This window comes from Triticum aestivum, chromosome 7B, assembly GCF_018294505.1.
Source record: "Triticum aestivum cultivar Chinese Spring chromosome 7B, IWGSC CS RefSeq v2.1, whole genome shotgun sequence".
Classification (NCBI taxonomy): Eukaryota; Viridiplantae; Streptophyta; class Magnoliopsida; order Poales; family Poaceae; genus Triticum; species Triticum aestivum.
Genome location: NC_057813.1, coordinates 515,904,590 through 515,976,678, shown reverse-complemented (window position 1 = coordinate 515,976,678; position 72,089 = coordinate 515,904,590). Strand labels below are relative to the sequence as shown.

General features: G+C 45.4%; 1 protein-coding gene across 3 annotated transcripts; it reads left to right on the top strand.

Moving 5' to 3' along the window:
- Positions 1-38,811: 38,811 nt before the first annotated feature.
- LOC123156924 (probable RNA-dependent RNA polymerase 3) lies at positions 38,812-64,735 on the top strand. 3 transcript variants are annotated; one of them, XR_006478527.1, is made up of 19 exons: positions 38,813-39,305; positions 39,836-40,517; positions 40,646-40,781; positions 41,259-41,342; positions 42,000-42,189; positions 54,055-54,271; positions 54,665-54,758; positions 54,838-54,972; positions 56,026-56,070; positions 56,174-56,245; positions 56,880-56,986; positions 57,370-57,518; positions 57,698-57,923; positions 58,920-59,145; positions 60,051-60,196; positions 61,224-61,389; positions 62,545-62,692; positions 63,974-64,174; positions 64,260-64,735. XR_006478527.1 is itself a non-coding variant. In XM_044575117.1 (19 exons), exons 1-19 carry the CDS (start codon positions 39,002-39,004, stop codon positions 64,527-64,529), a joined length of 3,573 nt encoding a protein of 1,190 aa, XP_044431052.1. In that variant the 5' UTR covers positions 38,815-39,001; the 3' UTR covers positions 64,530-64,735. The 3 variants fall into 3 exon arrangements, 1 of the variants encoding a protein (XP_044431052.1); XM_044575117.1 differs by having other exon boundaries at positions 38,815-39,305; positions 63,999-64,174; XR_006478528.1 differs by lacking the exon at positions 64,260-64,735 and having other exon boundaries at positions 38,812-39,305; positions 61,241-61,389; positions 63,999-64,133.
- Positions 64,736-72,089: the final 7,354 nt, after the last annotated feature.

Below are 72,089 nucleotides of genomic sequence, written 5' to 3'. Positions count from 1 at the left end.
CAGGGGGCCCTGCCCCGAAGGGCGTCCTCACCATGCCATGCCCGCCAACGGGCTAGCCCTCAGCCGAGCTGTAAGTTAATCGTAAATACGAAGGTACTACTTCCTTCTCTGAGAACAATAACCAAGATCTATTCTTTGCAGTCCGGCTAGCAGCTCTTCTCGACAGAGTTCATCTTCGGGGGATCTCCTTCCGGTGATGATGGAGAGTGAGACCCCACCAACCTCTCCGCCTCATGAGGCGGGCGACCCCGAGGTGTCGTCATGGAGGAGTCCAGATCTGCCGAAGCCAGAAGCTAATACTTCGGCCGCCCTGAGCCCGGAGCGTTCAGCTCCCACGGGGGGCGATAAGAAGGGTCCGGCACGATTCTGCGTCCAGCCGGACACACTGACGGGCCTTCTGGAGCGAGCTGATCTCTCGGAGGAGCACCGTTCATTAATGAGCACGGTGCTTGAGAAGATTTCATCCGCCACAAGCGGGTTGAATGAAGCCTTTACGAGCCTGCTCAGAGGCTTTGAGGTATATAATGCAAAATACATAATTTTTGGCTATGACGCACGTGCTAGGTGTGCTCCATATGGATAGTAGCCCCTGAGACTCTGGTTGTCCACCCTAGGCGGCAAACGGAGGATCATATTGTGTAAGTAATGATCGTGCTGTATTTATGCGCAGGTGTCTAAGGATCCTGCAGCCGAACGGTCCGTTGAAGTTGCCGAACTAAGGAGGCAGATTGGAGCTATTGATGCCGATATCACACTGGTGAACGAGCGGCTTAATGAGTCACAAGGTATGTGCTCTGCTTTCCTTATTATTTTTTGTAGGAAAAACTAAGAGGAGCATAATGCTAATGTTTTATGTTTGGACTGCAGATGGTGCTGCTGTCGTGGAAGCCCTGAGGGTGGAACTTGCCCTGGCCAAGGAACAGGCCCGTGCGAGCAATGCGGCTGCCCAAAAGGTGGGCAAAGAGTTGAGAGCCGAACAGGCTGCTCGTCGCTGGAGTGAAGAAAAGATAGCCGAGATGGCTGTGGAGCTAAAAAATGCCGCCGACCGGTATGAGCTCCTTGAAAAGATAATAAGGCTAATGCGGCTGACCTGAAAAAGGCTCTTGATGCGGCCAAGGAGATGCGTTCCGAGATTAGGGATGCGCGGGAGGAGCTTCGACAGGCCGGGGAAATCGCGGTTGGAAACCCTTATTTGTTGCGGATGAAGTTTTTAGATCCGAAGTACGCTCCTCTGGATCGACACTGGAGTCCTACAGACGCCTATGCGGATTTGGCGAAGAGTATGGCTGATGCAGCCAAGTTTTTCGAGGATCAAAAAGACGATGAAGTGGAAAAGTTGTTCTGGTCGCAGTTCAGCGCTCCAACGCACACATTGCCTTTGAGTGAGAAGATGGCTGTTGTGGCCGAGCTCCACAGGCTGTCAGGTCTTGCAATGCGGTCTGTAATAGACCATTTATGGCCGAAGGGGCCTAAGCCGGACAGTTATTTTGGTTTAGTGCAACAATTCCTTGGTGCCATATCGCGGATTGATGCCATGAAGAGGTCGGCGTGCATAGAGGGTGCACGGATGGATCTTGCCCGTGTTAAAGCATACTGGACAGATATGGAGGCCACCATTGTTGCGATCCAGAATCCGGCGGGCGGCCAGGGTTCGGCCGACCATATCTTAGAGCAGGCAGTAGCACGTGCTCTCTTAATAGAGGCTCAGTGCTCGAAGAATGTCATGTTCGAGTGACCAATTGTGTCATTGTAAAAACAATGTTATTTTGATTATGGAGGCTATATTTATGCTTTTTGCCCGAAAGTATTATTGTGCCTCCCGTGCGGCTGTTTTTATGTATATGTGTAATCTGAAAGTTAGCAGTCGTTGGCTTCAGCCCCCACGCATACAATGCGGGGGTGTTCGCGAAAAGTATGCGTAATCACACTTGATACAACGTCTTGGTCCATTAAGGAGGTGATCGCACGTCGAACTAGGCAACCAGACTATATAGTTGTAACACTTTCACTTAGCCATAGGAGTTTGATGGTGGGGCTACTATGTACCCCCTGGTACCTTTGCATGCATCTGAATATGGGCGCATGTGTACATGACCGGGAAACGGTCCTTTGTTAATGCGGAGGGATCCTAAAGATTCTGATAGGTCTTCGAGTGGTTGAACAGTCTCTCGCTATATCATGACAGTCAGTTTTCGGCTTTCTCTACTAAGGTGCTCATCCGGAATAATTAGGGCACAATCGCAGTAGTTCTCCTTTGGCCACCTTAGCCGATAAGAACGGAATGTAAGGCGATGAACCCAGGAGTCGGGCAAACCCAACATATGACCAAAGACATGATTCGGAGTTGATGCATATAAGGCCAAACTCGCGACGCCGAACACTCCCGAAGGTATTCGGACTTTATAACTTATACTGGGCTGAGTAACGCCCTTTATTATGAACCATGTATTCCCAGGTACGTGGATTAGTCTGTCGTGGCGAAATGCCAATAACGGCAGTATCCTCTGTGGGTGTAGTACCCATGGGATGTGTAAGCAACAAGAGACAATAAAGAAGGTTTACACAGGGGCTTAATCTAAAGAGAAACCTTTGAGCGGGGCCCTGCTGCACGTCTGCGCCTTTGTCCCTGTTGTGCCGTGTCCTGGGAGGGTGTCGCACGAATGGTGTCTGTAAAAAGAAAAACTCATGTAGAAGAGTATGACATAAGCGTGCGAAAAGTTGGCTATCACTAATGGATAGTAAAAGTGTAACACATTGGCCTGTTAATAAGGTTAGGCCGAGAATTGGGCTTTATTAATTATCTATAGCCCCTGGTGTCCTCTATGGGATTAAACGTGTGGTGCCTAGATCAGGTTGATCTGGGCTGCCGGTCTCGTCTAACCGTGTCCGTGGTCTTAACGACCAATCATGCTTTCTGGTATTAGAGGCCGCTTAGAGTCCGGCTGTTGGAGTCGTCGCGTATTCCTCCATGCGTAAGGAACGCTCTGTACTTCCGTTAACGGTGATGACGCCGCGTGGACCAGGCATCTTGAGTTTAAGGTAGGCGTAGTGCGGTACTGCGTTGAAGCGGGCAAAGGCCGTTCTCCCAAGCAATGCATGATACCACTTTGGAGGGGGCGATGGCGAAGAGTAGTTTTTCGCTTCTAAAGTTGCCTGGGGAGCCGAATATCACCTCTAATACGAGGGAGCCCCTAAAGTGGGGTTCGACGCCTGGTATCACCCCTTCAAAGGTGGTGTTACTGTGGTTGATTCTGGATGGGTCTATCACCATCCTGCAGACAGTGTCTTGGTATATTAGGTTGAGACTACTGTCGCTGTCCATGAGGACCCTAGTGAGATGGTACCCGTTGATTATTGGGTTGAGCACCAAGGCAGCTGATCCTCCATGCCACATACCAGTCGGGTAGTCCCTACGATCGAAGGTGATCGGGCAGGCCGACCAGTGGTTGAGTTTGGGGGCCATGGGCTCTATGGCATACGCGTCTTTGAGCGCGCGTTCGCGCCCTCTTGTGGGTACGTGAGTCGCCTGGATCATGTTTACTGTTTTTACCTCTGGTGGGAATTTTTTCTGTCCCCCATTGTTAGGCTGGCGAGGCTCATCCTTGTCTTCACTTGGTGTTTCCCCTCCCCTGTGGTCGGCGTTTAATTTGCCGGCCTGCTTAAAGACCCAGCATTCTCTATGAGCGTGGTTCGCAGGTTTTTCGGGGGTGCCATGGATTTGGCACAATCTGTCCAAGACTTTGTTCAGGCCGGACGGTCCTTCTTTGCTGCCTTTAAATGGCTTATTTTGTTGACCGGGTCGAGAGCCCCTGAATCCTACGTTGACCGTTGTGTTGTCCGGACTTTCTTCCTTGTTTCGACGTTTGTTTTTATTACGCCTTGGCTTCCCGTTGCCATCCCTGATTTCGGATGTACTTGGGTCGCTGGTGCCTCTACAGGCTAACCAGCTGTCTTCACCCGTGCAAAAGTGGGTCATAAGGCTTGTAAGGGCTGCCATTGTCCTCGACTTTTCTTGGCCGAGGTGCCTGGTGAGCCACTCGTCCCGGATACTATGCTTGAAGGCTGCTAGGGCTTCGGCATCCGGATAGTCGACAATTTGATTCTTCTTAGTGAGGAATCTGTTCCAAAGCTTGCGGGCGGACTCTCCGGGCTGTTGAATTATGTGACTTAAATCGTCAGCGTCCGGAGGTCGGACATAGGTCCCTTGAAAATTTGCCCTAAAAGCGTCCTTGAGTTCCTCCCAACTTCCGGTTGAATTTTCGGGGAGGCTTTTTAACCAGTGCCGAGTTGGTCCTTTCAACTTGAGGGGAAGATATTTGATGGCATGGAGGTCATCCCCACGAGCCATGTGGATATGAAGGATAAAATCCTCAATCCAAACCCCGGGGTCTGTCGTTTCGTCATATGCCTCTATGTTCACAGGTTTAAATCCCTGTGGAAATTCGTGGTCCAGTACTTCTTCGGTGAAGCACAGAGGGTGAGCAGCCCCTCTGTGTCTGGACGCGTTGTGGCATGCCGTCGGCTATTGTTGTGTCCGGTACTGGTTCCGAACTGGTATCCGATCAGTCTGATCATTTTGATGACCATAGTCCTGCGCCGGGGCGTGTCCTCTAGATCCATAGATAGACCTGGTCGCGCCGGCTTTTTTATCTAGGAGCTCACATAAATCGTGTGCGGCGCCGGCAGCTGCTCTATTGCGGTTACGAGGTGGTTGGTTCGGCCTGCTGGCGGTATTGTTTTTCGGTGGAACTGCTTCGTCATCGAATTCTGGTAGCAGCTTGCGCTTTGGATAGCTCTTTGTTTGGCGATTTTTGTCGTACTTTTCTTTAGTGTCTAGTACTTTATTCCATCTGCGATTGAGTGTTTCCTGCGCGGCTTTAAGCTTTTGCTTCTGCTTCTTTAGACTTCTCGCAGTGGCCATAAGCCTTCTATGGAGGTTATCTCATCCTGCTCCATCGCTGGGTCCATATGGTCGTTGTTTCCTTCGGGGTTGACTGGGGTGTCGATCTTTCTAGCGCTATTGTCGCTATTTTTACTGTGACTTGACTTAGAGCGGCGTCTGCGCCATCGTTTTGGCTTTTATCCGGGGGTTTTATCCTCTGTTCTGTTGCCCTTGTCCTCCTTAGGCGTATCCACCATGTATATATCATATGATGAGGTGGCAGTCCAGCGCCCCGTGGGTGGTGGTTCTGGATCGTCTCCTGCACCGATATCCATACCGTCGGTGTCATCAGAGTCAAAGTCAAGCATGTCTGTTACGTCGTCGACAGTGGCTATGAAGTGGGTGGTGGGTGGGTAACGAATTTCCTCGTCGCCTTCTTCCCCCTTGGGCCGGAAATAGTTCGGCCAAGAGTCTCCTGACAAGGAGAGAGACTTTAATGAGTTCATCATGTTGCCAAAGGGCGAGTGCTGGAAGATATCCGCAGCGGCAAATTCCATTACTGGAGCCCGGCCAGAATCGGTGGGCTCGGGGACGCGCGGTCTGGGACCTATAGTCGGACACAAGTCCAGGGGTCTGGAAACACATGCTTCCTTGGGGATGAAGTCCGTGTTCGGCTCTACCACCGATGAGTGTGCGGCTTCCGGGGTGGGGTCCATCCACCCATCCTCGGACGACGCAATCTGCCCCGAATTTAGGTCCGGGGATCCTCCAGGTGCGATACCCCGAGTACTGTCAGACAGAAGGTATAAGTCGTGCTCGTCATGACTGTTCGGCGCTCCTGGCGTAGGCCCGAATCTATCGAAGATCAAGTCTCTGCGGATATCGGCCGTGTTGTTTAGCTTTCCAAACCTGACCTGACGGCCGGGGGCACAGCTGTCGATCTGCTTCAGATGGCCAAGCAAATTGGCCCGCAGTGCGAAGCCACCGAATACGAAGATCTGTCCGGGGGAAAAATCTCACCCTGGACCGCGTTGTTGTCGATGATTGAAGGAGCCATCGAGCCTTGCAGCGACGACATAGAGAAACTCTCAATGAAAGCACCAATGTCGGTGTCAAAACCGGCGGATCTCGGGTAGGGGGTCCCGATCTGTGCGTCTAAGGCTGATGGTAACAGGAGGCAAGGGACATAATGTTTACCCAGGTTCGGGCCCTCTCGATGGAGGTAAAAACCCTACTTCCTGCTTGATTGATATTGATGATATGGGTGTTACAAGAGTTGATCTACCATGAAATCATAGAGGCTAAACCCTAGAAGCTAGCCTATGATGATTATGGTTCTGTCTCTAAGGACTAAAACCCTCCAGTTTATATAGACACTGGAGGGGGCTAGGGTTTACATGGAGTCGGTTACAAAGAAGGAAATATAATATCCGGATCGCCAAGCTTGTCTTCCATGCAAAGGAGGGTCCCATCCGGACACGGGACGAAGTCTTGAGTCTTGTATCTTCACGGTCCAATAGTCTGGCCAAAGTATATAGTCCGACTGTCCGGATACCCCCTAATCCAGGACTCCCTCAGGGGGGGGCGAATATCGCAACCTCAACACTTTATTTAATAATCTTGGGATCTCCCATCGTTCGTCATGCCCACATACACATCAGCAGAATGACACTGTTGAGCACAAACATCGCCATATAGTTGAAACCGGCCTCACACTTCTTGCTCATTCTTTTGTACCTTTTTGCTTTTGGAGTGATGCTTTTTCCACCGCGTTATTTCTCATTAACAGATTACCTACGCATGTTCTTAATATGAAAACTCCTATTGAGCTTCTCTTGAATGAAACTCCTGACTACATCTTTTTTAAGGTATTCGGATGTGCTTGCTGGCCTCATCTTCGTCCTTATAGTGATCGCAAACTTGGGTTTCGCTCCAAAAAGTGTGTGTTCTTGGGGTATAGTTCTCTCCATAAAGGCTACAAGTGTCTCCATGTCCCAACTAATCGCGTCTACATATCTCGGGATGTTCTTTTCGATGAGAATGTCTTCCCTTTTTCTGCCATGCCTCAGTCATCCACCACCGCACCATCTATGCATTCATCTCCTCTTATGCCTGGCCAATTTGAAGATGTTGCATATTCGCCTGTGTTGTTACCTAATCTTGGTGCAGGTACTGGACGTGGAGCTCGCGTGGAACTTCTCCCTGGCGGACCTACTACGTTGCCCGTGGCGCACATCGATCGGCCGGTGCATGTGCATGCACCGCCTCCCGCCCTCGACTCCGCCTCAGGAGCCCCGTCCACCACTGGGCCGGAGCCTGCGTCGGCTACTATGGCTGGGTCGGAGCCCGTGACGGAGCAGCCCATGTTGTTGCTTCCTCGCCTGGCCTCTCCTCCATCGTCACCCCCTCCATCTGCGGGGGAGTCGATGCCGCCCACTTCACCTGGGCCTGCAGTGACTCACATGCTGCCTGGGCCCATGTCGCCCAGTCCGCCGCCTCCCGGCCCGCTATCACCCGATCCCTCTTCGCCGGAGTTCACCGGACCTGCCTTGCCTGATTCGGACGCCTCGCCTGCTCCGGATGCCCCGCCTGCTCCGGTGGTCATTGCTCCGCGGCGTCCACACACGCGCAGTCGCAGCAGCATCGTTCGTCCCAAGGAGCGCACTGACGGCACAGTCATATACCTTGCTGTTTGTTTGGCTCATGTTGTGGATGATCCAACCACCGAACCACGCAGTTATCAAGCCATTATGAGTATCCCACACTGGAGGGCTGCTATGGAACAAGAATACCGTGCTCTTATGCAGAATAAGACCTGGACACTTGTTCCACCTCCGTCTTGTGTCAACATCATCGATTCGAAGTGGGTTTTCAAGGTGAAGAAACATGTTGATGGTTCCATTGAGCGCTACAAAGCCCGTTGTCAATCCTACCACTATTTGACTTCTTCTGTCTCTGGCAGTTTCTCGTGGATGGTCTCTCCACCAGCTTGACATGCAGAACACTTTTTTACATGGACGGCTTGAAGAGGAGGTTTACATGAGGCAGCCACCTGGATTTGTTGATCACACTCAGCCTTATCACCTCTGATGTCTGACGAAGGCTATCTATGGACTGAAACAGGCGCCTCACGCCTGGCATGCTCGCCTGGCTTCAGCTTTACGCACTCATGGATTCATTCCTTCGACGGCTGATACTTCACTGTTCTTATTTCAGCGACCGAGTGTGACCATGTACCTTCTTGTGTACGTGGATGATATTGTCCTCGTTAGCTCCTCTTCGACGGCTGCTGATGCTCTTGTGACTCGCTTGGTCGTGATTTTGCAGTTAAAGATTTGGGACAACTTCATTTCTTCCTGGGTATTGAAGTCGCTCATCAGTCTCGTGGCAGTTTGGCTCTCACCCAGAAGAAGTACTCTCTTGATCTTCTGCGCCGTGCTGGTATGCTCAAGTGCAAGACATCACCTACGCCCATGTCCTCCACTTACAAAATTTTAGTTGCTGATGGTACTCTTCTAGCTCATGAGGATGCTACCGAGTATAGGAGTATTGTTGGTGGCCTGCAATATCTCACGACCAAACGTCCTGATCTCACCTTTGCGGTTAACAGGGTGTGCCAGTATCTTCATGCACCTACTAACATGCACTGGTCTGCTGTGAAGCACATATTGTGCTATGTGCGTCTCACTGTCTCCTTTGGTCTTCATCTGCGCCCCAGTTCCTCTGGAGTTCTTTTTGCATTCTTAGATGCTGATTGGGCTGGGTGTCCAGATGACAGGCGATCTACGAGGGGGACATGCAATGTTCTTGGGGCCTAATCTGATTGCCTAGAGTGCACGCAAGCAAGCCACTGTTTCCCGCAGCAGCACAGAGGCTGAGTACAAGTCAGTTGCCAATGCGACTGCTGAACTTATATGGATTGAGTCCCTACTTCGAGAGCTAGGAGTTGCTCAGCCACATCCGTCGGTCCTCTGGTGTGACAACATCGATGCTATGTTTCTGTCATCAAACCCGGTGTTCCATGCACAGACTAAACACGTTGAGATTGGCTATCATTTTGTGAGGGAACGTGTCACACAGAAGCTACTACAAGTCAGGTTTATCTCTTCAAAAGATCAACTTGCAGACATCTTCACCAAGCCTCTACCTTCTCCCATGTTCGAGGTCTGTAGGCGCAATCTCAACCTCCTAGATGCTTCAGGAGTGAGTTGATATTGAGGGAGGGTGTTAGACTTCGTATTGTAGCCTTATTGTGTAATCCATACCACATTGGTATAGGACTTGTATGACACCATTATATGTATATGTATATGTATATGTATATATATATATATAAACAGTATTCTGATCATGGGATGAGAATAATATTCTGATCACAACTTGACCTGCCCCGCTAGTAGTACGTTGAACTTCCATGTGAACTAGGTTGAACTTCCGCCAACATTGCCCAAATGGGGCTTGCAATATACCGTTGGAAAGCTATGGACACCAGTATCATGACCCAACTTAAATTTTTGGCAAAATGTAAGCGGTTTAAGAGCAGTTTTGAAAACCGTTTTTTCTTCACACAAAAAACGTGAATAATATTTTCGATTGCATTTCTAAACCGTTTATCGGAATGAGGCATATAATATGGCATTGGAAAGCTGCTGCAAAACCGCTACTTCCACATGTTGAAAGTTTTCTCTAATTCTCTATGGTTAAAGAGTAATTTGAAAAAACGTAAAATTTCGCAAACCGAACAGCCGAGTTCGTATTTTCAACGTCATTTCTAAACGGCTAATACAACTGAGGCATACGATATGGCGTTGGAAATCTTATGAAAATGCGCTACTCTTTCATTTTGAAAGTTTTTTTCTAATTTTGAACTATTCAAAACTAATTTAGAAAACGATACAAGTCCTACCGAGTTCGTATTTTTGAGATAATTTTTTAACCGTGCATCCGAATGCAGCAAATGATATGGCGTTGGAAAGCTTGAACAAATGCGAAACTTTTTGGTATGTATTATTTCTCCCAATTCTTTAAGGTTTTAAGTCAGTTTCGAAAATGGCGAAAAATGCATTTTCACCGTATTTTCTACAAACTTTATCGAAATGGCGCAAATAATATACCGCTGAAAAGCTACGGAAAATGCAAAACTTTTTCATGTTGACAGTTTTCTCTGATTCCTAGCCGTTTTCAACTAATTTCAAAAACCGCGAGATCATTCGTTCTGCCTTTATCGCGAAACAGATTCGCCAAAAATGCATCGCGTGAAGTACCTTAACTTCTTGGTATGAAACCTTGAACTTCACTCTGTTTTTCACGTGCTTTTTCTTCCTCGTATATCTCTGTCCACTGCTCCTAGCTCTACATCCACTCATCGGAATTGAGCAAGTGATATACCGATGGAAAGCTGCTGTAAACACGCAACTTTCCCGTGTTGATCATTTTTTCATACTCGCAACGATTTTAAAAGTTTTTTATCTGAAATTCATTCAACGTAGTAGTTGAACTTCATGCTATTTTCACGTTGAACTTCTGTGATGTATTCTTGTTTGTACACGCGTCTGAACTTCCCTCTGTACGAACCCGACCTTTGGGCTATCTTTGCAACTGTGGCTTCCCCCGTGAATTCTTCTGGTTAGTAGTGTTCTATATGATGTTAGTGTAATCTAGAAAGGTTTTTAGCAACTACATACCGGTTTTAAATAGAAATCTCGCTCGCTGGCGGATTTTGCTCTCGGGTCATGATGAAATTGCGTTTTTTGCAATTTTACTGCCTGATTTGTTCGACCTGAACTTCCCCTAGCGCTAGGTTGAACTTCCGTCAACATTGCCCAAATGGGGCTAGCGATATACCATTGGAAAGCTATGGACACCAGTATCATGACCCAACTTAAAATTTTGGCAAAATGTAAGTGGTTTAAGAGCAGTTTTGAAAACCATTTTTTCTTCATACAAAAAACGTGAATCGTATTTTCGATCGCATTTCTAAACCGTTTATCGGAATGAGGCAAATAATATGGCGTTGGAAAGCTGCTGTAAAACCGCTCCTTCCACATGCTGAAAGTTTTTCCTAATTCCCTATCGTCAAAGAGTAATGTGGAAAATCGTAAAATTTCACAAACCGAACAACCGAGTTCATATTTTCGTTGCCATTTCTAAAGGCCTAATCTAATTGAGACAAATGATATCACGTTGGGAAGCTTATGAAAATGCGCTTTTTTCTCATTTTGAAAGTTTTTCTAATTTTGAATGGTTTAAGAGTAATTTAGAAAACGGTACAAGTTCTACCAAGTTTGTATTTTCGATATATTTTTTTAATCATACGTCCGAATATAGCAAATGATATGGCGTTGAAAAGGCTGAACAAAGGCGAAACTTTTTGGTATATATTGTTTCTCCAAATTCATTACGGTCTTACATTGATTTTGAAAATGGCTAAAAACGTATTTTCGCCGTAATTTCTACAAACTTCATCGGAACGAGGCAAATAATATACTGTTGAAAAGCTACAAAAAATGCGGAACTTTTTCATGTTGATGGTTTTCTCTGAATCCCAGCCATTTTAAAGTAATTTCAGAAACAGCGAGATCACTTGTTCTGCCTTTATCGCGAAACAGATTCGTCGAAAATGCATTGCCTGAAGTACTTGAACTTCTGTGGCAGTTCTGCCTGAACTTCACTCGTTTTTTCACGTGCTTTTTTTGCTCGTAGCTTTTCATTCACTAACCAGAATTAAGCAAGTGATATGCCGATGGAAAGCTGCTATAAACACACAACTTTTCCGTGTTGATCATTTTTTCATACTCGCGATGGTTTTAAAAGTTTTTATTTTGAAATTCATTCAGTGTAGTAGTTGAACTTCCTGCTGTTTTCATGTTGGACTTCTGTGACATATTTTTTGTTTGTAATTTTCCCATCCATTTTCGTCAGTGTTACACAAATGATATTCTTTTTGTACAAACCTCTCTACAATATTTTTTTAACTTTCTCTGACCTAGGACTTGAACTTACACAAATGATATTCCTGTCGTTTTGAAGTAAATTAGAAAATGACAAGATCATGATTTCTAGCTTCACCGCGAATGGAAATGCACTGCGTGAAGTAGTTGAACTTCTCGGGCATGTCTGTTTGAACTTCACTCTGTTTTTGACGTGCTATTTTTTTGACATGTTGTTTTTCGCACTGCGTGAAGTAGTTGAACTTCTGGGGCATGTATGTTTGAACTTCACTCTGTTTCACTTTATTTCTATTTTTCTTGTATGAAATACACACCATGTAGTACGTGAACTTCTGGTTGTTATCACTTTTGAGCTTCTCTCTGGTTTGAGAGAATTATTTTAAAACACAAAAAAACATATTTTTAATGTATTTTGGACATCTAAATACATGGTGAACCTCTCTCGCAATAATTTTTTGAACTTTTCCTCGCTGAGCAATTGAACTTCTATCAACCATTCTTTTCATTTATGAGTTGTTTTTAAAAGTGCAAAATATGGTGCCTTGTTTTTTATTTTTTTTTCAACAGGTAAATCCTAGGTTTTAATAAACTCCGAAGTTCTCTGTTATTTCAATTTGAACTTCACCTTTTATATTTTGAGTAAAGAATTGTATTCGATTTTTATACGGAAACTATCGAACATGGAAATAGAAGGTGAACCTCTCTCGCAAGAATTTTTGAACCTCCCCTGACAGAGCACTTGAACTTCTAGCAGCAAACTGTTTAAGCTTTTATTTTTCTATACTTTTTATTCTGACCTAAAATGCATTCCTTGCGGTACTTGAACTTCTCATTGTTTTCACTATGAACTTCTGTCACATTTTTGTGCATACATTGAATTACATGCAATTGAAGGTCGGACGTCATTTTTTGCTATTTTCGAACATGTAATTGGAGGTCGGATGTCCCGCAATATTAATTTTGCACCATGCACAAAGGACCACGTGAACTTCTTGCAACAAACCTTTTAAGCTTTTGGTTTTCTATTCTTATATTCTTATCCAAAACGCATTCCGTGTAGTAGTTGAACGTCCCGCTGTTTTCTCCTTGAACTTCTGTCACATATTTTTGTTCAACCTCTCTCACAAGAATTTTTGAACTTTTCTTGGGCTGTGCACTCAAACTTCTAGCAACAAAACTTTTAGCCTTTGCTTTTTCATTCTTTGTTTTTCATACAAATGCGCACCATGTAGTACATGAACTTCCGGTAGTTATCAATCTGAACTCCTCTCGGTTATGCAAAAATATCTGAGTTTTTTTATAGATATTGGACCGCTCCACGTTTTTATTTGAACTTCATTGTGTATTTTTAGAAATGTGAAAATTGGAGGTTTTTAGAAATATCGAACTTCTTCGTTATTTGAAATTGAACATATTGGTTTTATTCTTTAGTAATTAGAAAAATCTAATTTTTTCAAATAAATATCGAACTGCTCTGCCTTTTCCAATTGAACTTCTTGGTTTTCAAATAAATATCAAACTGCTCCCATATGAATTTTGAAGCGCTCTATTTTTAAAGTTGAACTTCTTGTTATTTTATTTTGTGAACTTCTTGTTTCCATTCTTTAATAATAAGGAAAATCTAAGTTTTCTATAATCATCGAACTTCTCCATTTTTTTAATATGGACTTCCTGGGTTTTTTTCTTAATCTTTTTTATGAAATTTTGAAGCGCTCTATTTTTAAAGTTGAACTTTTTGTGATTTTATTTTTGAACTTCTTGTTTCCATTCTTTAATAACGAGGAAAATCTGAGTTTTCTATAATCATCGAACTTCTCCATCTTTTTAATTTTGGACTTCTTGGTTTTATTTATTTTATAACGGGAAAAATTCTTGTTTTTTAATAAACATTAAGCCGCTCCATTTTTTTAAGTTGAACTTCTATAAATAAAACCTCTAGTGTTCTGTTTTTATAATGATGCTTTAGTGTTCTCTGTTTTTCCGAGCTTCCCTACCCTCGACAACAAACTTTTTGCAACATATTTGTTTCTCCCTCTCTTTTTTTGTCTTAGTTCGCAACACATTTTCTCCATTTCTTTTTCTAGAGGAAATTTTAAACATGGTCTCTTTATTGTTTTTCGGATGTGGCTTCATTTCGTCTACACTCACTTATCTGGCATATTTTCTTGAACTTACCCACTTCCAAAACCTGAACTTCACACGTTCATCTAAACCTTTTTTCCATGTACTCATGAAAATTTTCTCCATGTGTTTTACTTTTTTTGTTTCTCTAATTTCCCATGGTTTTTTTCATACTAACTTCTCGGGTTGCAGTCTGAATATTTCCCAAAATTTTACAAGTGTTACAGTCTGAATATTTCCCAAAATTTTACAAGTGTTGCAGTCTGAATGTTTTCCATAATTTTTACAAGTGTTCTAGTACAGACTGATCATACAAAAATAAGACATTACAACGCTATACGTCAGTGCTATATCATTGTTGACCAAGAAGTATCAACCTGTAATAACAAATACAATACAACGCCCACATGACCATTTGCACGAACACGTTCCACGAACCAAATGGTGAGAGCATATGAGTTGTGTACATCTCTACAGCCTCAACATGGGCAGGTACCATCTTACTGAGAGTGAAGGCCAACTCCATCAGCGTGTCAAGTCCAAGTCGCCGCAAGAACCTAAAGCTGCAGTGCGCAAGTAGAGGGAGAGAAGAAGTGCAAGCCGCCACAGTTCGTGTTGAGCGCGTGCGGTAGTGGGAGCAGCAAGCTTGGCCGCCGGAGCTGGATGGGGTCAGGTGAGGAACTAGGGAGGCGGAGGTGGAGCTGCGCGTCGCCACAACCCTGCCCCCAGCCTGCGCTGCCACCCCCACCCTACTCCCAACTGAGTTCGGCAGCAGTGTAGGAGCCGTGCAGCGGCTGGGACATTGGACGCCGCTCAAGAGGGTCGTGGGAGACGAGTCCTGGAGAGGATGAGGAAAGCACGGCGTCGGGCAGCACCTCGTCTCCCGCTGGGCTCATCGCCGGTGTGTTGAGGAGCCACGGTTGTCGCCGGCATGCCGAGGATCTTGCGTGTAGAAGCCACCCGCAACGGGAGGAGAGGATCCAGGGGACTCAACAGGTGCGGCGGGGATGGATGCCGACCATGGAAGCGTGGAAGTTGTCGCTGCTCGGGGTAGTGGAGTCGCACCATGGGCCACAGCTTTGCTCTGGACGGAGCCGGCCAGCGCAAGAAGGAACAAGGGCGGAGCAGGTGCTGGACGCCGGATCTGGGGAAGACGGAGGCGACGGCCGGATCCGGGTCATGGGCGGCGCGGCGGTCGGATACTATGGCAGGGGAGTGGTCGGCGCTGAGACCGGATCCCGGCGAGTGGGGCGGCGCGAGGGCAGGATTCGAGCGAGTGTCGTTTTGTTGGGTGATTATATGCGTTGGGCGGCTCCGGCGGCGGAGGTCGGGCTGTTGCCGGTGATGGGATCCAGGAGGTTAGGGATCGGGGAAGGTGGGAGGACGAGCGATCGGCAGTCGTGGGGTGTTTTTTCTTCTTTTTTTCTTTCTCTGTGTACCGATTCGGTAGTTCAGGAACACCTCCTCGCGCCCTATATAGGCTGACCATGATCCGAATAATTATTCTAATCCTGGGATTAGAATAGTGCTACTATATATATATATATGTGTATATATATATATATATATATGTGTGTGTGTGTGTGTGTGTGTGTGTGTGTGTGATAGGCCACCCCGTCGGTGTCAAAACCGGCGGATCTCGGGTAGGGGGTCATGAACTGTGTGTCTAAGGCTAATGGTAACAGGAGGCGGGGAACACAATGTTTACCTAGGTTCGGGCCCTCTCGATGGAGGTAATACCCTACTTCCTGCTTGATTGATCTTGATGATATGAGTATTACAAGAGTTGATCTACCACGAGATCAGAGAGGCTAAACCCTAGAAGCTAGCCTATGGACTATGGTTATGATTGTTCTTGTCCTACGGACTAAACCCTCCGGTTTATATAGACACCAGAGGGGGCTAGGGTTATACAGAGTCGGTTACAGAGAAAGGAATCTTCATATCTTAACCACCAAGCTTGCCTTCCACGCAAAAGAGAGTCCCATCCGGACACGGGACGAAGTCTTCTATCTTGTATCTTCATAGTCCAACAGTCCGGCATATGCATATAGTTCGGCTGTCCGAGGACCCCTTAATCCAGGACTCCCTCAGTAGCCCCTGAACCAGGCTTCAATGACGATGAGTCCGACGCGCAAATTGTCTTCGGCATTGCAAGGCGGGTTCCTTCTCCGAGTACTTCAAAGTAGATCTTGAACATAAGAATCGTGTCTGGCTCTGCAAAAACAAATTCCACATACCACAGTAGAGAGTACAATATCCCACGAGTCCAATCTGCTGACAACACATAGTGTGACATCACGCCACGGCCCGGTCTTTATTCGAACCGTTTTTATCCTGCCCCTCCATATTTCGAGGTGCGGTTTCATTGGCACGCCTTGTCAAAGCAGAGATCGTGTCCCCTTATCACGAGATTCTCATCAATGCGGGCATGGGTAACCCAACCGTGCCATCAGCACGGCGTTTGGGAAATAAGCGAGTTTTAGGGCGAACCGGGAGGCGCACGATTTTTACTACCTTTATAAATGGATAAGGATTCCCCTCTTTCACCCACACCCTCTTCTTCCTCTGCTCATTCGTCCTTGAGCTCCAACGCCCAAGCACCCATCTCCTCCGCCCCAAAAAGCACTCCAATCATGTCCGGATCCGGAGCTGGAGGCAAGTGGATGGCCTCCTCCATCAAGAAGGAGGACATCAAGAAGCTCCGGGAGGCCTGGTACTTGTCCAAATACATCGCTCATCGGCTTCCAGCTAAGGGGCAGATCATCCCAACCCCGGAGCCCCAAGAAAGGGTGGTATTTCTCTCCCACTTTGTCCGCGGGGTGGGGTTCCCCTCCACCCGTTTGTCCACAAACTGATGTTCTACTACGGGCTGGACTTCCATGACTTGGCCCCTAACTCCATCCTCAAACACTTCGGCATTCATTGTCGTGAGTGAGGCCTTCCTCCGCATCCCACCTCACTTCGGCTTATGGATAAAGACTTTCAATGTGAAGCCAAAGGTGGTGAGCGGCGAACAAGCGGAGTGCGAAGGTGCTATGGTGGGCAAAATGCCCAATGTCACCTGGCCTGAAGGCTCCTTTGTGGAGACCGTAAAGGGGTGGCAATCGGGGTGGTTCTACATCACCGAGCCGAGCGGCGCCAACTGGGCGGCGACCCCCGAATTCCGATCCGGAGTCCCCATGCGGCTCGCCTCCTGGCAAGAGAAGGGTTTAGCCTGGGGCTCAACGGAACAAGTGACCGGGCTCCAGACATGTGTCTAGAACATGATTGACAAGAAAATCAAGCTTGTCAACATGGTCCAGGTCATGCTCTTCCACCGGATTCTTCCGTGCCAGATCCGGACTTGTAACTGTGGGAGTTCGACCCAGCCAAGCACCAGACGCTGCTGGAGCTCTTCGATACGACACACAAAGGCATCTGGATGGTGCTTTTTAAGACCGGGGAGGTACCACCGCCCACGTCCGAAGATCGTGGGCTTAGCGTGAAACGCCGGGCTAATCCAGTAAGTTCTTTTATGTTTTGCAAGGCATATCTTTCACCGGCATATCTGCAGGAGGAACCTAAGGCTCTATGCCAATCTTTCAGGTCTGGGTAGCGATAGCGGAGGAGATTGAATGTCCGGCTCCACTACCTGAAGATCCAGAAATGCCTCTTCTGACGAAGATGCTTTTTCTGGCACCTTATGAAGTGTCGGAGAAGAAATACAAGAAGGCGGCCAAGGGGACTAGAGGTGGTCTCCGCCGCAAGGGCGTTTCGGACATGACGTCCGAAGACGCCGAGATGCACTCCTCCACCGAAGACGATGAGGAGGAGGAGGAGGAGGAGAAGGAGGAGACCCTTTCCCCTCCCACTGGGGAGAATAAGAAGAGGAAGGCCTCCACACATGGGCAGGCCGGGGCGCCCAAGAAGGGGAAAATCTCCCTTCCGGACTACTCCGCCGCAACCACCAATAGCAGCGGGGAGTGGGGGCCCAGGGTCAAACCCTGGCCAAATCGTAAGTATCCGGACACGGTAACATTTCGGGACTTTTCACTTTATAGTTCTTAATGTGTTAGACCACGCGTCTGTAGTCCGGGCCAGTCCAACATCAAGCTATCCTCCTCTTCGGAGGGGTCGCTGGACCCATCGGAGATGAATAGTGGGTCCCTTCTGATGGCCACCTCACACAAGGCCACGGACAACACCGAGGTGCTGTCTCTAAGGATATGAGGCCAAGGGGAGACCGTTCCGGTGATGCCGGAGGACAACACCCTGACTGCCGAGCACATGGGGGGAAAGACCCCTACAGGCCTCGGCGATGGGGGCCGCCGTCAGTTCGGCCCTCAGACGAATATAGCTCTGGAGACCCAAGTGGCTCCGAATTCAGGCAGGCAGCCTCTCCCGAATGAGGGGGGCAAGCAACCTCCACCGGCTACCTCTGTCCATCCAGAGGCACCAGATAGATTGTTGGAAGCGCTACAAGGTGCTTCCATTATGGAAGAACACCGTACTCTTATGAGTACGGTGATTGAGAAGGTTCACTCCGCCAAGAGCGGACTAACCGAAACCTGCATTAGCCTTCTAACAGGCTTTGAGGTAAGTAGTGCAGTTGCAAAAGAATATCACCTTGTAGACAGTAGCCCCTGATGCTCTATTTGGTGTTCGAAAAGAAAAACCAAATAGAGGATCAAAATATTTTTCGCAGGAGTCTAACATAACATGTCTACGTGAATAAGAAGGCGTCTCTGCTGGCCGCTGCTGATCATACTATGGAGGTCTCCGGCTTGACGCGGAATCTGGAGCGGGCCGAGGAAGAACTCGGCCTTGTTAAGAAGCAGCTGGAGGACAACCAAGGTATGCACTAGTCGGTGCTTTATATTTAGGACGGATGAAAAGTTCGTACTGACTAGGGTGTCACGAACTTTATTAGGAGCCACGACCGAAGTAGCGGCCCTCAAGAAGGCATTGGCCGAGGCCTAGGACAAATCGGCTAAGGACGCGCCGCACGCGAGAAGTAGGAGGCCCGGGTGAGCGAGGTCCAGCAAGAGCTCCAAGACACCGTCAAAAAGTACGAGTCCTTGGAGCGCGATTTGAAGACTCAAGAGACCGAACTTGCCAAGGACCACCAGAGCGTGCAAGATGCCCGAACCGAAGCCCAGAGCACCCTCCAGGAAATCCAGGCGGCCCAGAAGATCGCGGCGGGTAAGGTTTTTATTATGCAAAGCAAATATGTGAAAGAAACATTCTTTTTACTTACCCAGATTTGGAGTTCTCCAAGAGCATTCGCGGATCTGCCGCGCAGCGTATCAGATGCTGCAGAGTTCTTTCGAGCCAAAGAAGGGAGCTCAATAGAGAAGTTGTTCTGGTCTCAATACCTTGGACCAGAACATCCGGTGCCATTTAGTGACCAGCTAAAATAGTTGGTCGAGCTGCACAAGGTGGCTGAACCGGCCATCAAGGACTTAATAGTTCGGCTATGGCCTGCCGAGCCGATGCCCAGTAGCTACTTAGGACTCGTGAAGCGGCTGGTCAGTGCCTGTCCTTAGCTTGATGTCATCAAGCGGTCGGTCTGTATTGAGGGTACACGAATGGCTTTCGCCCGTGCCAAGGTGCACTAGGCGAAGATGGATGCCACAAAGTTGATGACCGAGGGTCCGCCCGAGGGCAAGGAGCATCGCAAGCCTGAGATGTACTATGACAGTGTCATGAAGGGGTCCCGCCTTGTGGTGGAGCAATGTGCTAAGGATATCATTTTCCCGTGAAAGCATTGGTTTATCCTGTCCTGTAATATTAAACAAGGTCTTTATGTAATATGATGCTTGTTATTTAAAATTTTACCTCCTGTGCGGCCATTTATGAAATTTGAGAGTTTGGCAGTCGTCGGCTTCTGCCCCACGTAGCTAGTACAGGGGTGTTCGGGATAAATCTAAACACTCTGTATCCAAAATTTTGGTCCTTTAAGGAGGTGTTTAGCGCGACGAACAAGGCAATCGAACTATACAGCTTTATCACCCTCACTTAGCCATAGGATTTCTACAATTTTAAATTTTGGCATAGCCCCTGGTATTTGGAAGGCCGAAGTTGGGGCGCTATACACGCCTAATCGGACGAAAACCGATTCCTCGCATAAAGCGGAAAAAATCTCTAGCGATTTGAAACCTCTCGAACAGCTGACCGGCTCTTGCCGCATCATGACAGTCAGTTTTCAGCTTTCTCTACCGAGGCGCTCGTCCGAAAGAACCGGGACACAATCGCAGTAGTTCTCCCTTTACTACCCTAGTCGATATAGCAAAACGTAGGGTGATACGTCTCCGTCGTATCTACTTTTCCAAACACTTTTGCCCTTGTTTTGGACTCTAACTTGTATGATTTGAATGGAACTAACCCGAACTGACGCTGTTTTCAGCAGAATTGCCATGATGTTGTTTTATGTGCAGAAAATAAAAGTTCTCGGAACGACCTGAAACTCCACGGAATATCTTAGAATAAATAATAAAAAATCCCGCCAAAGATGAAGACTAGGGGGCCCACACCCTGTCCACGAGGGTGGGGGCGCCCCCCCCCTAGGGCGCGCCCCTACCTCGTGGGCCCCCTGGTGGCCCTCCGACACCAACTCCAACTCCATATATTGGCTTTCGGGGAGAAAAAAATCAGGGAGAAGAAATCATCGCGTTTTACGATACGGAGCCGCCGCCAAGCCCTAATCTCTCTCAAGAGGGCTGATCTGGAGTCCGTTCGGGGCTCCGGAGAGGGGGATTCGTCGTCGTCGTCATCATCAACCATCCTCCATCACCAATTTCATGATGCTCACCGCCGTGCATGAGTAATTCCATCGTAGGCTTGCTGGACGGTGATGGGTTGGATGAGATTTATCATGTAATCGAGTTAGCTTTGCTAGGGTTTGATCCCTAGTATCCACTATGTTCTGAGATTGATGTTGCTATGACTTTGCTATGCTTAATGCTTGTCACTAGGGCCTGAGTGACATGATTTCATATCTGAACCTATTATGTTTTCATGAATATATGTGAGTTCTTGATCCTATCTTGCAAGTCTATAGTCACCTACTATGTGTTATGATCCGGCAACCCCGAAGTGACAATAATCGGAACCACTCCCGGTGATGACCATAGTTTGAGGAGTTCATGTATTCACTATGTGCTAATGCTTTGTTCCGGTTCTCTATTAAAAGGAGGCCTTAATATCCCTTAGTTTCCAATAGGACCCCGCTGCCACGGGAGGGTAGGACAAAAGATGTCATGCAAGTTCTTTTCCAGAAGCACGTATGAATATATTCGGAATACATGCCTACATTACATTGATGAACTGGAGCTAGTTCTGTGTCACCCTATGTTATGACTGTTACATGACGAACCACATCCGACATAATTATCCATCACTGATCCGATGCCTACGAGTTTTCCATATACTGGTTCTTGCTTATTTACTTTTCCGTTGCTACTGTTACAATCACTACAAAAATACCAAAACATTACTTTTGCTGTCTTTACTTCTGTTACCGTTACCACCACTATCATATTACTTTGCTACTAAACACTTTGCTGCAGATACTAAGTTTCCAGGTGTGGTTGAATTTACAACTCAGCTGCTAATACTTGAGAATATTCTTTGGCTCCCCTTGTGTCAAATCAATAAATTTGGGTTGAATACTCTACCCTCGAAAACTGTTGCCATCCCCTATACTTGTGGGTTATCAAGACCTTTTTCTGGTGCCGTTGCCGGGGAGCATAGCTCTATTTCTTGAGTTACTTGGGATTTATATCTGTTGGACACTATGAAGAACTTGAAAGACGCTAAGACAACAATTTATCCCTCAACTACGAGGGGAGGTAAGGAATTGCCATCTAGCTCTGCACTTGATTCACCTTCTGTTATGAGTAAGCTAGCGACACCTAAACCTGCTTCTGCTATTCGTTCTGATATGTCGCATGTTATTGATGATGCCACTTCTACTATGCATGATACTTATGATGAAACTACTTCTATGCTTGATACTACTATGCCCCTTGGTGAATTTCTAGATGAGCAAATTTCTAGGTCTAGAGAAAGAGAAATTATTGAATCTGAATACAATGATGAGAGTGATGGTGAAAATATGCCTGCTATTCCTGAGGGTTATCTTTTTGATGCAGAATCTTTTGCAGCTATTTTTGCTTGCCAGGATAGATACGAACTTAAGAGGTTGCTAGTAAAATGGAGTAAAGAATCTTTTAGAGATAGAATGAGGCCCGACCCTGCTTTTGCTACTTCACCTATTTGTGTTCCTGATAAGGATTATTATGAATTTTCTGTTGATCCAGATATAATCACTTTGGTTGAATCTGGTCCTTTCTATGGCTATGAATCTGAAACCGTTGTGGCACATCTTCCTAAGTTAAATGATATAGCCGCCCTGTTTACTAATAATGAGAGATCGCGCTACCTTTATTTACTCAAAATATTTCCGTTCTCATTAAAGGGTGATGCTAAGATATGGTTTAATTCTCTTGATCCTGGTTGTGTGCATAGTCCCCAGGATATGATCTATTACTTTTCTGCTAAATATTTCCCTGCTCATAAGAAACAAGCTGCTTTGAGGGAAATATACAACTTCGTGCAAATAGAAGAAGAGAGTCTCCCACAAGCTTGGGGGAGGCTTCTCAAGTTACTTAATGCTTTGCCTGATCATCCTCTTAAGAAACCTGAAATACTTGATATCTTTTATAATGGACTAACCGATGCTTCTAGAGATTACCTGGATAGTTGTGCTGGTTCTCTTTTCAGGGAAAGGACACTGGATGAAGCTGAAATTCTATTGAATAATATGTTGACAAATGAAAATAATTGGGCACCTCTTGAGCCAGCTCCAGAGCCAATTATTAAGCCTATTCCTAAACCAACTCCGAAGAAGAGAGGTGTTCTATTTCTCAGCCCCGAAGATATGCAACAGGCAAAGAAATCTATGAAAGAAAAAGGTATTAAAGCCGAAGATGTTAAGAATTTACCTCCTATTGAAGAAATACACGGTCTTAATTTACCGCCTGTTGAAGAAGTATATGATCTCAATACTTTATTTACCGAAGAACCTCCTGATCCCGGTATTCCGACACGGGTAGTAAAGGTAAATTCTCTCTATACATATGATAAAGATGAAGTCCCTCCTACTAAAATTGCTAGTCAGTGCTTGGATGAGTTTGATAACTTTATGTTTAAGCAAGATGACTTTAATGCTTATTTTGGTAGACAATTAAAACAAGATGCTTATATGATTAAACGCTTGGGAGATTATATGGCTGATATTAGAGGTGAACTTAAACTTGTTAGCAAACATGCTTCTATGGTTACCACTCAAGTAGAACAAGTACTTAAAGCTCAATAAGAAGTGCTTGATGAAATGAATAGTAAGAAAAATGATTATGCTGTTAGAGTGGCTACTAGAACTGGTAGAATGACTCAGGAACCTTTGTATCCTGAAGGCCACCCTAAGAGAATCGAGCAAGATTCTCAAAGAAATGATATTGATGTACCTAGTTCTTCTAAAAGGAAGAAAGAGAAAAATGATAGGACTTTGCAAACTTCTAGTGAACCTATTGCTGAGCCACCTGAGAATCCAAATGATATCTCTATGTCTAATGCTGAAACACAATCTGGTAATGAACATGAACCTAGTCAAAATGTTAATGATGATGTTCATGATAATGCTCAACCTAGTAATGATAATGATGTAGAAGTTGAACCTGCTGTTGATCTTGATAACCCACAATCAAGGAATCAACATTATGATAAAAGAGACTTTGTTGCTAGGAAACATGGTAAAGAAAGGGAACCATGGGTTCAGAAACCCATGCCTTTTCCTCCAAAACCATCCAAGAAAAAGGATGATGAGGATTTTGAGCGCTTTGCTGAAATGATTAGACCTATCTTTTTGCGTATGCGATTAACTGATGTGCTCAAAACAAATCCTTATGCTAAGTATATGAAGGACATTATCACTAATAAAAGAAAGATACCTGAAGCTGAAATTTCCATCATGCTTGCTAATTATACGTTTAAAGGTGGAATACCAAAGAAACTTGGAGATCTAGGAGTACCTACTATACCATGCTCCATTAAGAGAAATTATGTTAAAACTGCTTTATGTGATCTTGGAGCCGGTGTTAGTGTTATGCCGCTCTCTTTATATCGTAGACTTGACTTGAATAAGTTGACACCTACTGAAATATCTTTGCAAATGGCTGATAAATCAACTACTATACCTGTCGGTATTTGTGAGGATGTGCCTGTTGTGGTTGCAAACGTTACTATTTTAACGGACTTTGTTATTCTTGATATTCCTGAGGATGGTAGTATGTCTATTATTCTTGGAAGACCTTTTCTTAATACTGCAGGGGCTGTTATTGATTGCAACAGAGGCAATGTCACTTTTCATGTCAATGGCAATGAGCACACGGTACACTTTCCAAGGAAACAACCTCAGGTTTACAGTATCAACTCTATTGGAAAAATTCCATTGATTATATTTGGAGGTTTTGAATTTCCTCTCCCTACTGTCAATAAAAAGTATGATATACTTATTATTGGGGATGTCCATATCCCCGTTGAGGTAACATAGTATTATTCGAAATTTCTCCGGTTCCATGTTAATCGGAATGAGTTTGTTAACAAGACTTGATCAACCTTGTTAGTGGATTCTTTTTTATGAACATGAGATGGATGAAACTAGAAGCACAACCTTCTGTACCCTCTTTATATTTTCTGTTATTTAGTAGAAATAAACTAAAATAGTATTTTTCTATCTGTTTCCTGACTTATCCGTGCAATATAAAAATTTCCCGAAAATAAAAGTCCTCAGAATGCCATGCCAATTTAATATGATTTTTTTGGGAATATTTAAGAATTTACTGTGCAAAAATCACCGCGGGGGGAGCTGCCACCTGGTCACGAGGGTGGAGGGCGTGCCCCCTACCTCGTGGGCCCATGGTGGTCCTCCTCCACTTATCCCTGCACCCATCTTCTTCCTTTGTCTCACACAAACACGAAAACCCAACTCAAGCACGAGTTCCAGCCCCTATTGTTGTGATTTTCGATCTCCTTGCTCAAAGCACCTCTTGCAAAACTGCTTGGGGAGATTGTTCCTTGGTATGTGACTCCTCCATTGCTCCAATTAGTTTTTGTTCTAGTGCTTTATTCATTGCAAATTTATGCTGCATAGGTGACCATGTTCTTGAGCTTGCATGTCAAATTTATATGGTCCCAAGTAGTTCTAATGCTTGATATAGGCTCTAGGCACTCGTGGGAGTAGTTGCTATCAATTTTATTGAAGTTGGTTCACTTTTATTTGAAGTTACTAAAAATTTCAGAATGTTTCAAAAATAATGAAAAGACTTTTGAGGGGCTCGTCGAGCCGAAGCTCGAAGGAAAAATAAAAGGAAGAAGAACAGAAGCCCAAATTTAATTTGCCTCGCACCGCGGAGGTCCGGCCGTGTGAATGGCCTTCTGATGACTTCTTGAGGAGAGCCGGGATTTATGAAGATTTCTATTTATTAATTAAGAATGCTGGTCTCACCGACTTCCTCCGCAACCAACGTCGTCAGTATCTCTTACTCACAAATACTTTTGTGCAGAACTTCTACTTTTTCCCTAAGAATTCACCTCCATCAGTAGAGTTTCATTTATATGACGTTGTTAAGAAGATGCCATTAGCTGAATTTTTCGAGGTTTGCAAAATACCTTTTAAGGGCACCTTGGATGAACCACACCGTAACGAAATAGAAGCTTTTATTAACACTATCACGGTGGGAGAAACCAGGAAGGTTTCCGATGCAAGAATTACTAGCATACATTTTCCTGTTTTACGCTACTTTGCCTTATTTGCTAGTCGTTGATTGATAGGTCACGGAAACTGTGGAAACCTTAGTGTTCCTGATGTTATCATTTTGTTCCATGGTTTATACCGCAATAACTCTGTTAGTATGGGTGGAATTGTTGATAGACGGTTAAATCTGAATCGTACTAAGGGCCCCGTCTTTGGAGGCATTTATGCTTCACGCCTAGCTGAATATTTTGAAATACCTATTAGGCATGAGGAGAAAGAGGAAACATCGTTGCCCCGTGCTTATTTAGATTATAAGAGTATGCTAGCGCATGACTTTCTTGTTAAGAGTCATGAAGGGGAGCTCAAATTTTGATAAACATCACCCTGAGACTATTACTTTGCCTGCTCCCTCTTTGTTTAACTTGTCTGCAGGTCCTCACATCGTTCCGTGGGCGGCCATTCAAGCCTATTGAAATCCTGCACCCGCCCCGAAACCGGAGCCACAAGATGAGCCTCCACGACAGTCTGTTTATTCTTGGGATCCAGAGGTGGTTACCAGCCAGTGGCAGTCAGAGTCTTCTTCATCGCAGTACGACCCCAGCTTCACCTACGGGTATCCGCCAGGCCATCCCTGGCAATAGACCAACTTAGGCCAAAAGCCTAAGCTTGGGGGAGTACGTATTTCCCACCGACATTACATTCATGCTCACATACACTCATTGCTAGATGTCGGTGTTCATACTCTTTTACTGTAATATCCATGCTAGATTACTTTCTTTTTCCTGTTTTCTTCTTGTGTGTTTAATAAACCTTAAGAAAAACAAAAAAATTAGTAGTAGTTTATTTCTTTGTTGTAGTAATTAAAAAGGAAAACCCAAAAATATTTTCCGTTCTTCTTTTGCTTGTTGGGAGCTTTCCCGTGTAAATAGTTTTTATTTCTTTTCTTTTTTTGGGGGGTCAGTAGGAGAAGACCATGATTAAATTGTTGAAGTGGCTCTTATATGCATGATTGTTTATTTAACTTAGAGCCCATATTACTTGTCTTCTCTCTTGAGTTGAATGCTTGCAGATTCCAGCTTAGTCCAATGCACGTGCACTCTTATTACTACTCACATCGTTCGGTCGTGCAAGTGAAAGGCAATAATGATGATATATGATGGACTTATTGGGATGAGAAAAGCTGGTATGAACTCGACCTCTCTTGTTTTTGTAAATATGATGATTCATCGTTCCCGAGTTAGCTATTATGAAGTAAACATATTTGCAATGACATTTAGAGATTATAGTTGCTTGTGCCATGCTTGATTAGCTATGAGTTATAATGGTTTACCTTGCGTGCCAACATGCTATTAGAATGATTATGATGTGGTATGATGGGATGGTATCCTCCTTTAAATGAATTGAGTGACTAGACTTGGCACATGTTCACGCATGTAGTTGAATCAAATCAACATAGCCTTCATGATATATATGTTCATGGTAGATTATATCCTACTCATGCTTGTATTCGGTGTAAATTAATTTTAATGCATGTTTACGACTGTTGTCGCTCTCCCAGTTGGTCGCTTCCCAGTCTTTTGCTACCCTTCACCTGTACTAAGCGGGAATACTGCTTGCGCATCCAAAATCCTTAAACCCCAAAGTTGTTCCTTATGAGTCCACTATACCTACCTATATGCGGTATTTACCTGCCGTTCCAAGTAAATTTGTATGTGCCAAACTCCAAACCTTCAAATGAAATTCTGTTTTGTATGCTCGAGCAGCTCATGTTTCAACTAGGGCTGCCCTTATCTTCCATGTTAGGCGGTTATTCTCAAGAGGAGTGGACTCCGCTCCTCATTCACGAGAAAATGGCTGGTCACCGGGATGCCCAGTCCCATGCTTTATGCAAACTAAATCAAAATAATTGCAAACAAAACTCCCCCTAGGACCCGTTGAATGTTGGAGGCACTCGTTGTTTCGAGCAAGCCATGGATTGATGCCTGTGGAGGAGGGGGAGTATAAACTTTACCATTCTGTTTGGGAACCACCTATAATTTGTTTAGCATGGAAGATATCGTCATCTCATAGTTGTTGCGTTGACAGCAAAAGTATGCCGCTCAAAATGTTATTCAATCTCTATTTTAAAACCGAGCTCTGGCACCTCTACAAATCCCTGCTTCTCTCTGCGAAGGGCCTATCTATTTACTTTTATGTTGAGTCATCATCCTTCTTATTAAAAAGCACCCGCTGGAGAGCACACTGTCGTTTGCATTCATTATAATTGGTTTACATTGGGTATGACTTGACTGGATCTCTTTTACCATGAATTACAATGTTTAGTCAGTCCTTGATCTTTATAGGTGCTCTGCATTTATGTTTTGCGGTCTCAGAAAGGGCTAGCGAGATACCATTTTGTTATATCATGTTATGATTATTTTGAGAAAGTGTTGTCATTGGAGTTTTGTTATTATAGCTCGCTAGCTGATTATGCTATTGATATGAGTAATTGTGAGACCTTTGTGTTATTGTTAGTATGGTTAGTTCATAATATTTGCTGAAACTCGAATGCTGGCTTTTCATGTTACAACAACAAGAGCAAACCGAGTTTGTAAAAGTTTTTCTTTTTCTCTTTCAGTTTGTCAACTGAATTGCTTGAGGACAAGCAAGGGTTTAAGCTTGGGGGAGTTGATACGTCTCTGTCATATCTACTTTTCTAAACACTTTTGCCCTTGCTTTGGACTCTAACTTGTATGATTTGAATGGAACTAACCCGGACTAATGCTGTTTTCAGCAGAATTGCCATGATGTTGTTTTATGTGCAGAAAATAAAAGTTCTCGGAATGACCTGAAACTCCACGGAATATCTTAGAATAAATAATAAAAAATCCTCGCCAAAGATGAAGACCAGGGGGCCCACACCCTGTCCACGAGGGTGGGGGGCGCCCCCCCCTAGGGCGCGCCCCACAACCTCGTGGGCCCCCTGGTGGCCCTCCGACGCCAACTCCAACTCCATATATTGGCTTTCGGGGAGAAAAAAATCAGGGTGAAGGAATCATCACGTTTTACGATACGGAGCGGCCGCCAAGCCCTAATCTCTCTTGGGAGGGCTGATCTGGAGTCTGTTCGGGGCTCCGGAGAGGGGGATTCATCGACGTCATCATCATCAACCATCCTCCATCACCAATTTCATGATGCTCACCACCGTGTGTGAGTAATTCCATCGTAGGCTTGATGGACGGTGATGGGTTGGATGAGATTTATCATGTAATCGAGTTTGCTTTGTTAGGGTTTGATCCCTAGTATCCACTATGTTCTGAGATTGATGTTGCTATGACTTTGCTATGCTTAATGCTTGTCACTACGGCCGAGTGCCATGATTTCAGATCTGAACCTATTATGTTTTCATGAATATATGTGAGTTCTTGATCCTATCTTGCAAGTCTATAGTCACCTACTATGTGTTATGATCCGGCAACCCCGAAGTGACAATAATCGGAACCACTCCCGGTGATGACCATAGTTTGAGGAGTTCATGTATTCACTATGTGCTAATGCTTTGTTCCGGTTCTCTATTAAAAGGAGGCCTTAATATCCCTTAGTTTCCAATAGGACCCCGCTGCCACGGGAGGGTAGGACAAAAGATGTCATGCAAGTTCTTTTCCAGAAGCACGTATGACTATATTCGGAATACATGCCTACATTACATTGATGAACTGGAGCTAGTTCTGTGTCACCCTATGTTATGACTGTTACATGACGAACCACATCCGACATAATTATCCATCACTGATCCGATGCCTACGAGTTTTCCATATACTGGTTCTTGCTTATTTACTTTTCCATTGCTACTGTTACAATCACTACAAAAATACCAAAAACATTACTTTTGCTATCTTTACTTCTGTTACCGTTACCACCACTATCATATTACTTTGCTACTAAACATTTTGCTGCAGATACTAAGTTTCCAGGTGTGGTTGAATTGACAACTCAGTTGCTAATACTTGAGAATATTCTTTGGCTCCCCTTGTGTCGAATCAATAAATTTGGGTTGAATACTCTACCCTCGAAAATTGTTGCGATCCCCTATACTCGTGGGTTATCATAGGGTAGCAAGCACATGAGCCGGGCAACCCAACTATTGACCAGAGACATGATTCAGAGCCGATGCATATAATGTTATAATTTCGGGGTGTCGAACTATACTGTAAAAGTGTTTGGACTTTCTTGCCATGTTATGGGGTACACTGAAGCCTCTGGCAAATTAAGGCGTACCGGAATGTACGGTTGCAATTGAAAATAAATGGACAATGAAAAATTTTAAGTAATGGGCAAAAGCTGCAGACTATTTTTCATTGTAAGTTGATTGACACGTCAAGGCGTATCTGTACAAAGTAGTGCAATAAGAAAATAAGGCTATTTAACATGCCACGACCAAGAGCGAGCTGCAGGCGGGTATTTAAAACAGGTATGACGATCGTTAGCAAGACCACCTGGGTATTCCCTTGTACGTCCGAGCCCCTAGCTTTCTTGGCGTATCCATCCCGCTACGGGTCCGATGAGCAGGTTTATCAGAAAAGGCCTTGAGAGGTGAAAAGACCTGAAAGAAAGAGAAAAAATGAAGGTATGCGGATCAGGAGCGGTTGAGCCGCATTGTGGGCCGCAGTCTAGCTGTGCCTCCGTCCATGCCCATGGTATTTTATGTGCGAAGTTGTGTACGCACGACATGAATTTCGCCGCTTTATTGGGGCTGAGACGAAGGCTGTATTGCTAGCTAAGCTCTGGACGAGCGGGATGATCCTGTTGCAGGTTAGCACGGACCCACTTAGCGGTGTCCGGGGGCTTTATTGCTGAATTGAGGTTTTGCCTAAGGAGGCTATTTTGTACTTCTGCTGCAAGGGCCGCGGTGTGCTCCTCAGTACGGAGGGAGCGCTCTGTATTTCCGTTGACTGTTATAACACTGCGAGGTCCGGGCATCTTGAGCTTAAGGTAGGCATAGTGCGGCACCGCATTGAAAGGGCAAATGCGGTTCGTCCGAGCAGTGCGTGATAACCACTGCGGAAGGAGACGATATCGAAGAGTAGCTCTTCGCTTCGGAAATTATCCGGGGATCCGAAGACCACTTCCAGTGTGATTGAGCCCGTGCAGCGGGCCTATACACCTGGTATGACACCTTTAAAGGTGGTTTTGGTGGGTTTGATCCTTGAGGGATCAATACCCATTTTGCGCATTGTATCCTGATAAAGCAGGTTCAGGCTGCTACCACCGTCCATGAGGACGCGTGTGAGGTGGAATCCATCAATAATAGGGTCAAGCACGAGTGTGGCTGAACCGCCATGACGGATACTGGTCGGATGGTCCCTTCGATCAAAGGCGATCGAACAGGAGGACCACGGGTTGTATTTTGGGGCGACTGACTCCATCGCGTAGACGTCCCTTAGTGTGTGCTTCTGCTCTCTTTTGGGGATATGGGTAGCATATATCATATTCACCATTTTTACTTGGGGAGGAAACTTCTTCTGACCCCCTGTGTTCGATGGCCGGGGTTCCTCGTCATCGTCACTTGGCGATACCTTTTCCTTGTTTTCAGCATTTAACTTGCCGGCCTGTTTAAAGACCCAACATTCTCTGTTGGTGTGATTGGCTAGTTTATCGGGGGTGCCGTGGATTTGACATGGACAATCGAGTATGCGGTCCAGACTGGACGGGTCCGGATTGCTTTGTTTAAATGACTTTTTCCGCTGATCGGACTTGGAGCCACTGAATCCGGCATTGACGCCGTGTCTTCGGCATTATCGCCATTATTTTGACGCTTGTGTCTGTTCCGTCGGGGATTGTCGTTACTATCTTTGGCTTCAGAAGTGCCAGGTTTACTTGAGGTGATGTTGCTACGAGCTAGCCAGCTATCCTCGCCCGCACAAAAGCGAGTCATGAGCGTTGTGAGGGCTGCCATGGACTTCGACTTCTCTTGACCAAGGTGTCAGGCGAGCCACTCATCGCAGATGTTATGCTTAAAGGCCGCTAGGGCTTCGGCATCCGGATAGTCAATGATTTGGTTCTTTTTAGTTAAGAACCGAGTCCAGAATTTCCTGGCTGACTCTCCAGGCTGTTGGATTATATGACTTAAGTCATCGGCATCCGGAGGTCGGACATAGGTGCCCTAGAAGTTGTCAAGGAATGCATCTTCCAGGTTCTCCCAACTGCCGATAGAGTTTTCGGGCAGATTGTTTAACCAGTGCCGAGCTGGTCCCTTAAGTTTTAGCGGGAGGTACTTGATGGCATGGAGATCATCGCCGCGGGCCATATGTATATGGAGAAGGAAGTCCTTGATCCATACCACGGGGTTTGTTGTTCCATCGATGTTTACAAGTTTGAACCCTTCTGGGAATTCATGTTCCATTACTTCATCGGTGAAGCATAGGGGGTGTGCGGCGCCTCTGTGTCGGGCTACGTCGCGACGTAGCTCGGATGGAGCCGGTCTGCGGTATTCGGCCCGGACAGGTGTGTGTTTATTATGACCGGCGTGGTGGTTGTCGTTGCGCATTGGGGCGCACCCCCGGCGATCCGTAGATCGATCTGGTCTGTCCTGCTCTGTCCTCCAAGTCATACCGCAGGTCATGTATGTATTCCCGAGTTGTGTTTCTATTTGTTCGGCGAGGTGCCGGCTGGTGTTCGGGCTGAATTTCCGCTTTGTCTCGACCACACGGTGGTCGGTCGGCCGCATTATGTGCTGGCGGTGCTGGTTCCGACGCCTCGTCGTCGAATTGAGGTAGCAATTTGCGCTTTGGGTAACTTTTGGTTGGGAGTTCGAGTCCATATTCCTCGGCTGCCAGGACCTCAGTCCATCTATCAGTGAGCAGATCCTGATCAGCTTGAAGCTGCTGCTTTTTCTTCTTCAGGCTCTTTGCCGTGGCTATAAGGCGGCGCTTAAAATGCTCCTGCTTGACGGGATCCTCTGGCATGATAAATTCTTCGTCAATGAGGCTCACCTCATCCTCGGAGAGAGGCATGTAGTTGCTATCCTCCGAGTTGTCGTTCACGACCTGTTCATCGGGGCTGGCTAGCCCATCTTCCCGTTCGGCCTGTTCGAAACTTGGCTTGGCGGGGTCTACGTTGTCTTCGGCATCTTTCGGAGTGCTATTCTCTCTTGTGCCGGTATCGCTATTTTTACCATGGTGTGATTTAGAGCGGCACCGCTGATGTTGGCGCTTAGACTGCTTCTCAGGAAGTTTATCATCAACTGCATCTTTTATGTCATTGCCATTGTCTTCTTTGGATGTATCCACCATGTATATATCGTATGAGGAGGTGGCTGTCCAGCGCTCTTTGGGCGGTGGTTCCTGTTCTTCTCCGGCATCGTCGTCCATACCGTCGATGTCTTCGGAGTCAAAATCGAGCATGTCGGTCAAATCATCGACAATGGCTATCAAGTGGGTGGTGGATGGGAAACGAAGTTCTTCGTCGTCCGCATCCCACTCAAGCCGGACATAGTTCGGCCAGGAATCTCCTGACAAGGAGAGAGACGTTAATGAGTTTAACACGTCACCTAGGGGTGAGTGTTGGAAGATGTCCGCGGAGCTGAACTGTAAGATCGGCGCCCAGTCAGATTCGATGGGTGCGGATGCACGCGGTTCGGAGGCTATTGCCGGAGACGAGTCTGAGGTTCCAATGACACAGGCTTCATTGGAGGTCAGGTCTGTGTTCGGCTCTAACGTCGCTAAGTCCGCGACTTCCGTGGTGAGGTTGAGCCTCCCGCTCTCGGATGGCGTACTCTGCTCTGGATCTATGGCCAATGCGATTATAGGCATGATCTCCTGCGCACAGTCTGATGACAGATTTAGGTCATTTTCATCATGGCGGCAGGGCGCGGCTGTCATGGGCTCGAATCCATCGAAGATCAAGTCTCCACGGATGTCGACGGTGTAGTTCAAGCTTCCAAACCTGACCTGATGGCCAGGGGCGTAGCTGTCGATCTGCTCCAGATGGCCAGGAGAGTTGGCCCGCAGTGCGAAGCCGCCAAATACAAAGATCTGTCCGGGGAGAAAAACTTCACCCTGGACTGTGTTGTTGTAGACGATTGGATGAGCCATCAAGCCTTATGGTGACGACACAGTGTAACTCTCAATGAAAGCACCAATGTCGGTGTCAAAACCGGCGGATCTCGGGTAGGGGGTCCCGAACTGTGCATCTAAGGCTAAAGGTAATAGGAGGCGGGAGACACAATGTTTACCCAAGTTCGGGCCCTCTCGATGGAGGTAATACCTTACTTCCTGCTTGATTGATCTTGATGATATGAGTATTACAAGAGTTGATCTACCACGAGATCGGAGAGGCTAAACCCTAGAAGCTAGCCTATGGACTATGGTTATGATTGTTCTTGTCCTACGGACTAAACCCTCCGGTTTATATAGACACCGGAGGGGGCTAGGGTTATACAGAGTCGGTTATAGAGAAAGGAATCTTCATAGCTTAACCACCAAGCTTGCCTTCCATGCAAAGGAGAGTCCCATCCAGACACGGGACGAAGTCTTCTATCTTGTATCTTCATAGTCCAACAGTTCGACATATGCATATAGTCCGGCTGTCCGAGGACCCCTTAATCCAGGACTCCCTCACAACCCATAGAGGGTTGAGCCAGTTCTCCCAAAACCTACGTTTTACACTGGGACTGGGAGTGACGGAGGGAGAGGGTCATCACCTCCACTGCCTGGAATAGCTTGCTACCAGCTGCTAGCCCGGCGTGGGCGTGTTGCTGGCCTCGTCGATCGGCGCCGTGGCTGGCCGACTGGGAGGAGGGCGACCTACTCGTTTGTGTCATGTGTCGTGTGTCGTGTGGGCTGGACCCGTGGATGCAGTCGGCTGACGGAAGGGTCAGTACAGTACCGGGGCGGGTGGGCTGCTCTGCCGCTTTGGGTATTAGTGTTTAGGGTTAGGGTCAGAATCTTGGGTATTCCATGGAATTCCTAGGAAAACCCCTGCAGCCGTCACCGCGCTACATGGTCAACGTATTTGGATGTATTTTATATTATTTTTGGTGTTCATTGTACTTCCATAATTGAGGGTGAATAGATCGAACGTTTTCCAAAAAAAAACCTTAGGAGACAAGTGTGTGATTTTGAATATCTGCCCGTGTCAGCGAACATTTGTCGACTCATGTCGAATGACAAAAACTATATGTGGACCATTTAATCCAAACATTAAGATGATTTGATGAACCGCGTTGGAGTTGCCCTTGCATTGCTCACTTGCTATCAACGAAACATGCAAAGAAGGAGCACACAAATTCATCCAAAAAGGGATCCTGTAGAGAAGGTCGCCAAGCAGTTGTACCACTGATGAGCACTACTCCCTCCATCCAGGTGCATAGGGCATCTTAGAGAATTCAGGATTTCTAGGCCCTTCCCGTTGCTCCATAGTATAGAGGTGCTAAGCATGCCATATAAGCATTAAAATAACATGACATGGTAATTAAGGGGAAGAGGGAGCACTTTGGTGACCCCAGAAAGAACCAATGCCAAGCATGTGAACCTAGGCAAACAACTTAAATGAAAGAAGTTAACCAATGCATGGATGAGTTTATGTGCTAAATCATTAAATAGAGTATAATAACAATTTAAGCACATATGCATTGAGGGGTTGAGTTGCTAAGTTATTTAATGCCCTTAGCACCCCGTCTAAGGTGGACTTTGTTTGGGCTTCAGCTACAGATTGCCAGATTCTAGGCCTCATAAAATTAGTATCCAAAACAGACATACAAATTCTCACCCCAGCTTCCTATAATCGCTTCTAGAAAATGAACTACCACTCACGTCCAAGTCGAAGCTGCGAATTTGGTGATTCTCGATGATTCCCGAGCTGCCACTTACCCAACTTGAAGTTTGGCCCAAGTTCTACCCATTATTACAACAAGAAGTCGCTCCTCCCCTGACCCAAATTCTCCACCACAAGTTATCGTCTACCCTGTACGAACACACACACACACACACACACACACATAGAGAGAGAGAGAGAGAGGCGATGCGGGGCTCGAGTAGCTTTCAACGTTGCTAGCTTCTTCCCATCGACTCCAAAACGGGTGGATCTGATGCCAACTCCTCCACCCCCCTATTCCGGCAATGGAACGGGTGGATCCAGTGCCAAAACCTTCGCCTCTGCCCTACTGTGGCCATGGAGCCCCGCCACTACCGCTGCCCATGAAATCCGCCTGTGACCCGCCGCCTCCGATATCCGCATATGCCCGCCCCTCTCTGAGCTCCGGCCACCATACTCTGATAGGGTAGTCCACCTACCTCCGGTAAACCTGCCCCCCACCACCCACATCGTTCTGCTAGTGGCCATGTCATGCAAGTTTTGTTATTGCACATTAGCACATTTGGGGTGTTCTAGACATTTGACAACACTTTCAATTTCTCTAAAGCCGGGTAAACAAAGAGCCTGCTTCTGATTCTCGGAATCTGCAGCCATAGCTGATTTTAGGAATCCAACACGCAGCCGATTCTCAGGAGTCTGCAGCCCAAACAAAGAAGCATAAGCACCTTTGCATTGGGGGAGGTGTTAAGAGGTGCTATGTGCATTAAAATGTTTAACAACTAATGTCCCCAATGCATCAGTGCTTACCTTTTGTAGCTAAGCCACCTTTATTTAATTGCTTAGTGACAAAACTCCTTCATGTATCGGTTGGTAGTCCTTTTGTATAGGTCCACGTGCTTAGTATTGGTTTTTTTGGGTCACTATAATGCTTTCTCTTCTCTTTAATTGCTTTGCCACACTATTTTTCTGCCTATGTGGCACCCTTAGCACCCTGTACACCATGGAGCACTTGAAAAAGCCTAAGAGTATAAGACTAGCCATTGTGGGGAGTAATATAGAGTAGTAACATGCATATGTTACTACTCTATGTTACTACCTCCATAGCGGGTAGTAACATAGAGGTAGTAACTTGGAGGTTTTCATTTATTGTTTTGTGAGATCTATACTAGTACTTCAACTTTGTGATCTATATGTGGCATATATCAATATAAAATTTTGTTTGCTAGTACCCATAGATAAATACAAGAACACAAATTTGAACGGATCCAGGTAGTCTAGACGCTGAACACAAAAATTACCTAATGCTGTAAATTTGAGCTAAATAAATTGCAATTGGCGAAGATTGAATTAAAAGAAAAAAAATTATACCATGTATTGTGACCATTGAGTGTTTCTACAAGTTCTACAGGGTAGTGGTGACAGTGTTTGGACCGCAATACTTGCGATCACCCAATGCTGAAGACACTGCTCGGATCTTAGCACAGAATGCAGCAAGAGGATTTCCTGGGATGCTTGGAAGCATCGACTGCATGCACTGGAAAATGGAAAAACTGTCCATTTGCTTGGTAGGGGATGTACAAAGGCGCCAAAGGCGGTTGTAGTGTGGTACTTAAGGCAGTGTCCACACATGACCTCTAGATTTGGCACTCCTTCTTTGGTATGCCAGAAACTCACAATGACATCAACGTGCTACAATGCTCTCCTGTCTTTGCCAAGCTGGCTGAAGGTCATTCTCCTCCGGTGAACTTCGAGGTCAATGGGAGACACTACAACAAAGGATACTACCTAACAGATGGCATCTATCCGAGATGGTCTACATTTGTGAAGACTATCTCAAACCCTGTGCCAAGAGGCAAGAACTCCCACTTTGTGAAGGTTCAGGAGGCTTGCAGTAAGGATGTCGAGCGGGTATTTGGTGTGCTCCAATCTCGATTTGCTATTGTCCGGTACCCCGCTCAGACCTGGCCGAAAGATCAAATGTGAGAGATCATGACTTGTTGTGTCATCTTGCACAACATGATCATTGAGAGCGAGTAGGAAGAGCCAGTATTTGACACTGAACCATATTACATGCAGGGTCCTCTTGCCCAAGTTGATCACCAGCTATCGGCAACCTGGACTGCCTTCATTAATATGCGTCAGGAGATCTGAGACACACAAGTGCATCAACAACTGCAGCAGGATCTGGTGGAGCACCTATGGAGGCTCAAGGGCAATGCCTAGCACGACGTGTGATGAAATATGAGTTTTTATTTGTTGAACTATATAATTTGTATTGAACTATTTGATTTCTACTGATTTTCTGTGATGAACTATGTGATAAAAAATAACTTATGTTCAATTTGCGCTGAAGCACGGCGAATATGGGCCGATAGTGGGCCCTTTTTGCGCCGAAAGTGGGCTGAAAAGCAGGCAAATTTGCATTAAAATTGGGCCGATATCGGCGCCTGGGGTCGACCTGGGGGCGGCGGCTGGGAACCCAATCGCCCACAAGCCGATTTTAGCGCCGGTTCGCCCATAGGCAGCGATTTTTCAAGCCCCCTAGGGGGGCCAACGACTGGAGATGCTCTAAATATAAGTCTTTTTAGAGATTCATCTACAATCTACATACGGATGTATATAGACATATTTTAAAGTGTAGATCCACTCATTTTACTCCGTATGTAGTCCATTGTGGAATATCTAAAAAGACTTATATGTAAGAACAGAAAAAGTATTAACAAGCAAGTTGGTTGGCTGCCATGTTTGGATGACGCGCTAGCTGCCCATAAAATAGATCATTTAATTTTCACCTCACCCAATCTCTACGCGCCTAAATCACAGTGTCTCTTCTTACATTCCTTATGCACCTCGACGGAGGGAGTACCTCGGTCTTTGTTTACAAGTCTTTTTTATAGTTTATGCTAAATTTTAACTATAAATTTAAATAGCAAAATATTAATGCATGTCACTAAAAATTATATCGCTGAATTCGTATTTGAACATAATTTTTAATTATTTATTTTTTATGACATGAATTAACATTTTATTAGTTAAATGTAAGGTCAAAATTTTGCACAAAATAAAAAAACTAATAAACCAGGCGGCAGTAAGGGTCGAATGGAGTTAAAAGAGGTCATTGTTTGACTGCTTGAATTGACTGCTCACGCATTTTCTACTAGCCTATTCTAGCTGCTGCACAGACTGCCAAACGAGTGGACTCCTCGGGCTGCAGCGTGCAGCCATTCTTCTTTTTTTAAGGAACGCCGGGCCCACCTGCCGCACCACCTCCTTCTCCTCGAAGCCTTGAAGCCGTATACTCCTCCTCTGCTCTGGCGCCCCTGTTCCCAAACTCTTTCCTGTCATCGTCCAAGAAAGCTTCGGCAGAGAGTGGAGAGGAGAGGGAAGAGCACGCCCCGCCGCCGTCTCCCTTTGGCTCCTCCGCCTCACGCGAGCGGAGGACCTAAACACTAAACCCTAATGAGCACCCCCGGCCCGGCCTCCCCGGCGCAAATGCGCGCTCCGCCGGCCCCGCCGCTCCCGGCCGCGGTGGGCTGGGAGCTGCAGCAGATCGAGGCGCGGCTGGATCAGCACGCCGACCCGCGCGCGCGGCAGATGCTCGCGGACATCGGCGAGGCGGCCGCGCTGCGGGTGCTGCGGCTGATAGGGGAGTCGCGGAAGCCCGTCCGGAACTTCTCCGGCTATATCATGTGGGCGGCGAGGAACGCGCCGGACGCCCCTAGCGCCGAGAGCGCCATCTACGCCTCCGGCCCCTCCAGCGGAGGTGCGGATTGCTTAGCTGCTCCGGTTCGGGACTTGCTATTCTGGGTCGTTTTGGAGGGAATCGTTTCTGTTTGATTTTTTCGCCCTTATTTGGGTTTCATTCCACTCGTGGCGGGCTTTTGGGTTTTCTCTGTGCTAAAACTTACATTTTCAGCGGAATGGTGTTTCAAAGATCCTTTTTAGTACTGATTTTGGTTTGTTCGAACCTACTGATATTTAGCATAGTATTTTGCGAGGGGGGGACGCCTGTTCTTGGACTGAAATTTAATTCTACTTGGCTTGCGTGGCTACAGCGATTGCTGCTTCAAGCAATCAAGCACATTGATCGACTTCCTCTTTGCCACCTTATTGTTTTGGAGCTTGTTGGGTTCGAGTTCATCTGATCCGTGTGTGTTCTGCAATAAAAATGTCTCTGATATGCCAATCTACACCTTTCTCTGAATCAAAATTCTCCTGGTTATTTTTCTTCGTTTTACCACCATGTGTTACCACGGTTACAGTACTCTAATCATGAAGTCTTTCATCCAACAGATGACTCTGTACTGGGACCAATGCACGATGATGATGTTCAAATGGACGATAACGCTCCAGGCAGTGAATTGGCTTTCAATCTCTCAAACCATGCCATGATCGAGGTCGAAAGCCCTGCCCGTCAGACGCCTCACGGTTTACATAGCAACAGCAACGGGAGCCCTGTTCGGGCAGTTGCTTGCTTGTTGCCGAACCCAGTTGCAATGGAGGTTGATAAACCTGATTGCAATGTCCCAGAAATGTTACCCGTGATGCCAAACCAAGGAGGAATGGAAGAGTTTGTCGAGCATCCGTCTTTCAGGATGCAAGACCAGGTACAACCGTTGCAGGTTGGTAGTCCTACCCCGCCATTGGCCCATGGGGTGCCAGACCAGGCTATGGTGCAAGTTGGGAGCCCTGGCCTCGGCATGGTGTTTGATAGCCCGGTCCGGCAGATCATTCCTACGTCTCCAAGGATGGTTTCCACCCCAAGTCCAGTGCGCGAGATCACAAGGCGTGTGCATCAGATGGGGTGCCCATCAGGAACTGTGGGGGTCCAAGCATCACCAACCATGGAGTGCATGATGCCAGCAGACCCTCTTGTTACTGCAAACGCATCAAGGGCAACCGCGAGCCGTCAGTTGTTAGCGTTGGGAGAGCTAGAGTTTGTTCAGATTTTCATGATATATGTCTATCTTGCAGGGTAAGTCTTAATTTGGTTTATATTTCCCTTTAGCGAACAAATAAGCTACCGTACAACGCGCGCACCTATTGTTGTGGATATCTGCTGTCTTCATTATGTTGCTACTGATCTCTTGCCCTCATTTGTAGGAAGAAGATAGAAGACGTGGGTGTACTACATGAGGACTATATTAGGTCCTTGAATTCACTGCCCATGGATCGTTTTGAGTTGGAAATATGGAACAAATTTGGTCACGAGTTTCTAGCAGAGTGTGACAGGAGACAGGTTTTGTTCTCTTATTATTATCTGTTATGTTTACTACTGCCTATCATGTATACAGCTAATACAGGATGACTCACGCGCCCACCCACCCAATATTGTTACATGTCCATTTATGGCATAGTTTCTTCTATTTTGATGGATATATCCGTTCTGTGCTCTGCCTTTGATAACTTTCTGTTTGTTAATTGTGGATATTTAGTCAGTTTACTTAAAAACCAAGAATTTTTTACCTTTTTATCTTGCTGACTCATGTATAAGTTTAATGAGAATATATGTTTAGGCCATAGCCCATATTATGCATCTCCGGGAACGCACCTGTAGGCTCATGTTGCAATAGCACCCACCATTTGATGCCTATTGATATGTGAAATTTATAGTCCCCATTTGGATAAGTCAAATATATTTTCCTTGTCCGCGTGTTCTCTCTCTATAAATGCCAGCATGCGTCTCATGGAATTATCATTGAACTGATACTTGTAGAATCTTGATTGGGACCCAAGCAAGACAAGAGTGTACCATTGCCATATCGAGCAAAGAGGCGATTCTGTAGTTACGGTTTTCAAGGTTCGGAAGTTTACTTTGTTCTCTTGAGTTGTATCCATTACTCTAGGATACACATCAGTTTTTCCAAATCTCCTAATTAGAAAATTATTTGATGCTCACGGGTGGCCTATTTTGTAGAAAGTGCTTGATTTGATGCTCCATTAGTCTGAGAATTCGTCGATGTAGCGTGTGCAATGTTATTAGTATGTGCAAAGTTTAAATATCATCATGTACATTTCAGAAACATGAATGTAGGCACTCATGGGCACCAAAACAGTGTTCTATATATACACAGCTGTCGAGTGGTATTTACATCTTGTTAATCAAATATTTAGCTGAACATTTTAATTGCTCAGTCATTTAAGAAATTAAGGATGGTCAAGTTCATGTGTCATTTCTTCTCTAGCGTTGCAACATTGGAGAATATTTATGAATTTATCTGCCTATTCTTTTCTATATTAATTTCAAATTATCAACTGCGATTTTTGTGGAGGATCTCACTTGACAGTCATTAAAAAAATGCTAGTCTTAGTTGTTGACTTGCTGTGAATAGGTAGAGTCGTAGAGACACCATATGTAAAATGTTCTTTTTTGTTTTCTTCTATTTTCCATATTGAGCATTGGTTACCAGTATATTGAGATTGCATATAACTTTATTTTATTTTATTTTGGTTTCAGGGGCCATATATAGAGAACACAAGGACTAGTCTACAGAAAGTTGTTGGGGACGACAATGTTCTTGTTGTGAACTTTTCAGATATATCTGGGCACACCAATGCTGGTGATAACTTCGAAACCGGCTGTCACTTTTACCATCACGTTTTTGAAGATGGCATCATCTTGGGTTTGCGTCGCTATCGCTTTTTGAGTAAGTTTCAGTGTCTTGGAATGAAGGTTAAATTTTTTACTAGACGTAAATTCCTTGTTTTTCCTCTTGCTGGCGCCTATCTCACCTAAGCACACGCTTAAGCACATGCCTAGGAGCGTTTTTTTTATCATCACTAAAGAGTGTAGCATCCATTTGGATCTATTCTCCAGTTTGGTTAACATGTTTTTTCCTGCTTTCGTGGCTATTTTTCTGCAGCAGATTTTAGAATAAGTTAAGCACAACATAGTTCAGCAACCACAAACTGAACCTTGTTAGACTGTATATGTATACGTAGACTTGTGTATACGTAGACTTGTGCATATACCTTGTACTTGTACCCTTTGGTACTTATATATAATGAGATAGCCGCACCCCCTTAGGGTGTCGAGCAGTTGCCCCAATATTCTCATCTAACATGGTATCAGACTAGGGTTTTATGTCTTCCGCTGCATCTCCTACCGCCGCCGCCGCCGCGATGGCCTCCTCCAACGCCGCCGCCGCGCCGGCTTCCTCCAGCGCCGTCGCCCCGATCGCCCCGTCGTTGCCCTTCCTTGCCTCGCACCCGCTCGCTACCGCCTGGCGGCAACCTCTGCCGCCCGCGGGCCCTCTGGTCGGGCAGGACGGGCAGGGCGGGTAGGGCGATCCGTCGCCGATCGCCTCCCATGGCGCTGCTCCCTCGACCATCACCTTGGCGCTGCCGTCCTTTTGCGGCCCTGCGCCGCCTGCGTATGGGGTGGCTCCCCCTCAGCCCTACGGCGCCCCTCAGCCCTACGGCGCGTGGTATGGCGCCCCTGCACCAACCTACGGCGCCGCACCGCCGCTGCCTCCTGCTTGGCCGGCGTCACCCTATGGATCGACGCCTACGTCGTCCCAGGTGGCCCCGTCGCACCCGCAGCCCTATGGGCGGCTCACGGCGCGGCACCCGCCGTGCCCTTGGGGGCCCCGCTCGGTTTACCGATTGCCCCGGCTGCCACTGGCTATGAGCTTGCTCCTCACGTTGATGCTGATCCGATGATGGGGTTTCATGCGCCCCCGACACATGCTCCTGCGGGCTACGCTCCGGCTCTATCGCCGTTTTACTTCTCGCATCTCCTTCCGGTGAAGCTTACGCCGGACAACTACTTGTCGTGGCGGGCTCAGGTGCTACCTCTCCTCCGGAGACGCTATTTGGAGGGCTATGTTGATGGCTCCATCCCGTGTCCGCCGCCGTATCATCCGCTCATCACGTGTGGGTGGCTCAGGACCAGACGATCCTCTCGGCCATCCAGTCGTCGCTCACCCCGAGCGTGTCGTCGCTTGTCATCTTCGCTGCGACGTTCCGGGAGGCCTGGTCTGCGCTTCACAGCAGTTTTGCTTCCCAATCTCAAGCGCGTGCTCACTCCATACGCACTGAGTTGGGGGAGACGAAGCTCGACGGCATGACCATCACAGAGTACTTCAACAAGATGTCCAGTCTCGCTGACACCTTGGCCTCGATCGGTCAGCCACTTGGAGGTGAGGACTTCACCACCCACGTGCTCAATTGCCTCGATGATGACTATGATAATCTCATCGAGAATGTTCATGGTCGCGAGGCGCCTCTTTCGCCACGGGAACTTTATGCGCGCCTTCTTGGTTGCGAGCAACGCATCAAGGCGCGTCGTGCCTCCCCGAGCTTTGCCTCCGCTAATGCCGCGACCAGGAGCGGCAAACCACAGAAGCCGTCGCTCCCCCCCAAGCCGACAGCTTCATCTCAGCCGACTTCACGGAGCACCGCACCATTCATCACTGGTGGGTCTCGGCCGGTGGCTTGCTGCCCTTGCTGCAGTGCCCAGCAGGCCTGCCAACTGTGTGGCATTGAGCATCACATAGCCTCCCGCTGTCATCGTCGCTACAAGCAAGACTTCCTTGGCCTAGGCAACAACGGCAAAGGGAATGAAAAGCAGGCGGCTGCTGCGGTGACGAGTCATGAGCACGGACGCATTCCATCCTACTCCATTGATCCTACATGGTACATGGACACGGGAGCTACGAACCACCTCACCAGCGAGATGGGCAAGCTCTCCACTCAGGAGCCATATCGCGGTCATGATCAGGTTCGCACCGCCAATGGAGCAGGTATGCACATCTCCCATGTTGGTCAGGCCTCACTTATTGCACACAACTTTCGAAAACTGCATCTTTCTAATGTGCTTTGAGTTCCCATTGCTACACGTAGTTTGTTGTCTGTTCCTCAACTTACTCGTGATAATAATGTCCTTGCTGAGTTTCACCCTTTTTGTTTCTTTATCAAGGATCGGGACACGAGGGCCGTTCTGCTTAGTGGCCGTCTTTGCCATGGTTTATATGCACTTGACGCGCTGCCCACATCTTCTATGCAGTCTTCTCCTCAGGCGTTCAGCGGTGTTCGTGTGTCACCTACACATTGGCATGCGCGCCTTGGTCACCCTGCTGCTCCTATAGTTCGTCATGTGCTACATCGTCATGAACTACCAGTTGTGTCCAATAAAACTGCTGAAACAATTTGTGATGCCTGTCAGCAGGGCAAGAGTCACCAACTTCCGTTTTCAGAGTCTAGTCGTGTTGTGAAACATCCTCTTGAGCTTGTGTTTTCTGATGTATGGGGCCATGCCCAAACATCCGTTAGTGGCCATAATTATTATGTCAGTTTCATTGATGCTTATAGTCGGTTTACTTGGCTTTATCTTATTAAGCGAAAATCTGATGTGTTCGATGTCTTTATTCAGTTTCAAGCACATGCTGAGCGTCTCCTTAAGCAGAAAATTATTCATGTTCAATCCGACTGGGGGGGGGGGGTTGAATATCACAACCTCAATACTTTTTTTAACAAGCTTGGGATTTCGCACCGTGTGTCTTGTCCTCATACACATCAGCAGAATGGAACCGCTGAACGTAAGCATCGTCATCTTGTAGAAACTGGCCTTACCTCGCTAGCTCATGCCTCCGTGCCGTTTCGGTTTTGGAGTGATGCTTTCTCCACCGCGTGTTTCTTGATAAACAGGCTACCCTCACGACTTCTGCATATGAAAACTCCTCTTGAACTCTTGCTCAATGAAATCCCAGACTACACTTTTCTAAAAGTGTTTGAGAGTGCATGTTGGCCCCATTTGCGTCCATACAACAAACGTAAGTTAGAGTTTCGGTCTAAAAAGTGCGTTTTTCTTGGGTATAGTTCCCTTCACAAAGGGTACAAATGCCTACACGTTCCCACCAATCGCGTCTACATCTCTCGTGACGTTGTTTTTGATGAGAATGTGTTTCCTTTTCATGCACTTTCGACTAACTCTGCAACTCCTATGCCACCTGTTCACTCCATCGTATCTTTGCCTGACCAATTTGTGGATGTTGCAAATGCTCCTGTGTTGCTCCCTAATCATGCTGCAGGTATTGGACGTGGTGCTCGGCTCGAGCTACTTGATGAACAGGTGCCGGATGCTACTCCAGCTCGAGGAGTGCCTCTGGAGCGCGACGAGGATCCGCTGCATGGGGCATGCATAACGGGCGCGGGCTCGCCCGGCTTTGTGGCAGCTGCCCCGCGGGCGACGCCCTCACCCGCCTCGGTGGAATCCGTCCCGCGGGGGACGCCCTCACCCGCCCCGTGGGCGTCGCTCTCTCCCGACCTGGTGGCTGGGCCCTTGGCTACCTCGCCCGGCCCGGCAGCCACTTCGCCCGCGCCAGATGGGCCGGCCTGGACTGCCTTGACCCCACCGGTCTCCCCGCGGGCTGGTTCGCTGACCGCCTCGTCTCTGGTGCCGTCGCCTGTGCTGCTCGGTCTCGCCAGCACAGCCGGCTGCTGATGTTCTCCGACCTCGCACCCGCAGCCAGAACGGGGTTTTCCAGCCAAAGCAGCGCACTGACGGGACTGTCGCATGGCTCGCTGCTTGCATGGCACACATTACTGCTGATCCCACTGCTGAGCCTCATCATTTTCAGGCTGCACTGGCTATTCCTCATTGGCGTGCAGCAATGGAACAGGAGTTTCAGGCTCTGCTTCAGAATGACACTTGGCGCCTTGTTCCCCCACAGTCTGGTGTTAACATTACTGATTCCAAGTGGGTTTTTAAAGTCAAGAGACATGCTGATGGTTCTATTGAGCGCTACAAGGCGCGGCTCGTTGCCAAGGGTTTCAAACAGAGGTATGGTCTTGATTATGAAGACACGTTCAGTCCGGTTATCAAGCCCACTACCATTCGCTTGCTGTTGTCTTTGGCTGTTACTCGAGGATGGTTCCTTCGTCAGCTTGATGTGCAGAATGCTTTCTTGCATGGAGTCTTGGAGGAGGAGGTTTATATGCGTCAGCCGCCAGGGTTTGTGGATCCGGACCGTCCTCACCATCTCTGTCGTCTGGTTAAGGCGCTCTATGGGCTCAAGCAGGCTCCCCGTGCATGGCATGCACGCCTCGGCTCTGTTCTCCGGGCGCTTGGGTTTATTCCCTCCACTGTTGACACGTCATTGTTTCTTCTTCAGCGTCCTGAGGTTATGATGTATTTGCTGGTTTATGTTGATGATATCATCCTCATCAGTTCCTCAAATGCTGTTGCAGATCGTCTTGTGGCTGCCTTGAGTGGTGATTTTGCTGTCAAGGATCTAGGTGCTCTGCACTTCTTTCTTGGTCTGGAGGTTTCACGCTCTTTTGCTCGGCTCACTCTTACTCAGAAGTACTCTCTGGACTTGTTGCGTCGTGCTGGAATGCTGAAATGTAAACCTGCCAGCACTCCGATGTCGGCCACTGATCGGTTGTCTGCTCTTGATGGAGATCCTCTCTCATCTGATGATGCTACTGAGTACCGCAGTCTTGTTGGTGGTCTCCAGTATCTTACTATCACCAGACCAGACGTTTCTTATGCAGTCAACCGTGTCTGTCAGTTTCTCCATGCACCCATGACATCTCATTGGTCAGCCGTGAAGCGGATTCTTTGTTATGTCTGCCTCACTTCTTATCATGGCTTGCTTCTGCAGCCTGCGCCATCTATGCAGACTGGGCTGGTAGTCCTGATGACCGGCGATCCACCGGGGGGGGGGGGGGTATGCAGTGTTTCTTGGCTCTAACCTGATCGCCTGGAATGTTCGCAAGCAGGCTACAGTGTCTCGCAGCAGTACGGAAGCTGAGTACAAAGCAGTTGCTGATGCAACGGCGGGGATCATTTGGTTTCAGTCTTTGTTGAGAGAGTTGAGAGCCTCTTCAGCTCATCCTCCAGTACTTTGGTGTGATAACATTGGTGCTACATATCTGTCGTCGAATCCGGTGTTTCATGCTCGAACGAAACATATTGAGGTTGACTATCACTTCGTTCGAGAGCGTGTTGCACAGAAGCTAGTTAGCATCAAGTTCATCTCGTCAAAGGATCAACTTGTTGACATCTTCACGAAGCCTCTTCCACAACCACAGTTTGTAGGCTGCATGCGCAATCTTAACTTAGTTTGTACTTCAGGCCACAATTAAGATTGAGGGAGGGTGTTAGACTGTATATGTATACGTAGACTTGTGCATATACCTTGTACTTGTACCCTTTGGTACTTATATATAATGAGATAGCCGCACCCCCTTAGGGTGTCGAGCAGTTGCCCCAATATTCTCATCTAACAAACCTCAGTAATTGGTGTTTTTTTAACCCACAGGAGCTCTGCACGCCTATAAATTAAGAAACAAAGTAATTGCTTGTTGAAATATTTACTCCACTACTATTCTACAATCATACTGAAGTCAATTGTAGCTTTCATAGTTGGAGTATTTAGTATACCAGAGTAACTGATATCATATTCATGTTGAACGAAAATGAGTCTCTATTTACACTACAGATTAGATAATAAGATCTTTAGGGAGAACCAAAATATTGAACTTCATCTAGACCACAGTTACCGAAAAAGGCTTTTGCCCTGCTTTATATATAAAGCAAAGGTCAACATCATCCGGAACAAACGTACGCCAACACCACACACACCCAAGGCAGGATACAAAAGCGCTGAGCGCAGCAACACCACTCCTAGCAAAGTACCACGAAGAGATGAAGCCGCATACAACGAACTGTGGACTCCAAGGCGGCGCCTTCAGGAAGGATACGACACCGGAGCGCCGCCACCGCCCAATCCGAGGATCAGAGTTTCCCCTGGAGCCGCACAATGGGTGGTGAGAGCCGCGACGACGCCTTCAAGAAGGGAACGAGGTTCGCCGTCGCCGGTGTGTCCAAAGATAGAGCAAGTTTTCACCCCGGCCAACACTCACCGCCACCGAACGCTACACCCCCGCTACCACGCCGCCCATGGCCACCGGGCAGTGCCAAGACACGGGCTCTGCCCAAGAGCACCGTGCTACCGCCACCAGGGCTGCCGTCCCGGCATCCAAGACCTTGACACCACCGCACCCGAGACCCGCCGCTACCCCAACCAAAGAGACGAGCGGAAAAGGACCCCCTTTACACCCTTGGTCCACCCCAGCGTCGAGACCTAATAGGTCGGCCAACACTGGGATCCATCGACCCATCCTGCAGCCCGAAGCGCGAGACGAGTTCGGTCCTGCAGCACCATGGGGGGGATGAGGTCAGTCCTGCTGCACTGTGCGCGAGACGAGCTCGGTCCTGCGGCACTGTGCGCGAGACGAGCTCGGTCTTGCTGCACCGGGCGCGAGACGAGCGATGGACCGCAACTGGGAAAGGGCCAACCCTTTGAAGGGAGTAGCGACCGGGCGCCGAGGAGATGGGGTGAAGGACAAAACGGTCCGATCGCAAACAAGCCGACGTCGGAGAAGCCGGCCGCCGCCACAGGCAGATCCGCCAAGCCACCATGAAGCCGCCACGACACTGGGAGTCCACCACCGCCGGACCTCCACACGTCGCCGCCCACGGCCGGAGCAATGGCCACGCCCGGCCACTGCCCTACCCGCGTCGCCCGGCGAGCTCCTAGCGCTGTAGCCGCAGGGCACGCACCACCGCCGCCACGCGCCGCCGGCCAACCCCCACCGCCAGATCCGGCCGGATCCAGCAGGAGGCCGATCGCGCGCCACCTCCCGAGATGGGAGCGCCGCAGCCGCCCCGCCGCGCGCGAGATCCGGGGCGCCGGTGCGCCGCCACCAGCCGGCCGCCTCGTGAGTCCGCCGCCGAGCCGCTAAACCCCGCGATGTCCAGCGCCGCCGCTCGAGGAGGCCGCCCCGCGCCGGCGTCCCACGAGCAGGGGGGAGAAGGGCCGCGCCCACCGGGCTTCGCCCGACGGAGCTCTCCGGCGGCGGCAGGGGGGGGGGGGGGTAGGCGGCGGCAGCTAAGGATCCCCACCGGCGCGAGCGAGCGCGTCGCAGGGTGGGGGGGGGGAGGGGAGCGGGGAGGGCCTGGAGGCGCGCGCCTGGCGGCGGCGGGGGCAGGCGAGGGGGTCGACGGCGGCGGGGGAGCGGACACGTCGCAGATAAGCTAGCTACGCAAAGGGCTAGCTTAATCCTTCACAAACTAGATGGGTCGTGCTAGTATACACTAGAAATCCCGTGGGCAAGTAAAGCTAAACAACCTTGGCCCTATCATATCTCACTATCTCGGTCAGCTCTTCAGTTTACTCCTGGTTTGTCCACAGTTATTAATAAAATCTACTATACCATATGTGAGACAAGATGGCATACATGCTATGGTACTAAGGACCAAGAGAATTAAGCATGGCAAAGAGAAATCACACAATACATGATCAATCCAAAATGTATGCTATACGGCCTTCTGTTTTTTTGGTAAGTTTACTACATGGTGTCCATGTAGTAGTCATAGTGCATTAAGTTTTTGAGTTTGAGTTCAGTCCTGTTGAGTCCTATATGTGCTATTTAAGCCAAAAAGAATCGTGCCTTTTAGTCCAAGCACTACTGGAATTTTCCTATACGTCGGGTGTTCGGCTCTTCGCCGAGAGCCAAACCATGGGCACTCGGCAAACGTACAGACGCCGAGGGCCACACTCGGCAACCATGGCTTCACGGCAACTAGATGACGTTGCTGACATAGAATCACGGCGAACAAACTACGTTCGGCAAACGGCGCAGACGCCGAGAGTACCACACGGCAAAGAGAAGCCACATGGCATGCCCGTTTGCAACTGACGGCACCGTCACTTTCTGCTATCTATATCAAGAGCATGATGTTTCGCTCGCTTAAAAACCTGTCACAGAAACATTCAAATTATTTGTTAAATTTTTAAAAACAATAATATGACACTCAGTTGACTGATACCTTTGCCAAGAGCTGCGCTCGGCATACCACTGTTGACTGATAGCTTTGAAACTGATCGGTGGGACCCATTGGCCCACATGTCAGAGGTACTTTTACCGAGAGCCACCGCCCTCGGAAAAGAATGCCACAGATGGAGTGTTGACGAGCCATTCTTTTTTGAGAGTGTCCCTCGGAAAGGAATGTCTCTACTGGAGTGCCATTCTTTTACGAGAGCGTCCCTCGGAAAAGAAAACCACTACAGTAGTTAAAGTGCTTAGGCGACCCCTTTTTCGAGAGCGACGCTCGTGAAAGTGAGTGTTTCCGAGTGTTGCTCTCGGTAATATGTCCCATTGCTTCTGTTGTGAAGCTATTTCTTATCTAATCCCTGCAACTGAAAACAACTAGATACATATTCTGTCTATATCTTTAGTGCAACAAATGTTATCATATCAAATGAATGTGGGAGCTAGGAGCTCCCTAGAAATTCCTCGAGCAACACAACACACACGTAGTCATAACCCAAACTAGTTCACATAAGGTAACTCAAACTAGTTCACATAGGCCATTGTTTCATACAAGTTCATAGAGCAAAAAAATTGCTCGAGCACATCACACACAAGTTCACATATTCATACACAGGGTTAATTCATTGAAGTTCACATCTTGCAAAACACATGCACATCACACAGAAGTTCACATCTTCATACACCGCCTTGAGGAGGAGGAGGGGCATTGTTTCCATGGGGTTAACCTTTTGGAGGAGGAGGAGGAGGAGGAGGAGGAGGAGGAGGGGCATTGTTTCCACTGCCTTGAGATTTTTTAGGAGCCTATAAGATTAGAGTCATGTGAGCATTATTCATCGCTATATAATGAATGGGGCCAAATTTAGAGAATGTTCTACCTCTAGTTTTTTCTCGAGCAATTTGAACCTTTGTTCATTTCTGTTCGTTACTTCTCTCTTCTCTCCTCAGCCTGCCGCCTTTGCTCAGCTTGCTGCCTTTGATCCACTTCAGCAGCCCGTTGGTCCGATAAAACCTGTAATATGGCATTAGGCTCATATAGGTTGCAAGGGTGCTATTTCGAGGCATGGACAAATGAATGGATATGATGCTAACCTTGAGACGTGTGATCTCATGTGACGCGGCGGTTGGGCGACTCTGCATGGACGGAGTTGAGCTTGTGCTCGGCGCGCGTATCTCATGGAGCTTGCGATGCAAGGAGGTGGCGGTCATGGCCCTTCCCCTCGCCAGCAATGATGAGCAACTCAGGATCAAGTGGCTTGGACGTAGGTTCAGCGTCCTACCCACCTCCTGAAGACCTCTTTGAAGGTCCCGTACCTCTCCTTCGCCGACAGGCTGCAGAACTCGACGCCATCCTTCCCCTTGTGGCCTTCTTTCCAGGCTTCTAGGATGCAGACCGGGCGACCAAGCTCCGCCTCCTGCAAGAGTAACCATCAAGCTTAATGAACGGAGATGCACCGTGAAAAGTTAACATCTTATTCCACATACCATGTGTTGCTTCAAAGTGGTTAGGTTGCGGCTCTCCTGGACATGTGCTGGGCCTGGCATTTTCGCGCAATCGTTCCCCTTCTCCACATGTTGCGCCTGCCATGCTGGGTCACACCACATGTCAACCAGGGCTTACCAACAATCTTCCTTGATCAAGGGTTCCTTCACCTAGTCAGACATAATCGAATCATTGACTAATGCATGTAACAAGCGGCAGATGACTCAAAGTACTAGCAAGCAATGTTGTCACTTACCATCGACAAGTATTCTTCTCTCTCCAAGTTGGTCTTGCAAGTTGGTCTTAAGCCCCTTGTCATTGAGCGTCTGACATTGCATCACGGCCTTGTATCGTGTGCTTGACGTCGGAAAGTATCTTCCGGGCTGATTTCTCGGCAAAGGCAATACTCGGCGTATGTTCTGGGACCCGACAATCAGGTGGTTGACACGTGGCTGTTTCCTATTGGCTTGCTTTGCCAAGCGTGGTTGTCGGCAAAGTTGTGGCTCGGCATAAGGCGTGGGATCCGCTTGTAAGGTAGTGGACACGTGGCTATTTCCTACTGGCTGGCTTTGCCGAGCGTTGCTCTCGGTAAAGATAGTGCTCGGTGTATGTTGTGGGCTCCACCTGTCAGATGCTTGCCACGTGGCGTCTCTCTTGGCAAAGTGAGCTCTCGGCATATGGTGTGGGTCCCGCCTAGGCGTGGGCATTCGGTCTAACCGGACCGATCGGTTCGGTTTTCCAGGTCACAAAGTTTATCGGTTTGTTGAAAATTGCAGACGATCGGCTCCTGCAGAATTAGGTAACCGAATTTTCTTGGAACCGAACAATCGGTTCTTTCATCGGTTCCAACCGAATAGATCCGAACTTCATGCGCAAGAATACATTTTCTTCCTTAGTCTACCTCCGCACGTTTTGGTACGAGCAGGCACTTGAAACAAATGGCTAGCTACCTAGTACGTTTTATAGTCTTTCTTACGCTTCCTTTCTCAGTGGCTATCCGATGTGGTACTAAACCACAAGCTGACGTACTACTTGGTCAAATTTTTTGCATGGGCCGATTGCTACACTTTTTGGGCCATACCAGACGTGTACGTGGCTAAACTGAGATAAGTTTTTTTTTTGAGTGGTGCTAAACTGAGATAAGTGAAAAAGGCATAGAGAGACTTGGAGCTGCCGTGTTGGGCTAGCTGGGCCAATTGGCCTAGGACAGCGGGGGCAGAGAATGCAGGAGGTGCATGGCGTATTTCTCAACAGAAAAAAAGGAGGTGTGAGGCGTGGTCTGTAGTTTCGGGTTATTAGGTCTTTTCGGTTAACCAAGTGTTAAAACCGAAATTAGAGAATAAATTTCGGTTCTATATATTTAATAACCGAAATAGGAACCACACTTTTCGGTTCTGTTCCATTCGATTTCGGTCCCGATTCTTTTGGTTCGGTGCAACGGTTCTTGGTTAATATGCCCACCCCTAGTCCCGCCTGTCAGGTCCTCGCCACATGGCTGTTCCCTATTCCCTAACTTTGCCAAGAGCCGCTCTCGGCAAAGCTACGCTCGGCGTATATTGTGGGACCTGCTTGTCAGGTGGTTGCCACGTGACAGCTTCCTATTGGCTAGCTTTGCCGAGAGCCACTCTCGGCCTCTCGGCAAAGAGACCATGTGGCAACCTCCGTTTCCGTCTGTTGTATGTGAGTCCCTTTATTTTGCCGATGCGAACTGTTTGTCACTCGGCGAAAGAGTTTGCCGAGTGCCCGTGTTCTGGCTCTCGGCAAATTCCTGTTTGCCTGAGAGGTGTACGCCGGGTAGCCTTTGCCGAGTGCAACTCTCGGCAAAGCCTTTGCTGAGGGTTTTAGGCCCTTTGCCGAGTGTTTTTGGCACTCAGCATAGGTGGCGATTCCAGTAGTGAAGCAAAAAGATAATCCCTCGTCTCTGATTCTTTTGCCCTTTCTCAACCTTCCAAAAATTTAATTCCTGAGTTCCTGACATCCTGCAAAGAATATCATGCTGAAAACGGCACCGACTTCTCAATGCTGTCCCCAGCATCTGGTGAGAGCACAGATCTATGGATCAAGTCAGCACGGAAAATTTCTGTACTGTTAGTGCTACTATATCTTTGTAAAAAAGGTCATTCGTCATTTATAACTACAAATTGATTCAGTTGTATCATGGTCTTGACTGGTATGCCTTTATTGTCAGTTTACAAAGATGGAGGGAGGGAAAGGAGAATAAAAGCGGAAAAAAAGAAAGAGAGAAACAAGAAATGCACTTCTACTGTTAGGTGCTACTTTGTTCGCACCGAGTGTGACTGGGACAAGGGTGTGCCTTATATCCTCTCCAAGAGAACAATTGGTGATGCCCGCAAGCTTTTTATGCACGTACACACTGTCCCCAGTGTGGCAAAATATGTGGCCAGGTTAGCAATCTTATGTACTTTTGCTACCCAGTATCACTAATAATGCATACGTTTAATCATAAATTCTAGGATATCTCATGTTGTTACTTGTTGGTAAATCTTGTGCTCTTGCTTTCTGCATTGGACTACTTACAGAATAACCAAAACGAGGTGCCACACTGTGAAAACATGAAGTTTGACTATATTTGGCGATACATTTGGTGCAAGTCATTGCCCACTTCTCTTTTTTGCTTGTTTCTTTCAGTTTTCCAAATATTACTGCGCATGGATTTTACAATGCCTTATACGATGGAGATGAACATAAGATGTTGTTTCACTTTTTGTCATTGTCTGTGGTTGTAGCCACTCTCTTTTGGAGGGTAAATTTATATAGTTGGTTTATGGGAATGACAGGTTTGGTTTGGTATTGTCCAAAACTATTACACTACTCGATGGTGAAGCCCTATCAAAAATTGACGTTGTAATTGTTGATGATGTACCTTGCAAGGTTACTATCTCTTTCCTTTGATGTTTTGGCTTGCTACTAGAATATATTGTTATCTTGTATACTCAATGAAATATTTCAGGATAAAAACGGAAGCATTGTTCTCAAGCATAGGGAGGCTTTGATCCACACTGACGGGACTGGCCTAATATCAGAAGATTTAGCTAAGAAATGCCCTACAGATGTATTTAAGGGGAACCTTTTGAGGATACATGACGTGAGTGTGTGCTTCCCCGTCCCCCATATTGAATTCATTGTCCGGCCAGTTGCTCCAAAAGTCCGAACTGATGGAGAGAGGCGGGCAGTATATTTCAACACCCCATTGTGCATCTTGTCAGAAAATATGATTTTTTTTTATTTCTCACTTACCATATTTGAACTATATATTAGGTCTCTGAAGGTTATGGTTTTGTGAAGATAATGATAACTCATTTGGGCAAATTTTGATATGCCAAAAGAAAACTTGGATACACACATGGCACAGCTCCTTTTAGTAATACAAACTTGACACATAGTAAATTTGAATTTTGAATCAGTGCGGTTTGAAACTTTTAGCTGTTTCACCATGCTATGCTTTAAGTTCTCCATAGAATGCATTCTGCACTCGGGCACTGATTATAGTGGAAGCTCATTGGCACCCAATATCATCGGTCACACCAATTGTTCTCTCAGTTGTGGAAAAGATTGGTGGTACCTTATTTTACTTTGCAACTCACCTAAAGCATCCATTATGGGTTGGACGGCACTGAACTTTTCACCCTAATGAGCTTAATAATATGGCACACATCCTAATGAGCTTAATAATATGGACACTTGTGTTAGTAGTGGAACATAACGTTCTGTACTTTGATAAGACTTGTCTCCACTAGATCCTAGATGATTGTGTCCCTCTGCTTGTTTAATCTCATACTGAACTTAAACAACCTGGCATGTCGACCATGTTAGATCAGCAAACACATCATCCGTAGATTGTGATACACCATATGATGTTACCATTGGTTGCAAACTTGCAATATATCATGCTACAACATCAAGTCCATCACATTATTGTTTAAAAGAACGACAGATTTAAGATGGGATGAGAAATTTGTGGACTCGACTAACAAATAGGTGTTAGTGGTTAACTTTACCCCAAAATCATGTTTTGGAAATAGCTAATAGTTATCAAAATTGTTGCTTGCTATTTCTAGCTAACCCTGCTTTTCACTTTTTAGTTTTCTTATTAATTATTTTGGTACTATTATTCAATTCTATATTATAACTTACACAGGATAGTGTGGATTCAAAGGAGGATCAATTTGACATCGATGATCATGTAATCTGTGGAGTAAACAATATCATGATCTTTTCTCTGTTATTTTTCAAATGCTCCATTAGATAACTAAACAGTGTATTGCTCTTCCCCTTCCTCTCTCTAGCCTCTTCTTATGCAGGTCCGTATGTTCTATAATGGACTTGCTGTAAAGGGAACCCTTCTTGTTGTTAGAAAGGTATATATTTATCATGAATGGCTTGAGTTTATTGTCGTTGGAGTGTTATCGTTTAGAGCAAGTATAATAAGGGGCTTATAGCCCGCTTACGTGACACTTTTGTCTATATGGAGGAGAAAGACAAGAAAAAATGAGGGGAGTGGTTTCTCATGCAAGAGCTCACCTCTACACATGCTCCTAGGCAAATGTAATAAATATGGAGAAAGAGAATGCGAGAGGCTGGAACAAAGGACTAGTATAATAGCCAACTTCATCATATGATTGACTATGTATGATGTCTATAAATGACATGACAGCATCATATGGCCATCAATTGGCTATACTATTAGCCATGCTCTTAGCAGATTAGCAGTTCTAGTGAACAAATGGTTGCATGGAAACATTACCTTCATTTCCTATCTTTCCCATCTGCCATTTTGTTGGTGGTACCTTTTCCCGCACGTTCAACACTTCTGGCCCACAACTTACACAATACCATGAGTTAATGACAGCCTGAGAATCCAATACTAGTAATATAATTGAGCAATCACATCAATTATTGGTTTTCTTTTACATCATTTTTGTTCACTTTATGTCGGTCAAATTTTGAACTTTTCTTACCATTTTTTAAGAATATATTTCTTATGTATTGCAGCTTCCTGAGAGGACTATCCATATACGACCATCAATGATAAAAGTAAACTCAGATCCTAGTTTATCAGGTGGGCACTCCTTCAACTCACTGGAAATTGTTTCAACGAGGTAAGTAACCTGGATATGCATTTACTAGATTTGAGTATATGAGTAGGGGGGATATCTTGCATAGGCCATAATTTAGAATTTTAGATGCGATCATTAAACTACTTTGGTTTTAGCAAGAACTGGGAAAGTTCCCATGAAACTGTGAAAGGCAGTTCTTTACTTGGTACATGTTTTGTCTTCGATTTTATAGTATTATTAAGGTCACCCATGCTTAACTAACTGATTAAGCTTTCTGTGAATCAGTTTGGTAGCTGAAGTCACAGAGTTAATTTCTTTGTAGTGGTAGTGCTACGGTTTTGATAAATGTTGAGATATTTTTCTGAGCATTCTCTACAGCTAATGAAATTCTTGCCTTTTGTTGGCACTTCACAACATTTTTCCAGCAACCGACCCAAAAGGGCATTGACTTCAAGGTTTTTAATCACGCTGCTTCAATATGGAGGGGTTCCAGCGGATTATTTTATGGAGCTTCTAGGGAAGGCACTAAAAGATGTTGAGAAAGCTCGCCATAAAACTAGAGATTCCCTTGAAGGTTAATTTGAAATATCATGAATGGAGCACGTAATTATGCTGCATTTTGCTATAAATATGGGATATGCTGCATTTCTTTGATGTTTAGGAATTTGTTACTTTTAACATCTCAAGTATGCATTTATCTAGTGGCAGTTATGCCTTCACTTGCAATTTCTATTAATGTGATCCCCCTTACAGTTGCATTTAACCACGGTGACATGGATGATTTAATGTCTGCACGGATGATCCTTTCTGGAATTCGACCAGAAGATGAGGCATACTTACAGCACCAGCTTACGACAATGACCAAAGAGGAAAGAGAAGGATTCAAACAAGGTAGGCTCCCTGTCGATCAGTGTTATTATCTGATGGGCACAACAGATCCTACAGGGACACTAAAGCCCCATGAAGTCTGTGTGATATTGTAAGTGGTCCAGTAACCCACCATATCCTTTCTATTGCTCGGTCTTTCCTTTATCTCTTCCTTATGCTTTTCAATTTTTCCGACTGCCATAATCTTGTAATTTTACATAAACAGGATATTGGTTTCTCTTGATCTGTTTATCATGTTACAATTTGTTGTAGAAGGGGAATGCAGGACTTAAACATTATTTTGTTTCTGTTTGTAAACCAGTGAGTCGTTAGGTAATGTATTGAAATTTAGCTTAGACTTTAAGTATTGGTATATTGCTCACCTTTTCTGGTCAGCTTAGACTTTTGGATGACCTTTCCACACCCACCCCCTCTCCCATAAAAAATAATAATATTTTGGATGAACTAGCTGGTGCTTGCAACTCAACGTGTACCAGGACCAGGATCGAGGGGTGTTAGTTCAAATCCTTAGTAACTAAGTTTTAAGAACTATAATTGCAGTTCACTGACTTCACTCTAGTCCATATTTTAGGCTTGAAGGAGCCTAGACATGAGTGTGACTGTAAGTATGTTGATCACTGTTCTTCATCATCTAGCTTAAGCTTTTAGGTGAACTAGTTGGTGTATGCAACTATGCACTTTCATATGGACTAGAGGTTTATGCTTTTGTTTCATGAATGCATTAAAGAACACACTTCGTACATCAATTTGATTTTTTTCAAGTCCTTCAATAGTTCTATGATCATCCTGCCCTTAAAGAAGAATGTCTGACAAGGAAGCAACAACTTCAGGATGTACCTTTTTTATTTAGACTGGTTAGAACATGGTTTTAATAAATGCATGGTCTGATCTTGGTGGATGATATGTTTTCATGCTGGATTAAGTATGTGTGACTAATTACATATTGCCAGGGCACAAAATATGTGAGACTTCTAGACTTTGGTAATGTTCTAGATTTAATTATAGACCATACCATCCTTTTGAAGGGAATTAGAAGGTTGAAGTGTTCGTCTGTTCCTTTTATTACTAATTATGTCTCATCAAACAGGGACCATGGCCCCATTTCTGGAGAGGTTCTTGTCTATAGACATCCTGGGCTGCATTTTGGTGATATACATGTCTTGACAGCCACATATAGTGAGGCTATACAGGATTTCGTGGGAGACTCCAAATATGCTATTCTTTTTCCTGTTTCTGGACCACGATCTCTAGCTGATGAGATGGCAGGTGGTGATTTTGATGGTGACATGTACTGGGTCTCGAGAAACCCACAGGTCGGTCATTGTTTCTGACATGTTGCAGTGAACTGTTTATTTTTGCTATCCTTGCTAACAAACATAATCCTTTGGAGCATATTGCACACTAGTTTATTACGGAGTATATATTTCATCTATTCCTAGAGCATGGAATTTGGGATGCATTGCTTATTTTCTTTATACAGGGTTTCTGCAAGTTGAATTCCGTTCCTACTTACTACACGCATTGCTGATTTTATTTATACAGGGTTTCTGCAAATTATATAAAATGCATATTTTTGTCTCACTTCAAAATAAAACAATGATATTTAAACGTTACCATCTAGTGGATAAATAACACATCACATAGCTAATATTGTTTCTGAAAGTTGCATCATTCAGGATATAGCCTATATTTACTACTCATTTGTTCCTATAATCTTTCCTGGTATTTTTAACAGAAAGGTACATTTGATCCAAATGTCTTGACTTCTTTTTAACTCAGTTAATGATACAAATTAGGTTTTGTGTCCTTCAGGGTTACCTTTTTTTATTCTAAAATATAAGTACCTTGCGTTGTGTTTTCAGAATTTTTTAGTGTATCTTTGAAGCATCATTTTGTTAAGTAAACTGCCCATCTTTCCCTGTCACCATGAGCTTTTGGCTGCACTGGTTGGTTCTAAATATGGTATCAAAGCCAAGAGGTCTTGAGTTCAAGACTTGACTCGTATCTTTCTTTCGACAGAACATACAGCTCACTTGCAGTTCACGTCTTATTGTCTTAGGCATCAGAGAGTCCGACTTGAGGGAGAGTGTTGAAGTATAAATGCTGGGCTTTTGGGTGGTGCATGATACTCAATACATTTGGCACCAAATTGTTTTGGACTTTTGGTGACATCATACTCTGCACAGAATTGTAACTATCATTAAAATGACCTTTTCAGTTACTGAAGTACTTCAAACCATCGGAACCATGGGATCCAAGAAACCCTCCAAGGAAGGCTAAACAAGAGAAGCCTCAGGATTATGATGAATCCAAGCTGGAACACATTTTATTCCGTGAATTTTTTAGAATTAGGTTTACACCAAGGTATTATTTACTCGTAATCCTTATTTTTTTTTGCATGGGCACTTAAATCTGCTATTTCTGTTATGCATCTAAGCCCGCAGAGCGTCTTGACATTGAAAGGCCATCGAAATTTTGAGGTGTCATAATTTAAGGCCAAAATACCTAAAATATTGTTCGAGTTACCTAAATTGTATTTTTAATATACAATGGTTGTCTCATTTACCAAGTCTGGACATAAACTGACAGGATCCAGGTCATGTGGCGAAGATCATACAAATCGACATGTGTACATCTATAATGAAGTCAATTATGATTAATAAGTGTTGAAGTGTATATGTGGATTGCCTAGCCCTTTCCATCAGTTCGGACTTTTGGTTGCGTTGGCTAGTGCATGAAGCTTAACATGGTATCAGAGCCTAAGGTCTTGTGTTCAAGTCCTGGCTTTCGCAGTTTATTCAAAAATTGCTGCTGCCCCCCTCTTATGTCCACGTATAGGCCTCTTGAGCCATACCTCGGTCTATTCACGTGTTTACTTCCCGCGTCACACGTGAGAGGGGGTGTTCTATTCACGTGTTGACTTCCCGCGTCACACATGAGACGGGGTGTTGAAGTGTATATGTGGATTGCCTAGCCCTTTCCATCAGTTCAGACTTTTGGTTGCGTTGGCTAGTGCATGAAGCTGAACAATAAGATTCTACCACATATTAAATTACCATCATCATACCTTCTTGGACCAAGATCATTGTTATTAAGAACTTTACATCATAATCATACATTAAGTTCTAGTTATAGATAAATTTGTTAAGAGAAAAGGAACAGTGTTGACATATGCTACCGTTTCAAAATATTATGTCCTATATTTACAGTGTCCAGTAAAAAAAGTATTGGTTATTTGTTTACAGATAACATCACATATATTTTGATATTACATCTGCTCAGCATGTTGTAGTTTTCTAGTTTTGCCATGACCATTTTGTAGACCCTGTATTATATATGAGCTATGCAAGTTATGTGGTCTAACGTTGTTTGAGATTGTTCCTTCCTTCAGTTATGTGCTGGGTGCAGCTGCAGATTGTTGGCTGGTATATATGGATCGGCTACTGACATGTGAAGTTCAAGAAGACAAAAAAGAATGGGAGTCGATAAAGGCTAAGATGCTTGAATTGGTTGACATTTACTATGAGGCTCTGGATGCCCCGAAAAGTGGGAACAAGGTTTGAAATCCTGTGTCGATATACACTATAGTTACTGTGATTTTTACTGTTCACCTGCTGGTATGGGATTAAACATCCAAAAACGTTATGTGTTACGGAATTAGTGGTGATGAGTTAGTAAGGATGGACTTTAATTGTGTTCCAGTCCAATTATTTATTTAGTTGAGTACTTGAGTTGGGATATAAGGAAATTGATCAAAGCCCTCTATAAAAAAGGTAGCTAGTATTTTGGGATTAAGAAAAAGAATGTAACAACCCTCCCTTCCAGTTGCTAATCCCTATCCTCTATAATTTTCTATCCCTACTACTGCTACCCTTATTCACAACCATGATATGAACTCGTGGATGATGTATGGTAGAAAAAATCGATATAAATACTACTTCCGTCCTGGTTTATTGGTCCTCTTCGTATTTTGTGTCAAAATTTGACCATACATTTAAATGACAAAAGGTCAATGCATGCCATAGAAAATTATATCGTTGGATTCGTATTTGAACATAGTTTCCGATGATACTATTTTTTGTGACATGCATTAACATTTTGTTAATTAAATCCTTGGTCAAAATTTGACACAAAATACTAAGCGGACCAATAAAACAGGACGGAGGTAGTACTGTGCAATGCATATGATGATGACGTATCTGTACATGTGGCCCAGGGGGTTCTGGAACACCCCTATCCTGTCGTAACAGGGAAGACTTGGCATGGATAGGTCATGTTCCTTATGGATCTGGCACTTAAACCAACTATAAGGAGATTTTCCCTTAGTTGGCTCCATCTAAGCCCAAATCAGAGATCACACCTTACTCTTCTAAGAGAAGACGTCTATATAAAGGACCCAGAGGCCTATGCAGGAGGTATCTTACAATGACAACTCAACTCAAATCACAACACAACACAAAGTTAATCAACCACCGATGCAATTTGCTAGTGTACTTTTAGCTAATATTGGTGACTGGATATGTGATGATCCAGGTACAGTGACGATGTAGCTTACATAAAAAACCTGCATACAGTGGATGATTCTTTGTATGCTTTCATCACCGGGACGTTAACTGTCTTTCTTAATAGTTTCATTTTGATTTGCAACAAAATGTATATTACATACATTGTACTTCAGCTAAACTTTCTTTCTTCATCCATCTTCCAAATAGATCACTATGCCTCGTCATCTGAGGGTTGAAGTATATCCACACTTTATGGAAGGGAAAGGGTTTACACCTCCCTACACTTCCACATCAGTGCTGGGCAAAATCTATGATTTAGCAAAGTCGCATCAGCCTGAAGCAGCTCACCCAATCAGTAAGTTGATATTTCTAGTTGTTTTCTCTATATAACCTCTTATTTAGCTAGCATATATGTTTTTCATTTGAAACTGATTTCTACCAATCATGTGTTATATATGTACAATCTGCAACGATTGCAGAGGAAAAAATGTGGAACTTATAGTACAATTATATAATCGCACAGTAGCCAGACTAGGGGCATCTGTGCTGAGCTAATAGCTTTTGAGAGATTATATGTAATGTTATAATGTCTGTTCACCATTAGTTCCTCGATTTGCTAGAAAATCAAATTTAGGCTCAATCAACCGGCGACACGATAGTGGAATCTTTGGGCCGTTGTGATGCATGTCTGATGTGTCTCGATGATATTAATTTTTACCTAACTAGGTTTGGTGGTTGCCAGTTTCCAGTATACAGCTGCCCTCTCTTTTGCTCCTACGTGCTTTGGTTGCACTGAATTTGCAAGTGCTGAAAGTATCTCTGTCAAAGCAATTAGGCAGTTTCAAGCAAAGATGAATCCTGGCCATCAGGCAACTATGAGTTATGGAAATTCTGGATTTAGCATAACGCCATCGGTGACGTAGTTTGATGCATTACAGTAGGACTATCGAGGATAAGTAGTGACCAGCCAGGCGTTTTGCAAACTTCTGTAAAGGCTGTAGGGTGAAGACGCACACCTCTCTGGGCTTTCGGTAGTGCTGTGCTGTGGCAGAAACTCACCTGAGTCCAGGTATGCGGAGTAGAGAGAATAGGGACAAGATCTCTTTCATGATAATTCTTGGCTAGTACTCCCTCTGTTCCTAAATATAAGTCTTTTTAGAGATTTCAATGTGGACTACATACGAAGCAAAATGAGTGAATCTACACTCTAAAGTATGTCTATGTACATCTGTATGTAATCCCTACCGAAATCGCTAAAAAGACTTATATTTAGGAACGGAGGGAGTACATGCATAGAAAAAAACATCGTTAATTTTTGCTATATAACCTGACCGAATCCGATGGAATATAAAGTTGCATAATTTGTTATACAGCTACAACAGTTAGATATCTCTATCTGATTAATTCACAGCGGTGGGAATCCGATGGTTTTTGCCGTTTATGCATTTCCAGTTGCGTGTGTTTGGGTGAGAAAGATGCACCCTAGGCATGGCTGTGCTAGGAGTTAAGATGGGAACATAAATTAATAAATAAAGCTTATAATCTGGTTAGAAATAAGGTAAGATCAGTTAGCACTTTCATGCCAACTATCATCAGCAATGTGGTAAAATAATTTTAGACTCTGATACTCCATAAGTTCGCGTCTCCATTCTGTTCTTCAGATATAACTCCGCTGACATGCTTCACCGAGGAAGTAGTAGCCGAAGAACGCAACATGTGGGGTCCCCGTTACAACGAGTATCGGACAGCGAGCACGTTGCTATTGGACCGTAATCGCCCAATCTCTAAAGAAGAGAAGAAGGCGAGGTTCCGGGAGCTGGACCAAAAATACAAGCAGGTAAAGCGTGGACCAGTCCACTGCTGGCTAACAAAGTCGTGACTCCCTGACTGGCTCGTGAGAACTGGGTTGGGTTGCAATGCAGATGCTGTACGACGCGGCGGAGCTGGAGGAGAGCCACAAGCACCCGTTCGCCGTTTACAGGGAGGCCTGCGCGATCTACCAGCTGGTGTACGAGCACGCGGTGCGGTGCCGGTGCGACGACGAAGGAAGGCGTGTCGAAAGGTGCGGCTTCGCGTGGAGGGTCGCCGGCCGCGCGCTGTGCGATTTCTACCTGATCAAGCGCCGCGGCGACAGGGTGGTCGCCGACATGCAGGTCCTCCGCGACGCCTTCAGGAAGGACCTCGGTGCGTAGCATAGCATGCATGCAGCCATATAGCGCTATAGGCAGAGTATATATATAGCTTTAAGTAGATATCTGATTATCTATGTATGTACAGTACGTAGTAGTAGCAGCAGTGTCATTGTGGTGTACGCGTACAGACCTGTGTAGTACAAGTTTGAATTGCTGGTGCATGTGTATTTATGTGTACATGCATGTAATTAAAGACCTTCTCTATACGGAGAGCATGTCCTCTGCCTGGGTAACCCTTCCGCAAAAACGGAGCCCGTCTCTCAACAGCAGTAGGCCATCCATGTTGCTCTCTAGGATACGCCCGGAAAGGTGCATCACAGTTATACACTAGTAGAAAACAAACCTTTCATCCGCCCCTTTAATCCTGGTTTGATTACGGTTCGGGACTAATGTGATCATTAGTCCCGCTTCCAACGGCTAGAAGCGGTTGGGGGCCCGGGTATCATTGGTCCTGATTCATTTTATATCTATAGTCTTAGTTTGTGGCAGACTTGTGTCAAGCTAGAGCCCCACGAGCCTCTTTAGTCATGATTTGTAACCGGGACTATTGGTAGACTTTTAGTCCTGGTTTGTATAACTAGCCGGGACTAAAAATGTCCATATATAAACCCTTCGTCCAGCCGGAGCCCATTCTCTCTGTTTTCCCCTTTCTCTCCTCTATTCTTCCCCTTGCTCGAGCTCATCCTCCATTTTTGCCAAAGATTTGTCAAGATTTGAAGGCACCCCATCTATCCAAGTGTTCACAAAGGTTAGCAACTTTGTCCTTTCATCTCTCATTGCTAGATTAGCTCGTGCAATGCTATAAGTATAGTGATTTGTGGATTTTAGTTTGGGAGTAATTATGTGGGAGTTTATTTGATTTATATGCAATTTGAGCTAAATTAACTTCTTAATTTGCATATGTGTAGGTGTGGTTTACTTAGTGCCTTCCCGTCCCCGTCCTAACCACTGTCGATTCCCTGCACTGTCCCGTCGCCGGCACCACCTTGGTGAGCCTCTTGTTCGTTCTTTTTATATAAAAAAATCATGTTTGTATGCTTTGGATAGTTACTTGTATAATTTTCTTACTTGTATGATTGTTTGTTATACATAGTGCCATGGTCTTGATATCCGTCCCCGTTGGCCTCGTCCGATTTATGATTCGGATGTGGTATATTCTCTTTTATAACTATTTGTTGCAATTCACGTATATGACAATTATGCCCATCAAGTTGACATAGATATTTTTATCTAGGAGGTATATGAACCGGAAATTGCAATCGACTCTCTTGTCGAGAAGTTAAATTTAGTTGAAAAAGAAAACGAGTATTTGAAAGAAAAATTGAAAAGAATTGAAGAAGAGAAGATGAAACTGGAGTTGTATGTTGCCGATGTCCTCGATGATCACAAGATCAAGATGGATGCAATGCCCTTGAAGATTACAAAGATTAGAAAAATATGCCGCTAATAAAGAGGCTTGGTATCACTATGCTGTTGGATCAATTGTTACCTTAGTTGCGATCTTGATCGAATTTGTTGTTGCATTTAAATGCTTTAGCATTTGTTGTTGCATTTAAATGCTTTAGCTAGAGAGTTTGTATGTTGTTTTATGAGAATAAGTGTGTACGAAATTTATGTATGAACTTGTATTAATTTGGTCTTTTTGTTGTTCTGTAATGAAGATGAGCCGACAATGGATGTACGATGACCGATGCTCTCCCCAGTTCATTGATAGGGTGCATACTTTTCTGCGTGCGAATGAGGCAAACAAGTGGGATGATGGTTTTATGTGTTTTCCATGTGTTGTCTATAAGAATGATAATAATTACTCTAACTCAAGAGTCATTCATGTCCACTTGTTTACATCCGGTTTCATGTTCGGCTATAACTGTTGGACCAAGCACGGAGAAAGATGGGTTCTAATGGAAGAGAATGAAGAAGAAGAGGATGATGACAGCTATCCTAGACATGGGTTCCCTGAATACGATGGTACTACAATGGGGGAAGAAGCTGAAGAAGAGGCATGACATGAGCCCGCTGATGATCTTGGTCGGGCCATTGCTAATGCAAAGAGAAACTGCGCAAGTGAAAAGGAGAAGTTGAAGTGCAGTGCATGTTAGAGGATCACAATAAATTGTTGTACCCAAATTGCAAAGATGACAAGAAAAAGCTGGGTAGCACACTGGAATTGATGCAATGGAAGGCAAAGAATGGTGTATCCGACAAGGGATTTGAAAAGATGCCGATAATGTTAAAGAAGATGCTTTCAAAGGATAACGAATTGCCTGACAGTACGTACGAAGCAAAGAAGGTTGTCTGCCCTCTAGGATTACAGGTGCAGAAGATACATGCATGCCCTAATGACTGCATCCTCTACCGCGGTGAGGAGTACGAGAATTTGAATGCATGCCCGGTATGCGGTGCATTGCGCTATAAGATCAGCCACGATGACCCTGGTGATGTTGAGGGCGAGCGCCCCAGGAAGAGGATTCCTGCCAAGGTGATGTGGTATGCTCTTATAATACCGCGGTTGAAACGTTTGTTTCAAGACAAAGAGCATGTCAAGTTGATGCGATGGCACAAAGAAGACCGTAAGAAAGGCATGAAGTTGAGAGTACCCGCTGACGGGTCGCAGTGGAGAAAAATCAAGAGAAAGTGGCGGGGCTTCGCAAATTACGCAAGGAACATATGGTTTTGTTTAAGTGCAGATGACATTAATCCTTTTGGGGAGCAGAGCAGCAATCGTAGCACCTGGCCTGTGACTCTATGTATCTATAACCTTCCTCCTTGGTTGTGCGTGAAATTATGATGCCAGTGCTCATCCAAGGCACCGAACAACCCGACAACGACATTGATGTGTATCTAAGGCCATTAGTTGAAGAACTTTTACAATAGTGGGACAACAAATGTGTACGCGTGTGGGATGAGCACAAACAACAGGAATTTGACCTACGAGCATTGCTGTTTTTAACCATCAATGATTGGTATGCTCTTAGCAACCTTTCAGGACAGACAAACAAGGCATACCACGCATGCACGCACTGTTTAGATGATACCGAAAGTATAATTTGGATAAATGTAAGAATAATGTGTACCTAGAACATCGTCAATTTCTTCCAATCAAGCATCTCTTAAGAAAGAAAGGCAAGCATTTCAAAGGTGAGGCAGACCACCGGAAGAAGCCTCGCCACCGTACTGGTGATGATATAATTGATATGGTCCAGGATTTAAAAGTAATCTTTGGAAAGGGTCTTGGCGGACAATCTGTTTCGAATGACGCTGACGGACACACACCCATGTGGAAGAAGAAATCTATATTTTGAGACCTACCCTATTGGAAAGACCTAGAGGTTCGCTCTGCAATAGACGTGATGCACGTGACGAAGAATCTTTGCGTGAACTTGCTAGGCTTCTTGGGCGTGTATGGGAAGACAAAAGATACACCGGAGGCACGGGAGGACTAGCAACGTATGCACAAAAAATATGGCATGCATCCAAAGCAGTATGAAGGTCCTGCCAGCTACACTCTTACCAAAGAAGAGAATGAAATCTTCTTTGAATGCCTGCTCAGTATGAAGGTCCCGTCTGGCTTCTCGTCGAATATAAAGGGAATAATAAATATGGAAAAGAAAAGTTCCAGAACCTAAAGTCTCATGACTACCACATGATTATGACGCAATTGCTTCCAGTTGCATTGAGGGGGCTTCTACCAGAAAACGTTCGATTAGCCATTGTGAAGCTATGTGCATTCCTTAATGCAATCTCTCAGAAGGTAATCGATCCAGAAATCCTACCAAGGTTACAGAATGATTTGATGCAATGTCTTGTTATTTTTGGGTTGGTGTTCCCATCATCCTTCTTCAATATCATGACGCACGTCCTAGTTCACCTAGTCGACGAGATTGCCATTTTGGGTCCTATATTTCTACACAATATGTTCCCCTTTGAGAGGTTCATGGGAGTCTTAAAGAAATATGTTCATAACCGTGCTAGGCCAGAAGGAAGCATCTCCAAGGGCCATGAAACAGAGGAGGTCATTGAGTTTTGTGTTGATTTTATTCGTGACCTTAAGTCGATTGGTGTTCCTGAATCGCGACATTAGGGCAAACTAGGTGGAAAAGGCATGCTAGGAAAGGAGCAAGTAATATGTATGGACGGGCATTCTTGGGCGCAAGAACACTACACAGTTCTACAAAGTTCCAGCTTGGTGGCTCGGTATATAAAGGAACACTTGGATATTGTACGCTCCAACACTACTAGGGAAAAGCCTAGCAGTAGCGCAGGTTTTTGGCCTAGCAATAGCGCGGGCAACCGCGCTACTGATACGACGCTATAGCTAAAGGTTAGCAGTAACATTTGCTGACACGTGCTACTGCTATATCTACTTAGTAGTAGCGCGTGCTGCAACAGCGGCTACTGGCAATTACTAGTAGTGTGTCTCATTGCCCGCGCTACTACTATTATTTCGTATTTCATTTCTTTTTATTTTAGGTCATATTCATACACCTGTATACACGTTTTCATATGGTAGCAATTTAGAGATTATTTTTACATTATAATGTGTTATTAAATCACTAGGTGAAAGAACCACAAATTAGTTTCAAATGGATGGATCCTAAGTGACCAAGTCATGGATTATCGTGATAATCCATGACTTGGTCACTTAGGATCCATCCACTTGAAACTAATCCGCGGTTCTTTCACCCAATGATATAATAACTCATCATCATCACACTAATATAAAAGCTCTTGCATCATATCATCACCAACAACACTAGATAATAATCATCATAGTCATTACCACCAACACTATTTAATCATCATAGTCATAGTGTAACTATCTAATCACCACCAACACTAGCTAATAATAATCATCATAGTCATCACCACCAACACTCATTCTAGCTAGCTAATCACTGATGCTGCTCTCTCTCAAGTAAAATAGCATAGAACATGTGTAGCACCCCTGATTCATCATATTGGAGCATGCAGATGAACCTGTCTCCTAATTGTGGGTCGCGCTTCTGATTGCTTCCCCCTAGTACTTCTATGTGATCCTTCACAATTTTGCTCCAGTCTTTGACTATTAAGACTTGCTCGCTTTTAGAAATCCTGAATGCACTCATGTGCAATGTAGGATGTCTTGGTCGTAAGCTAACCATGGACATGCGACCTTTAGCCTCGATCCAATGAGGCACAACTATCATCGGGAGTCCCTGTTGAAGAACATCGTAGTAACATACTTAGCAATGAAGTTTAGCTTAAAAAATAATGTATGCAAAAGATGCACTGAGGACAAATAGTAAAAATCTTACCATCTTTCCTAAATAGATGTGACCGTAGTTCAGTACAAACACTATTGGTCGCACGTTTTGATTACTAAGATTTCAAGTCCAGGAAAATAATTTGTCTTGACAGTATGAAGATCCTCAAGCCATGAAACATAATGACTTATCTCCTCGCAGTTTAGTTCAGCCCCGGGACAGTAGTAGGCCATGTCTACCAAGCGCCGGACATGTTTGCTTGAATGGAAATAAGCTGTCAATAGAGATTAGTTGTCAACTATTTTTGAATAAACAATATCCAAGACATAACTATGGTTGAGAAACTCACATAATGGTAGAACTGGAGGCGTGTGCACATCGACCCAGATGTCGATATTACCTTCAATATCATCTTCTAGACGAATATCAAAGGTGATAAGCATATCAGGCTCAAATGCATAAGCCTTGCATAATGCTCTCCATTTTTTGCATTCAAAATAGGTGTAGGTGTCTGCATTATATAATTTTGCGGCAAAACTATAACCATGCTTGGTCCTCAAGTTAACTCTCTTTATCTCCATAATTTCCATAGTACTGAAACCAACCTTATCCAAGACATACATTCTTGCATGACAGGGGATACGCTAGTAGAATAGTAAAAAAATTAAAACTATAAGTTGAAGCCAAAAAAGAAGAAGTCATGCTTAATTACAAAAAAAGACTTGTCGTTTTGACTTACTGTATCCACTTCAAAGGTCTCATCCAGCTTGATGCTGAAGCGCCTACCACCAACTAGGTGAGGTCTGTCGCACAAGCCGCACTCGTCTTCGCAGTATTCGCACATACCAAATTCCTTTTCGTCGTCAGACATTTCCTATGTTCATAGTTGAAACATTAATTAAAAATCGACCAAAGGAAACTACCAGGAAACTCAACACACATATCACTATTACTCAATATGCAATGGGTTGACTTTAGGTTTGTTGACTCTTCCTTCCTAAACTCTCATCTCACGTATATGGTGGGCACTCCCTCTCTGATATTGCGACCGTCGGTGATGGTTGCTACTCCTCCTTTCCCTAGTGCATTACAAATATCTAGCACAAGGAAAAGAAGGAGAAGCGACCCCCACGACAACAGTCAGCATTCTTCTTCTCTCATATATGGTGGACAGTCCCTCACCGATTTTTCGACCGTCGATCATGGTCGCTACTCCTTCTTCGCCTAGTGCATAACAAAGGTCTAGCACAAAGAGAAGAAGGAGAAGCGACCCCCACGACAACAGTCGACATTCTTCTTCTCTCATATATGGTGGAGACTCTCCCTCATCGTTTTTTTGAGTGTCATGTATGGAGCCCCGACAGACTTAAAGTCAACTCGAAATGTCGTTTAATTCTCTTTCTAGCAAATCCAGGGCACTAGATATTTCCTACATATTCTTGCATAAGTCATGCTTAAATTCACGGAAAAATCCGGCATGACCTTTGCTAAAATAGGACATATCGAGAGCCCGAAATTTGCCGGAACGGAAATGAATCAACACTCTAGCAAAACATAGGTCACTTAGAAATGAATCAACACTTCGCACATGAGCATAAACTGGTGCTCATTGTATTTCAATGGTTCAATATTGACAAAAGCATTTCAATATATCTTATAATCCGAACATTTCATTTGGTTAAGAAGCATAACTAAATACCCTAGTTCAGATGTAGAGGAAGGTGGAGAAGGAGGAGGTGGACTTTTAGCTCACCGACTCGGGTGTACAAGAAGTAGAGGTAGCTCGGATGACGATCACTCCAAGCAGACACGACTAAGCTTGCATATTCCACCGAGTAAAATTTTAATTAGATCATCAAATCTCATACAACATTCTTTGATGACAAAGTGATAATGACATAAATTCAACTAGTTCTATTAATTCAACTAATTCAACTAAGCACTTACTAAAAATAAACTAGTTCTATTAATTTTCTTACTAAAAATAAACTAGTTCTATAGTAAATTTTTAATTAGATCATCAAATCTCATATACCTAAATTTTCTTACTAAAAATAACTAGTTCTATTAATTCAACTAGTTCAACTAAGCACTTACTATAAATAAAAATAATTATTTTTCTTACTAATTCAACTAAGCCACTTACTAATTCAACTAAGAACAGTGATAAAATTTTAACTAGTTGGGAGGGAGGAGGGGGAGGGCCAGAGGAGGAGGGAGGAGGGGGTGGGAGGAGGGAGGAGAGAGGAGGAGGGGAGGAGGGAGGAGGGGGCGGGCCGGAGGAGGAGGAGGGGGAGGAGCGAGGATGGATGGGAGG

What these genes read in the sequence shown, in the direction of transcription:
- LOC123156924 (XM_044575117.1), top strand. Translation starts at nt 39,002, where the DNA reads ATGAGCACCCCCGGCCCGGCCTCCCCGGCGCAAATGCGCGCTCCGCCG. An exon ending in CTCCGGCCCCTCCAGCGGAG is followed by an intron (nt 39,306 to 39,835) that starts GTGCGGATTGCT and finishes TTCATCCAACAG; the next exon opens with ATGACTCTGTACTGGGACCA. An exon ending in CAGAGTGTGACAGGAGACAG is followed by an intron (nt 40,782 to 41,258) that starts GTTTTGTTCTCT and finishes TGATACTTGTAG; the next exon opens with AATCTTGATTGGGACCCAAG.